The 55,179-nt window shown below is 28.2% G+C and overlaps 1 protein-coding gene across 4 annotated transcripts; it reads left to right on the top strand.

Annotated features, from left to right (window-relative positions):
* Positions 1-1,431: 1,431 nt before the first annotated feature.
* LOC147816156 (uncharacterized) lies at positions 1,432-53,736 on the top strand. 4 transcript variants are annotated; one of them, XR_015431805.1, is made up of 19 exons: positions 1,435-1,644; positions 2,625-2,742; positions 6,029-6,215; positions 6,336-6,424; positions 6,895-7,033; positions 11,357-11,434; positions 14,155-14,235; positions 16,262-16,331; positions 19,766-19,978; positions 22,013-22,074; positions 34,448-34,767; positions 35,625-35,746; positions 36,370-36,441; positions 38,219-38,288; positions 39,812-39,939; positions 43,635-43,742; positions 45,093-45,214; positions 48,543-48,671; positions 50,937-53,736. XR_015431805.1 is itself a non-coding variant. In XM_087158267.1 (17 exons), exons 11-17 carry the CDS (start codon positions 34,746-34,748, stop codon positions 51,021-51,023), a joined length of 630 nt encoding a protein of 209 aa, XP_087014393.1. In that variant the 5' UTR covers positions 1,432-1,644; positions 2,625-2,742; positions 6,029-6,215; positions 6,336-6,424; positions 6,895-7,033; positions 11,357-11,434; positions 14,155-14,235; positions 16,262-16,331; positions 19,766-19,978; positions 22,013-22,074; positions 34,448-34,745; the 3' UTR covers positions 51,024-53,736. The 4 variants fall into 4 exon arrangements, 1 of the variants encoding a protein (XP_087014393.1); XR_015431806.1 differs by lacking the exon at positions 45,093-45,214; XM_087158267.1 differs by lacking the exons at positions 43,635-43,742; positions 45,093-45,214 and having other exon boundaries at positions 1,432-1,644.
* Positions 53,737-55,179: the final 1,443 nt, after the last annotated feature.

Here is a 55,179-nt window from a genome sequence, read left to right on the forward strand (position 1 = left end):
TTAATTTTACTTACGGCTAAAAGACAGAAACACCATGTGATATTGCTTGATACAGCATTGAAGTCAAGTGATCATTAGCTAAACAAATGTTTTAATATATATGTAAAAAAAATGTTCAAGTCTCCTGTCTGACCAAATTTTCATGTTTTCCCTAAATATGAAATATGTTTAATTTGTAAAATATTATATTTCGTACATAAATGTTTATCAATCATACTTTTCTTCAGTCCCGCAGTGGACTGATCGTTAAGACACGGTTCCCAGCAGATCACCGAAGTCAAGCATCACTGGCTGCGGTCAGTGTGCGGGTGGGTGACCACTTGGATCAGTCTGCGTAGGGACCGAGGGTGTGCGGTATTGGTCCTCGTTAAACTGTGCTACCGTAAAGTGCTCGACTTCGCGCGCAGGTCGTCGGGCTACAGAAGCGGGGGTGCCATCCCCTCCGCAGAGGATCAAAATTGTGATGGCATGTCTTCGGATCATCCTCCGGGATGTTTCCCAGACCGTCACCAATAGCCCATTGTGCAGCTCTAGTGCGACGTAAATTAACAACAACAACAACAAATCCAATACTAGGCGTAGGTGTTCCCTTGTCTTCTGGATTTGGCTAAAAATTACAAGACTACTGAGTTGGACATGCGTAGTCGTGAACACAAAAAATCGGATCGGTTGTTAAATAAAATAAAATAAAATATAAAGAGTGTCCTCAGTGGTAGACGGATCATGGGTTCCTTTGCAGTCAGGCTAACCGTCGGAGTTTTTTGCTGTTTTATTCTCCATGCAACTATAATGCGGGTTAGTTTCATCAAAAAAGTTCGTCATGGAGGCAAAATTTCTCCGAATATTTGATCCCGGGGTTCCCTTGTCATCTGTACTGGGTTCAAAATTACTAGGCTACGGAGTTGAACATCCACATTCATAAACACCACGAAAAAATTGGGTCGGCTGTTCAACGACCGCTATAATACTGAGAAGGGTGGCTGAGAGAATAGAGAACTTGCCTCTAAATGAGGTGACTTGAGTTCGATCCCAATGATAGCTGGTCGATTCGAACTCGGCACCCAGCTCACACCGACCACAGTACAAATGAAAAATATCCTCAGTGGTAGACGGGTCACGGGTTAGACTAATCATATGCCGTCAGACTAACCGTGGAAGGTTTTCCTTTCCATGTAACACAAATGCAGGTTATTTACTGCAAAAAATCCTCCACGAACGTATAATTGTCCCCAATACTTGATCAAGGAGTCCCCTTATCTAACATGCTAACTCTATGCTTAGAATTAGATTATTTATTCTAATTTCTGCTCTTTTTTTTAAGATGTTTACCAAACAGTCTGCCGCGCACTGCTATCTTACCTTTTCTAAAATTTGAATTCCAAAAAAACTAATAACGGATAGAAAATTAGTAAGCTAAAAGCGTAAAAATATTTTCACACAGTCCTTCGAAACTGATTTAATGTCAACAATTTTTTTATTTATTAGCATTTGAATTGCTTTTAGCATTAATTAATTGAAATAATAACAAAAAGATAATTTTTAAATTAAAAAAATTCGACTAAAATAAAAAAAATTCTTTGAAACTACAAATTTCGGGGTGCACAACCTTTTTTAATACTTACTCTGCATGTTGACTAGTGATAGGTTGCTTGAGTATTTTATGTTATAGTAATTTTTATATAAATATTATATTCAGAAACAAAATTATCTGCAGGGATGGGGCATATATATATATCATAAGATCAAAATAGTACTAGTATTTCAATTTTTGGTTTATTTAAGTCGATATTCCACTTGTTATTTTTGAGCTAGTTTTAGTTTCAAATTTATTATAAGTGCTCTCTTTTATTTTGAAGTTTTATTTGGAGAAAAATTATTGAATTGTGTAGGATATTATAAATGGTGTAAACCTATTTGGTGTGGTATATATATATTATATAGTTCTGTAACAAAGTGAACAAGAAATTTACTCATTAGTAAGAGATAACAAAACTGAAATAATTCATTTGCTAGTTTAAAACAGTGCTTAACATTCGAGGAACCAGTTTATTTGTTTATTTATTTTCTTGATAAATTTGTGTGTATTGTGTAATACTTAGCTTTGTTAATCTGAAATGTTCTAATGTTTTTAAACATTACTTCTCAGTATTCCAATTGCAATTTTTAATTGAAATATTATCTTTATTTCATTGTTTTGTAACTGTTATATTAAGATACAAAGTCTACGGTGTTCATTTTAGACCTTAAAAAGGGCATTAGAAACTGGAAAGAGCCCCTAAAAAAGGGCACCTATCATAAAAAAAAGCATTATGTACAAATATTTGCTTGACTTTTAAGACACTCAAAATATACAAAGTTTATCACTAAAAAACTTTTTTTTAGCGATAATTAGTTTAAATTAAAAAAAATAGTTCCTTAGTTAAATTGGTACTTTCTAGAAATTGGTTTTAAAGTGAGCTAATTATCAAATCTCGAAGCTCATAAAAAAAATATTGATATGGTTTGATAATTGGTTGGTGTGAAATTTACAGTTTTGCAAAATCCTCAGATTGTTTTTTTTTTTCATGTTGATAGCTTTGCTTATTTATGTACTTAATTTAAAATATTTTTTCTTTCTTATCTAGATGATAAAATTGTTGGACATCCTTGAAATTCTTTTGGAAGCTGAAGATTGCAAACAAGAAAGAATTGATGGTGGTATCATTGGTAGTCAAAAACTAGAGGCTATCAGCTGATCTAATGGTTAGTTAGTAATTAACAATAAACTTAATTTTTACATACAATTTATGAACTTTGATTATATTAGAGAGATGATTGTGCTCCGGAAAAAGTACAGATTTTTCCCTTGTATTTTAAAGTTTCCTTCTTGAGGTAAATGCTTAGAAAAAACGACTCACAAGAATTTGCAGTAGGTAGTTAAAGGCATTTACATAATAAAATGTTTACATAATTAAAAAATAACTTAAGCCAATAATTCTCTTTCTTGTGTGTTTTAAAATTTATAATAACTACTGCAACCAAACTTTAAATTTATTAATTGATAATGAACGAGTTCTTATATGACGAGCCTACAATATGAATTTTTAATATGTGGATCATTTATTAATTTATTTTTGTAACATAATAGACCTGCTAAATGTAACTAAGGTGCTGGTTTTCAGTTTTGCTACCTAAATGTTTCATTTACTACTTACCTTTAGCTACCTTGCATTACCTTTTATATTTGTAACATTCTATTATGTAAACACTTTTTAAATGGTATAGTTATATATTGATCAATAATCGTTTGTTAAAAGTTTAAAATCATCCTATCATTAATTTTACTTATTGTTAAATTCTTCTAGTCTATTTCTTTATAACAGGAATAAGAAAAGTACTATGAGCATTCTTGTAAGTAGGGTGTCAGCACTGTAAAATGCATATTTATCAACTGCCTTAATTTAATAGAATATTAAGTCATATCTGTAAAATACGCTACAGCAGATAAGATACTGTAAAATTTGTATTTCACTATTTAGATGTTATATTATATAATACCCTGGGTATTTACCCGGGTAAATACTTAAAATTCATAAATACCTGGGTATTTATGAGTTTTATTGAAACTTTTATGATCATGTTCTTTTGGGTGTTAAAAAATTATATGTATTTAAGGTACAATTAAGATTTACTTACATGGTCAGAAGTTAATTAGTTCTTAACTAAGAAGAAAAATTCCTTCATAAATGATTAAAATCATTGTATTTTAGTTTTTATTTGAGAATGGCTATGGTTTAATCATCCTGAAGTTCACAGTTTGATTCATAATTCCTAATATTTATTAGCTTCTCATCTTAGAAATTATTGGCTTCTCATCTTAGAAATATATTTTTAAAATGTAAAATATTTTTCAGATTTTAGGTAATTTATTTTAGAAAATTCATCATACAAAAATTTCTCTTTATATGAATACTATGCAATCTAACTCTGATCTATATTTAGTTGTAAAAAAAAAGTAAAACAAAAAAAACTGTTTTTTAATAAACAGCTTGAAAGCTTTTTTGTATAACTCAAACAGAAAATTATTAGAAAATAAGCATTTAATGGTGTATTTTTTGAAATAAAGTATTTATTTAAAAAATAACTTTAAAATTGGTTAAAAAAAGTCATTAATATTCCCTTTTCGGAGAAAGAGATACTTATGCAAATTTTACCATATAAAAATAATTCTAACAAAGTAAATATTTGTAATAGTATTGAAAATTAAATCTATGAACACAGATAATTTTACCATTGTGTAATTATCATTTATTTTTCTTAAAAATGGAATATGAATAAATAGGCAGTGTTTCTAAGAGATGGTGGCTATTTTTACAGAAGGGGCAAAGAGGGTACATTTATAGGGATCAAAGGGTAGACAGGGCTTCTAAAGTTGTTTAAGGAAAACTCTGCATAAATCCTACGTAGTGATATAAATACATATTAACATAATACATAAATATATACACATCACATGACACCGTCTATAAAGTGCCACCTGGCTTCCATAATTCTATAAACAAACATTAAAGAAAAAGTTATCTTTAAAAACTCATTTAATTTTTGATATTCTCCCTTATGTATCCACAATGCGTATTTTTATTCACCAAAGAGTTTAATTTAAAGAAATATTTAATTATAACTTAATGTTATAAATTTCATTGAAAATTCTTAGCAATATTAATAATCAATATTTCACATAAAACTGAAAATTAAATGAAAATGAAACTTATGAAACATTACCTCACTAGCCCAGACAGCAGTGTCAGATGCTTAAATATTTGTTAGTCTAAATTTGTAATTTTTTTTGTTTTTTTTTTTTGTTTCATTCAATCACATTAAGTTTTAAACTCTTAGTTCTATTTACATGTACAAATTCATCAGCGACAACACCTCCCTGTTTAGATATCAAAGTTTAAGTTTTGCACCACTCTGACCTCTTCTGTAAATTTAAGATAGCTGCAAAAACTCACTTTGAACTTAAAATATCGACATTTTGCTTTAAACTGTAACTTCTAACCTTTTTAAACTATAACTTAAACAATTAACAGCTTTCCTCTAAATATTTTACTGTTCACTTATTTTGATAGAATGTTTCTATAATTTTTTTTAAAAATTCTAAGTAATAAAGGCTCATAGTTTTACTAGTTCCTTAGTTTTGTGATTAAAAGAGTAAATATGATGTAAGTACTAATTTTTCCAAACATAAAAGTTATTTTAAATTTGTTATTATACATATATATATAAATGAATGTCTTTGGGCTAAGTCTGTGTGCCAAATGCAATGAAATTTGGCATATATATAATTCAAAGCACTAAGAAGATCATTGTCAGTGTTATAGCATTCTATGACGAATTGTTCAAGCGGGATAGGCAAACAAGGAAATTCTGACTAGTTAAGCAGTACCCATTGTTTTGAATTTAACTTCTGACAGTTCAGTTTTTCAACTATTTTAAATATGACATCAGTTGTGATATTTGTTAGCTTACAGATCTATTTGTAAAATAGAGTAAGGAGTTTATTGCTAGTACATTGAATTATTTTTTAATTGCTATAGAATAATCATTCAGAATAAATTTATTCTGGCTAAATTTAATCATGACTAAAATTTCTGTGAATGATGCCCATCACTCAAACCTTTATATGCTATTAGTTTAAGTAAAAGTGAATATTAAATTTAGTTTATGTTTTTTATTCTTCATAACATGAACTATTCATTCCATCAGGGTATGTAAATGTTAAAATACTTGTCAGGATTTTAGTGATTAGATTGAAAACTATAAGTATAAAATCTGTCTTCATACTGAACAGTTTATAATAAATTCTGTTATGTACTTGCAACCAACATCTGCCCTATTTAGGAAATACAAAGTTTATTAAACATGAACTATTACTAGTTATGTTAATGCAAAAATTGAACAATCAAAAGTTTTTTTCATATTTCTTAGTTTACATGAATTAAGTACATTCCATTTACCTCTATTTCATTTGGTGATTCTCCTATTGCAGGTTTTATTAAAAAAAAAACATGGGGTTTTCTTTTTATAAAAATGCTAAATTAGATGACTTCTGGTACTTGTATCAGAAACATTACCAACCATATCATCTATTTAGTTGCACTTGAAATTCATGTTTAAGACAGTATTTTTAAAAACACTTGGCGCATCTCTATTGGAATCACCCTACACTATTTGAAGTAAGTTTTGAAATAAATGTTTTTGTTTTATTCACAAAATTAACATTGTAGTTAATTTTTGAAATATTTATCCCTATTCTTCAGTTAACAGAATAAAAATTTTACTATTGTATGTTTCAGTTATTGTTTCCACGTGAAGAGGATGAAATAATAGCCCATGCAAAACTTTTAGACAACTTAAAAACTGCACTAAGGATGCAACCAAATAGGTAAAAGTTAAAATCCTTTTTGCACGAGTATTGTACTGATATTTAATGGTATAATATATAATATAATACCACTAATTAAAATATAATAAGTATTTTAGTGATTAACTAGGGCATCTACAATAAATCCCAAGAGGGTGTTTGACCTCTTTAGTAATTCTGTTCTAAATTTGAAATTTTATGGGTTGTAGCACATTCTTAATTTGCTCCCACATAGATTTAAATTAATTTCATTAAATTTTTTCTGCTTACAATTTATAATTTGTTCTCAAATTAAAATGTCTTTTGTGAATACAATAAATACATAGTAAAAGCTTGATTAGCCAGAATGTGTGTGAATTCTGAAAATTATGATTACTTGAGATAAATTAAGGTAAGTAAGGCAAAGATCATGTATATAATATTAAACATATACATGGACTTTGCCTTACTATTGAACCCCTTTATTTAATTCATAATTTTTTTTAATGTAGCTTGAGATGGAAAAACAACAAAGGACTCAAGTTGAAAATTTGGCAAAAGCTGGATGTTTATCTGATGATGCTAAAGCTGGAATAACCCCAGCACCTGGAATAGTACCATGTCCTCCACCACCACCTCCATTTCGTATCGGTAAAACAGCTTTTATTTGACATAAATACAATATGTGTTAATGCATTCAATTTCAATATAATATTCTGTTATCACTGTTATCCAGTCAAGACACAAAATTCCGTCGCACTTTTTAGTAGTTATATGAAAATTTTAAAAGTATTTATTCTTTGAAATGGTTTTATATACAACCATCAGTACATTAGGGAAAATAGGATTGTTTGAAAATATTGAATTTTGTTAGAATGACATGTAAGAAAAAAGACAGTACAGTTTTGAGGTGAAACCTTTGCATATATTAACTAAAACTTTTTCAATTTTCAGGAACTTCCATTATAAAGCAGACAATTTTTAAAATTATGCTCTCTGTCAATCCTTCACTTAAATAATAATTCAAGCCAAAATTTCTCTTGGTGATGATACACATCAGTAACAATCTCTTAACCGCAAGTTGTTGACTATGATATAAAACCACAAATATATCAAGGCATATAAAATTGTTGATAAATATTGAATTTTCTGAAAATGTTAGGTAATAAAAAAAAGAAACAGTTTTAAGGGAAAAATTATTCATTTGTTAACTTAGTTTTCCATTTATACAAATAAAGAAAAACCCATTATAAATTCAACAAATTACATAAATTTTAAAACTGTAGTCTCTGGCAATTCTGCACATAAATGACAGTCTTTAGACTTAAAAATTGTCCTTTGGTTGGAAAAACATTCATGTAAAAAGAGATGATTTCAATGAAATCTCTAAGTCTCCTTCATGGCGTTTTATGTGCTTTTATGATTTCTTAGCTGCAAACTTTACTGCATCAAAAAATCAATCCCTGCCCCTTGTTATTCAATGTTAGTGTATTGGTAGGAAATTTTTGCACAATTTTACCCAGGAGCTCAATGCTTATAGGGTCAAGTGAATTCTGAACAAATGTTTTAGTATGGTAATTATTCAATTGTTTTTATTTGTAGAAATTTTATTGAATATTAGGTTTTTTTGTGTCTTCTTTGATTTATTATTGTGATTATTTTCTGTATGAATAATTTTTTAGGTTCATTAAATGACAAACCTTTAAATTTGTCAAGAGTGATGTCTAAAAATATTCCTCAGCCATCAAATCCTTTAATTGGTGTAAACTACCAGAAGCAAGCAAAACAAACTTGCTTATTAATATGCATGTCAAAAAAGTAATTTATAAGTGTATAACCAATGTTATTTGAACCGTTTGGGAAAACTGTACAAAGATATTGATTTACAAAAATTTGATAAGACATTTTTTGCTTATCAGAAACAGCAGGTAACATTTTCATAAAAATTAGTAAAATAATTTTTTTCTCTGATTGCATTGGATTTAATGTATAAAATTAAACTTAGATTAAAATTAAAAATATAATCTGTGTTTTTTTCTCAATTTCTTTGTGTTTGTTCATAGGTAATATTCCTTTTAAGTTATGAAGTATTTCAGATTTTGATAAGTTTCTACTGAAATTTATTCTCAGTGCATAACTCTTGAACGTTCGTAAATATTGAGATTTTCTGTTTATTTCTAATTTGAAAACTGTGGTGAAATATACATACACATATATCTATAGTGAAGAAATAGGAATTACTCTACATTATTGTTAATTTTAAAAGATTATTACGTTTGGTTTGTGAAAATTAGTCATATCAGTTTTTCTTCGAAACAGCTTTTCTATATTAGTTAGGTTTCAAAATTAAAAAAAAAATTTTTTTAAACACACCCTAATTATCAAGTTTCAACCTTTTCTTAAAAAAATATCAGTCTCTTTGATCTATCCTTGCATTACAGAAAATCAAAAGCTATTATAAACGTATACATTTATATTATATAAGTGTACATTAGGGCGTATCGAAAAAATCAAAATTTCTTAGATCTTTTTGCGGTAGTGCGGAAAAGATGTGAACACCCATCATTAAAAATTGTGTGGAATTTTAAATCTCTGGGTCAATATCTTCTGTCGCCTCAGGGGGCCGAAAGTTCCGAAAATTGGACTAAAAATCATTAAATTGTAAAAAATAATAAACAAACCCATATTCGTTTATCGGTTTGGGGTAGTGTTTACTAGTTGCTATTCTATAATAAATACAACCATAAAAAATTTTAGAATTATATTTTAATATCTTCTGCCGCCTCATCGCCACAAAATTTTGGAAAATGAAGGCAAAAAATTTAAGTAAATAAACTTCACACTTACCTCATTTTAATGGGAAGAGAGACTTTATTTTACCTCTTAAACACACAAATAACAAAAGCACTACTGTTTGTAATCATTTTTTGTCTCAAATTTTGACATATGTTTTCTGGATTCTAGTGTCGCTCTAATAAATCTATCCCTGCTCAACAGCCCAACTGTTTTTTCCCGAAGCTGCTGTAACTAGTTTCACAATCCGCTCCACTACTTGTGTGTGTGAAGGAAATTTAATAAAGTTCCAGCAGTCCATTGGCATACCGCGCCTTATGCCTTATCATCTTCAGAAGTTCTTGAGAACTGATCTCTCTGAGAACGGGAGAACACATAACAAGCTTGCCAGTCAATGATATCTACATAGTCTGCTGCTCCAAAGTTAAGAGCAGGAATAACGAATCTGCGAACACAATTTCCTTCTGGGCTAACTTTCCTTGCCTTAATAATCCACCGAGTTGCAAGGGTCCTAATATGGCACCCCTCATCCGTTAACATGACCAAAAGCATGTTTTCTGGAGCTGCAAAGTAAGCGTTGCGAGAAATAATTGGTTTGATTACGTCACGATACTTTTTAGGCAAGTAGCGAGATGAATTGATGAAATGCCACAGGTGTCTAGTACTGTCTTTTATGGAATGATGAATCTTTATTCGGAACCATGAGGGTGCGTAGACTCTTAGAATGAATACAACTAAAGTTAGCAACTCGTTTGATGGGTCTAATGTAGATATATATCAATAGATATGTAGATATACCTCATGTCATACCTGATGTAGATATGAAGATATACCTCAGTATTCGATTAGCAGTTGGTAGCCAGTGAGCCAAATTCAATGTTCCTGGTTCCCGGTTAGCTAGATCTGAACATCAAACGCCAGAACTAATGGCGGTGCAAATGCTTAATAAGTATCTCTGATCTGAACTGAGAGTGGTGGGATCAATATCTGGCATCTCGCATTCAATGCTTTTAGAAGCAACAATTGAAAGCTTTTCGCATCCTTTGAGGTTCCGTCCAATGTCTCGGGTGAAAGATGTGGGCTCAGATGACTTGCCGTCAATGGACTCATATAGGTGTCGTATTGGCAACTCATTGAAATGAAGTAAGCAGATAATCCATTGCACTGCTCTCTGAAGTTTCAATTCAAGCCTACAAATTACGCCATTAAACACTTCTGTGTTCACTACGGTGCCGTCACACCCGAGAACAAAAAGGTTACTAAAATCATCCAATAAATCACCTGTTACATATTCGTAAATGTTATTAGATATATGAAGACTAGATCCACTTACAGGCGTAACATGTCCCATGTACGTAGAATCAGGCTCCGATAGAATACAGTAATGAGCTTTTACAATTGTTCTTTGGAACTGCTTGCCCTCGTATGTTTCTGATGTTAAAGTTTTGTCATGTCGTCTATCAAAATAAAGGCCATATATAGTGGAACGATTTTAATTCGATTTTGAGACAATTTCTTTGTATATTCTCGATTTTTCCCTCCATATTTTATTTTTGTCTCTAATGAGGCTGGTATGTGAATCCGATATTAAACCCAAATCTTTCATAACACACCATGCAATAGCAGCCGTGGCTCTGTTGGATACACCATATCTTTGACTGACAAGAACTGTCAAAATAGGGTTCAAAATAAGGTTGTTTTACTTTTTTTGGCAGAGCGCCAAATCCAGTCTGTCTCGATTGTGCATTGTGCAAACAGTAAACAGTTATACAAAAAAGTACCAAAATGCGTCGAAATTTCCAAAATTAGATGCCGATGAGGCAGCAGAAGATATTAATCTGTAATTCTAAAATTTTTTATAATTGTTGTTTTTAAAATATTGTAACTTTCAAGTGCTACCTCAAACCGATCAACGAAATCTGTAGTTATGTATTAATTTTTGTATTTTAATCATTTTCAGTCGAATTTTTGGAACTTTAGGCCCATTGAGGCAACAGAAGATATCAACCCAGAGTTTTAAGATTCTGCTCATTTTTTAATAATAGGAATTCACATCTTTTCCACACTACCGCAGAAAGATCTAAGAAATCTCGATTTTTTCGATACGCCCTAGTGTACATTTTGCATATTTTAAATGAATGCCTATTATGCTTTTCTTAAGTACTTGTTATTAATTTGTAGTGCATTGGTTCAGTTATAGAAGATATACCAGCAGTGGTGACTAAAAAGCCAAATCAAGAGAACTCTCTGTCATTGATGGTAGGCATGTTCAAAATTGTACAATATTGTTTTCAAAATTAAGACTCTCAAATGAAGAAATTTGTAGAACAATTTTTAGTATGGATAATAAGGAACAGTTACCAAAAGATATGGTTGAGCAGATAATTGATCTTTATATATAAGTATGTATATGGAGAAGAACAGTTTCAATCAATTTTTCTCAAAAAAGGATACTTGGATCTCCATCTGTTGCATTTTGAGCATTGCTAAGTTTTAACAAAGTAATCATGTGAAAAATAGTCTCTTTCTGGGTGTTATTACACAGTGACGAAGGATGGTACTATGCAAAAACCCTACCTTTCCACACGCAAAATCATCTTTTTTTGTATCAGCTTTCTCATTTCGCTTAAACTGTTCTTCCCTTGTAGGTTTCATATGTCATAGGTCAATCGAAAAATTCAATTATTTGCTATAAATTCTCTGATATTTTCTAATCAGTCTGACTGTTTTTAAGTTTATAACAATAAGCTTTTTTTCTTAAATGTTCTTTTTTTTAATGTTTCTGCAAATTAAGTTTACTTATTTGCATATTGTAATAATTTTTTGAATTTGAATATTTGAATATTGTAATAATTTTTTGCATTATAACTAAATAAATAATCAATTTAAATTAATTTCTAATGATTGAGGCCCCTGGTTAACCCATCAGCTACTGGTTCTTTTGACCATTGATGCTGTCCTCTTTTTTTTAAACACAACATTACCAAAGTAGCAACTAATATTAGATAACATCAGAAAATCAATAAAATCTAACGTTATCTTGCATAACTTCTAATATTAAAAAGATACAAAAAGTCACTGTTTGCATTAGTTTTGATGCTATATGATGTTAGATTTTGTATTCTGATATTATCTTACGTTGCTTTTTATTTTTTGGAGTAAGCCAGAGGAAGATTTGGATGGTAGTAGAATAATTAGGTGATATAGTTTTAATTAATTTTCTGTATTGCTGTGAAGCAGTAAAACATAGAACAATAGTTTTTATAATGTCATTCCATGTATTATTTACTTAGCAATACAGAAATACTAAATAAAATTATATTAGCGAATCCCATTACCATCCATTTTCCTCCTTCCTACTCCAAAGTATATCTTATGTTATATTATGAATTTTTTTTTGAATATTTCAAATTTATTTAAGAAATAATACTATATCTCAACTTTTATTTTTCATACATTTCTTCATACAACTTTTTTTCTTCATACATAATCTTATTCTTCTTGCAATGTTTGTAAAACACGCTTTAAAAAAGTCGTAATTTAAGCCATTTGCAATTTGACAATTATCATTCATTATTTATATTCTGAAACTACATAATAAAAAACCACACTATATAATTACAAAGTTAAATTTACATTTGAATTAGTTGAAAATTTATCTTAATTTTTTTTTCTCTTGAAATGTAACTATGTCAGTCATTTCCAAAAATATTGAAATAAAATTATATCTAGAGTTTATAAATTGTTATTTTTGTAATAATTGAGACAATAGATTTTTTTTTTAAAAATTCAAATTATTTTATTTCATTGTTTTCTTGCTATAAACTGTTTTTTTAGTGATTGTTTCTTACACTGTGGTAAATTAAAAAGGTTTTTTCATTCTAACTTAAAAATTCGCCGTGCCATTTTGTATTATAACGCACCAGAAGAAAATTTTTTTTTACAGTACATTGCTTGATGCAAAGGATCTTTTTCAGAGTTTAATTCAGCTATCTCCCTCGAAAATTTCTCAAGCAATACTGATTTTTTTCACCACTTAAGTTTCCTCATTGTTAAACTTAAATTTTAAGTTGCAACTCATATTGCATATATTTTTTTTATTTATTTTTGCAAGGATTTTAAAACTATTTATGAAGTGCAGAAATTACGTAGCAACCTGTATGTTACTCTTTTTCTTGTAATTTTTTATTTAATATCATTATTCTTGTTTTAAAGCTTTTGAAGTTTATGCCTAGTCATGAGGAAAAAGTCATTTTGGAAGAACATAGCATAGAAATTGATAATATGACTAGAGCTGATAGATTTTTATTTGAAATAAGCAAGTATGCCTTATTTTTTTCTATTAAGTGAATTTGTTAAAAGCTAAATTTAAGGTATATCTTTTTCAACTGAAAATAAAAATGTAATTAAACTATTTCTGCAATATTTAAAATTGAATGTAATACAATAAAGCTTGAACTATCATAAAAATCCAATTGTTCGCCAAAATGAAATTTTTTTACTGAAAATTACCAGTCTCATATTGAATGAATTTATCCCGCCATTCCCCAATTTAATATTAAGTCCTAAGTGACTTAATATTAGAAAATAATTTCTTTTGGTAGACTCAGTTAATGATCAAAGTTCATTGTTAAGAAAAACTTTTTGAACTTTTTTGTTGCATTAGACCACCATTTTTTAAAAAGGGCAAAATGAAAAAAAATTATAGTACAATAAAGCATATTCTTTATGTCTGTCAGGGGACTGATATATTATCAGTGTATAAACCAACGGACGTATAACTTAAAAGGAAACAAAATGCAAATTCACCATTGAAATAAAAATTTTAATAATGACTTGATGGAAGCATTAGTTTTCAACCTAGTATTAATGATGTAAAAAACAATCAACATGGTTATTAATATAGTCAACAAAACAGCTGTTACAATTATCTGTCAGTGAAATTATTTTGTGCTTTTAAAACATTTTTTGATTTGTAGGAATGTTTCTAAAAACTGTGCTCAGAGATATGAAATTTCAATAATGAAGTTCTTTTTAAAAAAAGCTGTACAAAGTTTTTTGTGAGTACTGAACTTTTATGCTTATCCCATTCTTTTTCAGCAAATAATTTAATCCCTACTCCCTATTCTTGAAGTTAAGAATAAACTGGAAATACTGTGAAATGACAAATAAATGAAAGAGATAAACAATAAATAAAAGTTATAATAAAATAAATGATGATAATGGTAATAATAAATGTTAATAAGGGAAAAGGATAAGTAAGGAACATAAAAATAATGCTTTACTGTATATAAAAATAAAATTTGTAAGAAATACATATTAATCGCTTAAGACAAATGAAAATAATAGCTAAATTTAACTTTTACACCTAAGCAGCTTTTAAAAATAGATCAGAGCAGTTTGGATTTTATCAAAATTTTTTAATAATGAATTTAAAAATTAATTTAAAGGAAAAATTTATAGTATCTTGTTTGTATTTTTCAACATGCAGGAAATTTTTTTATTAAAAATATGTTATATAAATATTTTAAATGTACAGTTTATTTGAGGGTGATAAAGTATATAAATTGTTTTATTGTGGCTCCTTACCAAATAAAGTTTTCATTTTGCCATCACAATAAAATTGTATATATTTTTAAAAAAGTGTGACCTTAGATTTTTAAATAGAAAATGCTATTTTTTTAGTTTATTACAATTCACAGGTCCTGTGTATATTTCAATCCGAAATCTTCTTTTTTAACTTTTTTAATGTTATTATTGAAGCTATTGTTTATTTAAATTAAATGTACTTGAAATATTTGTAATTATTTAAATCAGTGTTTCCCAAACTTATGACTTTTGTGTACCTTTTTTAAATTTCTCGTAACGCTGTCTACCACTAATAAAAAAATGAATGTATTTTTTTACTATAAAAAAGTGGCACTAAAGTTAAAAATCACATCTGGCTGTTGATACCACTCCTTATTAACTGTTATCTCTGCAAAAAATAGTCAATAGAAAAATAGTTAATCATTAAGTTTCATGGCTAGTTTTATTTTTAAATAAAATTTTTTGAAATTTTCGTTTGTTGCAAGATATTTCGCATAAGAACGTGTACCCCAGGGGTGAAAGCGAGACGGAAAAGAGGAAAGGCTGGTAGAAAAACCATTTCAGTTATTGCTAGTTTTCGACAGGAGTTTACTTTAAAACTATTCAACAATTTCTTCTTTATCTTGGAAAAGAAGCAGTTTTACTTATATCTTAAAACTATAGAAGAAATATTGATAGTTACAGATATTTTATTTTTCTCGAAAAAATGCTAAAATAAAATGTCTTTCGTAGCAGTGTTTGCTCTTTTCCATCTTACTATATAAGGGCTTTCAGCCTTTGTATACCCCCGCTGAAATGTTCCCGTACCCCTGGGGGTACGCATACCACACTTTGGGAAACACTGATTTAAATTGTCAATTAGTTGTCTTTATTTTAAAATATTTCTGTAGCCTTATGAAACAAAATTGAAAAAGTAAAATCATGTTGAATTAATTAAAATAAAATACTTTTGATTGTTAACTTTGTCATCTGGCTGCAAAAAATTCATATCCTTGCTGACATTAGGGCGGAATTCAGCTAAATTTTCGCCATTACAATGGCTCACTCAAGCCAATTAGAAACCTGTAATTTTGTAAACCTGTAATTTTGTATATCGCATTTTGCTATACGCAAAAATACAGGCTTTTGATTGACCAAATTTTTCCATCGTATTTGTGAAAATTTAACTGAATTCCGCACTAGATTGCCATGAATTTACAAAATATAGATTTTTTTTTTTTGTGTTCATATGATAGATTTATGAAGGAGTTAACATGAAACTGACTGATTCTACACTGTACACAAACTTTGTTAAAAAAAAGTTCATTAATGAAGGAAGCCTAAAATAAAGTTGTAATTCGGTTTAGGGAGCCCCTCTAATGTGGGGACAGGGGCAACTGGCCCTCATGCCCCTGCCTTTGTCAGTCGTTGAGTGTTTGACTGAGTAATGCTGTTATTTTTCTAACAAATAAATAGCAATAACTAATTTCATTCACTTTAAATATTTTTCTTTTTCAGAATTCAAACTTTATTCTACAAAAAAATAAATTGCAAGAAAGAGTGAGTGACTCAAAAGCAAAAAATAGAGGTATTTTCTTATCATAAATTATTGTCCAAAACTGAAAAATTTGTATTTAAAATTATTCCCATCATTTTTACAATGGTTTTATTTTTTTTTTAAAGAACGTTTTTTTAATTTTAGTGTTCAAAGTTATTTTTTTAATGATAAGGATATTTTTTTTCCATTTGAAGTTATAAAAAAAATTCTTCAACATTAAATATTTTATATTAGTTCATTAACAATACATCCTTTTTATAAAAATATACATAACTTTAATTTTTATACTTGTTGGTGGAATAAGTGAGCATCAGATATAATTCTAATTTTATTCTCAATACTCATTTTTTATGATGTTTAAATTTTCTCATTTAAACCGTGCTTTGGAATAGATATTTTTTAGAATGGAACTAAAAGAAAAATTAGATTCAGATTTTCATAGACATAATATGTCTATATATAAAGTTTTAGCATAAGGTTCATAAGGGGGAAACTAAGTACTATGAAATTTTTTCAACATTATATCTTATAAAGTTTCATCATAAGGTTTTGATCAATAACAAATAGTCTATTATAAATTTTCAATTTATGTTTACCAAACTCAAAAATTTCTTAAAAGTTAAGTGGAATATGGTATTATATCTCACTTTGAGCTACCTTCCTAACTTTTATATGTCACTTTGAACATTAGAAAGCCGGAAAATCTATCTTTTTCACGACTTTCAAAAAGGTCACTGTTTTCTCTGAATCATGTAATGTTAGGTTCTATACAAAATAATATTATTTAGAGTTTGCTGTAATATTTTGCATAAGTTTTGATGCTAATTTTATATTTTCTGTTATTCTCTTGCATAAATTAATATTTTTGGAATAAACAAGAGGATGATTTGGATGGTAGTATAATATTTAAGCAATATAAATTTACTTAATTTTCTGTATTGTTGGGAAACAGTAAAGCATGGATCAGTAGCTTTGTCATTCACTAATTGTTTACTTAGCAGTACATACTAAATAATAATTAATTCTGCTATCATTCAGTTCATGGTCTTTTGTGTGATAAAGCTGTAACTAAATGATTTAAAATGGCTGGGGACTTTTGCCCTTCAGTCTGTCATTGACAAAAATTCTCATCATTTTTAATAATGTATTTCTTCGTTCCTATAAGGCCTTTTATTTTGTCTTCCTTGCCATGGAAGTAAATTTTGAAATGCTCTCTAAACAAAACAATAATTGATTTATATATGCAATAATTTAATTTATCGTTTTCTGTAATGATTTTGTCGATAAAGAAAACTATTTAAAAGTTTTTTAACTTACTTTCTTCCAAAAATTTTCTTTCACTTTTTTCAATGGTCATATTCTTTCAGTTTTTGAAATTCTACCTAACAAAAAATCTGAATCAAAATCCAAAGGCACCGAAATACATTTTTTAAGGATTAAAACCAGGAAAACATGAAATATTTTAAAAATTGTCAATATTTTTTTTTTACTGTAAAAATAATTTTATGTGTGCAAATCACAAATTTTTAACTGTTCTATAATTATTTAGTACTGCACCAACAATGTTTGCAAAAATATTAACGTAACATTTAAATTTCGAAACATATAAAAAGGGTAATAAATATTTTTTTATCTAGAAATAAATTTACACAAACATGTAATTGCACATGAAGCAGATGAAAAACATACTTTTTAGCATCAACTTAAAAAGCTGCATTTAGTATTAATGATCAAAATTAGACTACTATCAGTTACTATTTTCAGAACATAATCACATTATTATTTTTTTTTTAAAGCAAACCTATACCGTTGCCTGTATTTTGCTCATTCGAAATTGTGTATTACAAGAATCGTAAAAAGGTTTACAAAAAAGAGGCGTAATATGTAAACCTTTTAATGGGGCATTTTAAAAGAAGAAAATACAAAAATTGAAGAGATACTAAAGTTAAATTTCGGATATTGATGAATAAGCGATAGAAAAAGATATATTAAGCATTTGCAAATTTTGTAGTGGTGGACTTGTTTTTACAAAGACTATACAGGACCTTTCAGATGAAAATTTACACAAGATTCTTTTCTACTGTGATTTAAATTTTTTTTCTTCCTTTTACTATAATGTAGATGTTTTTCAGCTAAATTTTAAACATTAAATCAATCAAAGAATTTTTTTGCTATTATCATTATTTTACCGTTATATTATTTTAAACATAATGAAAATAAAAAATTTATATACTTGTCTCAAATTTCAGTCAAATAATTCAAAATTAAAGTAATAGGCACAATTCTGATAATATAAATGCTCGCAAACTTAAAATATTGTTTATTGTCAGTGCTAAAAGAAAATTGCTTCTAATATCATATCTTTACATTTTAATGCAATTAAACGAATACAAAACATTTTGTAACAAATCTATTAATGCAATGAATGGTGACCTTCATATAAAAGAAGAAAACAAATGCCAAGAACAAATTAATAAATAAATCTTAGAGCACATTATTATTTACACAAAAGACTTATCATTTATTAAAGATAAAAGAAAATTCATGAAAAATGAAAAGAAACCAAATTTTTAAATACATTCAACAGTTTCATAAGGAGGAAAGTAAGTACTATTAAGTTTTTTCAACATTATATCTTATAGAGTTTCATCAATGCTCATATATCTGCCAACCCACTTTTTCTATTATTCTAAAAATTTATTGCAAAGTTGCAGAATAAATACCTGACCTTATTTTTTTCTGAATTTTTAAATTCTTATTTGAGTTAACAATGAATAAGAATAAAAAAAATCATGTTAAACATTACAACTATTTCAATAAGTAACTATTTAATTTCAAAACTAAACATACTAAGAAATAAACTTCATCCAATTATAAAAGCAATAAATTTTTACCATTATCCTTTTACATAAACATCTCTACAATCTTTTGGTGAAACACAATTTTAAAAAAATATTTGTTATTAAATACGTTTTTATTCTTTGTTCAAAACAGCAATAATGCTTATAATTTTTTTATTACTTTTATTTTTAAGAAATCTTTCTTTTAATTTAAAAAAAAATCTTGTCTGCTTAATATATCTTTCCATGAATTTACCACCATTTAGAGTTTATTCTTTCATTTGGAAGTCTTTATTTTTGTTTTTAGTTTTCTATATATTAAATTATAAAATCTTAAACAATTAGGTAGATTAAATTTAATGAAACCTTAGATATTCTTATGTTTAAATCTAAAATTACTTGTGGGGTAGGTGTTTCTCTTTGTTTGAAAAGTGCATGAATGTCTTTGAAACATTAATTTTAAACTCATGTAGTGTTCTCATTATAATTTGTTTTTGTAATTTTTTTGTACCATTTCATTAGTTTTTAAAAGAGCTTTAATTGTTTTAAAATTAATGGCTTTCTTACTGCTTTAAATTATTTTTTTTATGTAATATCGTCTTTTTAAAATCTTTTCCATTAAAGGGAAATCAAATTTTTTTCAACTATTTCTGAGGCATCCAAAGAGCTTCAAAGGAGACTTTTTGAACTAATTCTGGAAATTCCATGAATCGTGGTGCTCGAGGAAATGCTTCTGGTTTCCACTTATCTAACTTAAACAGGATTGCTGATACAAAATCAAACATAAACCAGAATATGACTTTACTGCATTATATTATTGATACTTTAGAGAAAAAAGTAGGTATTTGTATTTACTTTAACATATAATCATGGTTGCTTTTGTTATAATTTTTTGCCTTTTGCAAAGCCACGTCTCCACTAATTAAACTAAGAAAAATCCAAATCAAGCTCTATTTCACCTAAAAATTTATGTGCAACTTCTTACTGCATTGCAAGCAAAGGAAAGAACACTAAAGTTGCAAAAAGGATCAAAGTTTTGCCTGAAAATATCGATTTACTATGATTTGAGGCATTGAATAATTTTTTTAAAAATAATTATTTTTTTAAAAATAATTATTCAATTTAAAAAAAATATTAATGTTTAGTATTTAGTATTTAAAAAATATAGTATATAATTTAGTACTGGTATTTAAAAAAAATATTAAAATTGAATTTTTTCAAGTTAGATAAATGATATTTGTTTACATTTTAGTCAATTTTAAAATAATAATTGTGTAATCACTTCTGTAAATTTTAAGATAAATACACTAGTGTTCAAAAATGAGAGAGTTTTCATATTTGGTAGTCTATCTCCATTATGACAGACCAGATTTTAATACACTATAAAGTTGATATCTGCCTGGAAAATCGATTCAACAAATATCCTCTCTTTTTAAAGTTTAAACTAGGTGAGCTTGATGGCTGCCTAATTTCCATTAAAATGAAATCGCCACACGATTCCATTCTTTAAAGGTTAACATTGAATTTTAAGACTTCATCCATATACCTCACACCAGTCAAAGAACCTCTTTCAAAGACATGGATGGGTCAATGACCATTCAATATTTTGCCTATCAAGACAATCGAACCTCTTTTGCCTTAATGTCCAATTTTTCAGATATCTGGAGACATCAAATTCCTGGTTCTTTCCATACGTAATTATGAATTATTCAAACCAGGCACTTACTATCTACCTACCAACTAAATCAATCGACTGCTTTAGCAGAGGAAGTTTGATAATCTTGGCAGGCATCATACTAAATAATTAAAAATCTTTCTATGTTCTTTAGAGAGGTAAATTAGCTAGTGTGCAGCATATGGATAAATTCTAAAAGCTCTATGATTGCCTTAACCAACAACAGACACTCAGTTAAAGCTGTTTGCTCTCGCAATTTTCTAGAAGATATTCGCCAGATGATTGGCCACTCAGATCTTCAGCTTTATAGAACGTAATATAACTTTATAGTTGTACATATTTGGAATGGAGAACAATTAAAATAGAGCTCACAATCTTTACTATTGTCCAGGGTTTGGAAACAGCTTTAATGAGATAGTGGTACCAGTTTCGACAGAAACTCTTAAACTGCTTTATTTCCATTATGAAATCAGAATATCAGCCTGTGTCTCTGTAAAAGTGAATCTTGAACTTTATTAACCTATTTTTCATTTCATACCATAATCACTGCTTCATACATATAGTGCTACACATAGTTACGGTGTATATTATAACCATCGAATGTTTTTTTTTTTTTAAATATTATATCAACATATCCAAAACGAATTTCATTAAAATTTACCAATAAGTTCCAGAGGATAATAACCAAATCTGTAAAGTTCTCTAAATTTTTAACAGTGTAGATTCTGACTTTGTCATGATTGCAGCTGAATCTGGCATTTCTTTCAAGTAAGCAATTTTTTTTTTGTATGTCAGGTTTCTAATGATTGCACAGAGCTAAAAAGAAGAAAGAGAATACATTAATAACTTTTGATCTAATGATCGAATTTTCAGGCAGTAGGCAGAGATAAAAGTAGCAATTTTTTCAGTGTCTGCTTAATAAGAATGTAAGGTACATTTTTTTGATAATAACAAATAGAACTCTATCGAAACTTTTGTTTCCAACTGATTGATTTAAAATCATAGTCAAATTAAAGTAAACTTTTTATTTTTATTTAATTAATTTATTTATTAACCTTTTAAGTTTTAATCTGTAGTCTTCTTTGTGTTAGGAAGTTTTTTTCATGTAATTAGCAAAAGAAATAGTATTAAGGAAGAAATATTCCCTCAAAATTTGTGAAACCTTTTAACAATTAAAATAATTTTTTTTTTTACAGTTTAAAGACGTTTTAAAACTTGAAGAAGATATTCATCATGTTCGACTGGCAGCAAAAGTCAAGTGCGTACTACTCATATATTTTGTTTTAGTCTGTGCAAAATTTCTTAATTTTATTAATTAAAGATGCTTTCTTTTAATTTTAAATTCTTTAAAACCTTTGTGTTTTCTTTAAGAGTTAAGTTAATACGAGTTTGCAAATTATATGTAACTTAATTTGTATGTTAAAATGTATTTTACCAATATTTATTGCTTAGGGTACACGTACCACACTTTGGGAAGCACTACTCTAGTGATTTAAAACACAGAAGATATACTAATTAAAATTAAATTAAGCTATAAATCTACCTCAGTAATAAATTTCACCATCTTGGTTGTAATGAGATTAGGATAAACATAATAAATGTATGAAATTGAAATTAGTTAGTTTCAAAACTAATTAATTTAGTTATTAATTCATTTCATGAGCCAAAACTAGTACGTTGGTTTAAAATGAAAATAATACCTATTTTATCTAATTGTCACAAATTTTATTTTATAATTTTTTTTTAACTACACGCTTTTTACTTTTTGTGAAATAAAAATAAAAAATAAATAACTATCCTTTTTTCAAAAATTATTTTATTCTACATTTTCCATTATTATTGAAAAATAATTTCATTTTGATTTTATCATATAAAAAAACTGTATAACAGGCATATTTGAATTTTTAAAATTTTCATTAATAATAACACTTTTTCTTTGATAAAGTTGCTTTTAATTTATAAAAATTGTAGGAAACATTTAAAGAAATTTATTATTTCTTAGTTTCAGACACTTGAGGAAAATAATCTCTGTTGAATAGTGAATAAAATAGAATAAAAAAGTAAATCATTCCTTAGTAATCCAGTTAAAAAAAAACTGAGTTGTCAGTCTTATCATATAAACTATCTCAATCTTTATCACACATATTAATTTCTTTAAAATTATATTCCTCTAAATTCTTTTTGTATTAAAAATAACTAACTTTTACTTCAATAAATATAAATAACTTTTACTTCATATTGTAAAAAGTTTTTGGCATGCAGCAATTTTTTAGAAATCTCAAAAATATTAAATATTGTAAAGTGACAAGAAATAAGAAAATGACAAAAAGAGGAAAACCATTGGCAAATCCTGATCCCAGTAATGACTGGTTCAAAGCTGTTCACAGTACTGGTTTAAAATATTTTCAGTGACAAATTATGATTTAGAGTTGCCCTCAAGCCAAGCTTTAGAATTTTTTGTGGATTCCTTTCCATATATTACACAAATTTAATTTAAAATGTCTTCTCTGAAGGCATATTTGTACCTATGTTTGATCCAGCAGTTAACTTGTCACTTGTCTTCTGACAATTGTTCAAATTTTCAAGGTATAGTTAATTTATGATATATAAGGAAACCTTGGTTAAGTGAACACTCTTGGGGCAAAATTGTCCAAAGGGAAAAAATTGTCTGCTTACAAGGGTTGTCCATTTATAGGAAGGGTACATTAATAACTCCATAAATTTTTTTTAGAATGACAATTGTTGAGAATGTTTTTAGAATAACTCCATAAATTGTTTTTAGAACAATCACATGGAAATAATTATGTAAACTTATTTACACATTTATTTGAACTTTGAAAATTAAAATATTTACAATGCAAAAAGAATAGATGAAGAAATTTTATACTAATTTCTTTTTAAACCTTCATCTGACATATATCCCAGGCTCCAAGCAATCATATTTATCTCAGGTTTTGGTTTGCTTGAGCTCGTTCCAATCTTCAAAAGTGAGCTTGAATAAGTCCTTCAAGAGAAACCTTGTTCCATGTCCTCTTCTTCCCATGCTTTTCTCTGTTTATTTTGATCTTCTTTTATAACTTTTGTTTTAGTTGTCTTGGAGTTTCAGTTGATTCAGTTTTCCTCTTTGTGTTTTATTTTATTGATTAGTGGTGAAAAAGGTTTTAATTGCTAATTTCTTTATTTAGGCATCAAAGGCCGAATGGTAAGACCTGATATAATCTCTGGCTGTAAATAATCCTATGTATCTCAAGCTCTAGTGGTTTTGGAATATAATTCAGGTCAGGACCTCCACAAGTGAGCTCGAACTCATCTGTAATGGGAGACCTTGTTCCATTTTCCCTCCTTCAAACACTGCTCTTTATAGCACTGTTTTTTTTCTGCTGTGATATTTAAAACTAAATTTTTCCACCATTCAGCATAATGTTGTGGATCACCTCTGTGGGGGATGATTTGAAAACTCTCTTGAAATAGTCATTTTTCTATAATTACGACAAAAATTATCTATTCAGTTATACGAAATATATTTATTGAAAAGTTGTAATCTTTAATGAGCTTGCATCTCATCTACGAAATGAGAGGGGGCTAAGGAACTCTCTACCCCACCCCTTCTGTGGTCCCTGTAGTTTTTAAAATACCTTATTCTTATAAGGAAATTCTTCTTAAAACTTTCTACATACAGTTTTATTCAAATTCAAGTGATGCAGGGTTTTCATTGAATATTAGTCATAGAAAAAGTCATTTGAGAAATCATTATTAAAAAAACATTTATATATAGCACACCACAAAATATATTTTGTCCTCTCAAACTTCAAGTTTGGAATACTTATGTATTGAATATGTCTTTCTTAAAACATACCTAAAAGAATCTTTGATTCTCATGCTTTCTTAAAAATATTTTCAAAAAATGAACAATTTGGTTTTTACATTTATTTTCACAAATATTTATAATTAAGTTTTGAATAGTATTTGTTTCTGTAAGTGTAAATAATTATTTGGTGTTCATAGTTCCTTTTTAATATATCTAGCCTCAATGAGTTCACAAAAGAAATATGGAGCCTGAAATTTGGAAGTACAAAAGGTACACATTTTCTTGAAATATATTTTGTTTCTGTTGTTATTTCTAGTCAAATATTTACACCCATATTTTTGTCTTAAACTAATCCATTTATTTAATTACTTGAAATGTTGTTGTCAGCGAAAATAGATATTGTCTAGTATAAATAGTTTATAATTTGTTGTTTCTTATTGTAACTGGTTAGTCATTGCACTGAGAAAGAACATAAGCAGATAAAAGAATCTAACATTCTCACTGCATGCGATTCGCATTTGTGGTCTTAAATCAGTGCAATTTGCATCTAGGCAAACATTTGCATATAGCATCTTACACATAGTTCTTAAACTCTCACATGACATGTGTCGTGTGGGCAATCGCTTGCAGTGGGAATGCTTCCTAAGCAGGAAGATAATTTAGATATAAATTCTGCATTACAAGTTCCACCCAAGGAATAAGATTTTGTAGAAGAATTGGAAGTTGTTTAATTTATAAAATAAAAAATATTTTTAATAATATTTTATAAATTATGTGATAAGAGTCAGAGAGTTAAAAAATTCTGGCTTTATTACCTAGAAATTAACTAAAGCAGAAAAAACAAACTCTTTTAATTTTTTTTGTTTTAATTTTGCTTTTTCAATTACAGCAATAAAGGTTTATTTAAGTTACTTCATATCAATATTGAACTTGCCAGTGGTTATAAAAGCATATTAAAATTTATTGTCTATATTTATGGGAAGGTATAAGATATTTCTGTAAATAGCGAATGAAAGTAATATATTTTTTATTTGACAAAAAATTCATTTATGTTAGTTTTTTTTTAGAATTCATTGATTACACAAAGATTATGATAATGTTAAAAGTCCTACTAATATTGTTTTAACTTATTGAGCATGTTGTATTGTTCTTTTATTTAAAGAACTTTTATACAGCCTCTCAAACCAGTCTTTAGGAGATTTTGACTCTAGAAATAAAACAATGGTTTACCAATCCAAGAACTTCTTGGGATAAGTGCTAAAAAAAGGTATAGTCTTAAAAGGTTTGCCGGGGATTCTAAATTTAGAGAGAGATACTTATCTATAACAGTTATTGATTATCATAATAATAGTCTTTAAAAGATTTTAAATTTTCATGTCTCTGGAAAAGGGTTTCAGTGCAGCTGCCAACATTTTTCATAAAACAGCACATTAAATACTAGTTGAGAAAATTTATGGTAAAGCCTGATTCACTTTAAGTCGAATATTAAAGCTTTAATAAATATAAAGCATCAGATTCATCCATCATCTTTCACATTAAACAATGTGTTTTATACTAAACTTATGTAAGAATGCTACAAGATTTGCTTTCAATGCAGCTTCAATGAATAAAAATGCATTAATGAAAATTTCAGTTTAAAAATTTAGCAGGCTGCAAAGGAAGTTTGCTGCTCCCCAAGAGGTGAGAACTATCAAGCCCTCCAAAAAAGCAGTGATTCTTTGAGAGAAAGTCTAACATGCTAATGAGAAGAGGCAGTCAGGGACTCGGGAACCCAACATCATACCAAATTTGGTAAGGGAGAAAAAATTTCAGGACTGAAGGGGGTGTCAGAATGTTATGGGGAATGACAACAAACTGGATTGAGCCAATTGAATGTGTCACCCAAGATATGAAGGTGATTCAAAGTCATGGTAAAAAAAAAAAAAATGAGACGAGGAGAAAGCTAACCTTGAAAAAGTAAAAGTGACCTTGACTCACAAAAAGAGGAACGATGACAAAAATATTCCAATGCAAGAAAAGTTTTATTAAATTTATTTTTAAAGGTGGATGGAGTATTTAAAAATTAAATACACTAAAAAAGAAAGAAAAAACAAATTGTGCAAGAAAAGAGAGATTGAATTAATAAAATAAAAATCGTCACACAACACTGTGACATTATAGTTCATGAATAAACTTCCACGGGCTTGATTTAGAGAATTCAGATTCGTATATAAATAGACTGTACTTTTGTGTCAACTGTAAATTTACCTAAGCTCTTTGAAGTTATTTATAACTAGAATAGTCTACTGGGGTTAAATTCTGTGGAACGTGTAAAAATGAGATTTGTACTTCCAAAATTTAAAAAAAAAAAATACATTTGCTCTAAAAAGAAAAAATTACCTCCCAAAAACTAATAATATGCCCCATAAATTTAAAAACTTATTCTAATATTGCATAAGTATCCAAAAATGCAAATGCCATCAAAATCTTTATTTTAACTACAATATGTTGTGGGCCAAAAGTAGACCATATGCTATTGAAATTTACTATGCCTTTACAATTGTGGATAATCTTTTTAAGTTTATCAAATAAATGCTGTTCCTGCCTTTAATGACTGTGCCTAATGTTTGTCATTTAGTCTATTAAAGAATTAAAAAAGCTTCATTAATTATCAATTATAAATTGAAAATATTTAATTTCTGAAAAGGTTTAGTTTAAATAATATAATTAACTAAGTTTTTAAACATATTTTAGAAATATGAATTCATTTATGATTTGTTAAAATTATTTTCTCTACCAACTGTGTAACTGTTTTCTCTACCAAATTACTGTTTTGTTCATAATATTTTGATGAACTTAAAGCCTGCTACAATAGTTAAAGAATTAGATTTTTTTTTATTTTTATAAAAAAAAATTTTTTTATCGTGAAGTTTCTCAAATTTTCTGTTAATAATTCCTTTTTTATTTGAAAATTTCTTTGTTAAAAAGCATACATTTTATTTGCTATTTATTATTATTACTTTCTTTCTTATAGACTAAATTTAGATTACTGAAAAATGAATTTTATAAATTAATTAGTAGAATATTGAGTGCCTTAAATATTGACCATGTTTTTTATTTATTTTATTTTACGTATTTAAAAAATAGATCATTAAAAAAAATGAAAATAAAGACTTGTAACATTCATTTTAAAAAGAAGAAAAGTTTGGTTTTCTGTAATAACAATATAAATTCTGTAATAGCATAAAGTTATTAATTTAAATTAAATCTTTTAGGAACAGAAAAAAAGGAATATTTATAACTCATTGTGCATGAAAAGAATGCTTATTAAAGCTTTGTATGGATTTGATTTGGCATAAGTGCAGCAATTTATTAATAATTTTTATGAATAATATTGAATTTTATCTGTTTATATAAATTTGTTACAAATAACATTTAAACTGATTGTTTTTACAATTACGAAACAAAGTCTTTCTTATTTTAGGGTGACAGAAATATACATTACTACAAAATAGTTTGTGAACCACCCTGGTGTTATTATTTGAATCAATTTTTGACTGACTTTCCTCTGCAGGGCCTCGGAATCATGCCCACAAGAGGTCTGGATGTTTTGCGATGTGAAGAATTTTGCTTCTACAAACTGCATAATGTCAAACCACTCTGAAACTATTTCTATGATTGTGCCGAGAAAAGTAAGTTGTTAATAAGTCATATTAATTAAATTATTTATTTCCATTTATGATACAATATCCTTATAAAATTCATATAAAAGTGTATCAGTTTTAAAATTATAAGAAGCTTGAAAATTTAATAACTTTTGACCAAATATGGATAGTATGCTTTATAATGATTTAGTTATTATTGAGAGCATAACTATCTGGAAATTAAACTTTCTTGAAAAAAATTAAAAAGTGTTATCTATTAGAATTACTGTATATTTTTTTTACCTCTTTAACTAGTACCTAATATGATTTGGACTAAAAATATGTAAATGAAGATAAATAGAAAAATGTATTAACAGATTTTAACGAAAGGGTATTTTATTACTCCTTTTGGAAAAGAAAATTCATTAATCTAAAAATAGATTTGCTTTAAAAAATATGCATATGATGTCTAATTTACTGCATATTATAAAATCATTGAAATTTCGCATGTTTCTTGGGCTTAATTTCACTATAAATTGTTTTTGGGGTTACTGAGGCGTTATCATACAGTCACTTAGACAGAGTAACCCAGGTCAGAGGAAAGATACTGTACAAACATAACTTTGATTGGGGGTTTAGCACAAGGTTGATCACTTTGCCAAAACAAATTTCCCTAACTACTTGGTTGAGAAAACAGTGAAAAGAAGCAAAGGTTAGTCACAAGATAGCCAGATCTAAAACAGATAGAGATTCATAGTGTTCGATTAATGTCACATGAAGAAAATGAAAGGCTTGATGTACAACAGGCTGTAGTGCTTAGAAGGTAGAAGTGTTGAAATACCTTTTCCTTACGTAATGTATACCTTACTATCTATACCTTTAGTGAAATATCACATTAACTACTAAGGATGCTTTTGTTTCTTAAGAGAAAACATTTAATAATTTTAAAAACTGGTACCAAATTTTTTTTTTTAATACAGCCGAACCTCTTGAACTCGAAATTGGCAACAAAAATTTAATATAATAATTATTTATGTTAGCCAGATTTCATCTTATCCGATACATTATGAAAACAATTTATTTCATACTATTAATACATATCGTGTACTACACTTATGTCCCAAACAAATTAAAATAAGCTTAACACTTTTAATAATTTTATTTAACTATTTTATTTATTTGCCCATCTGCTACTCCTAACAAAGGTGGATAATAGAAATAGCATTCCTCAAAATGAATAATTGACACATTATGCACATGCTTCTGATCTGTGTTGTGACCTTTCATGTCAGCTTGAAATTTTCATGTTAAATATGCTAAATGCGGTAATAATTGATTGCTGACTAATGGGACCAAACATATATTTCATATAAAGCGATATTTCACCCTAAGTGATTTCGCATTAGTGAGGTTTGACTGTATTTCTTTTTTTTTCATATGGAAAAACTTTGATATTTTTACCTTTTTCGTTCATGGGGAAAATGATAACACAAAGGAATAAAAGATATTGTAATTAACATATTTACAACTAACTTCGTAACTACCCTTGGAAATTCTCTTAAGTTCTTCTTTAAAACAGAGAATTCCTTTTTTGATTCTAGTTACTGTTTTACCCTCTGCCTGACAATGTATTCGTCATGATGTCTTATTGTAATTGTCGCTTAACTTGATGGTATTTCTTGATTTTATACACTAAGTAGCAAAAATATATCATAACTGGCTTTATATATTTACTTATGTATTATATTAAAAACTTATTTTTATTAGTCTGAACTTATTAGTCAGAACAATTTCAAGAAGAATTGTTCCTGACACTGCTGCACCTACCCCATCACTTAGTACTAGAGAATGGCTGAATAGAAAAAAACAGAAATCTATTCTGATATCTATGAAATTAAAGTAATAGTCATTGTATGTTTCGTTGTAACTCTAGATAAAAAAAATTTTTTTAAATGCGTAGCTGTCAGCTTTCATGAAAAGATAGGAGAAAATATTACTACAAATACTATGTTACATTTTAATTCAGTTGAATTTTAGTAAATGTTTTAACTGTGATTTTTTTTTAATCCAGCATTCAGATAAATTTTTGAAGCAACAGATTTAAAATTCCACTTAGTGCTGTTGGAATTTTAATATTGTCAGAATTGTGGTTTACTTTGAAACATTTTTGAACTCATTTTTGGTTTACTTAGAAGTAACAAGGAAAAGCCCCTATCTACTCCAAAATGTTTCTTTTTATGTCATATATTGTTTTTTTTTTTTTTAAGTTTTGTGAAGAAAAAAAAGTATCATAAAACTTGCAAAGGTAAACTCCTTGAATTATACTTATATATAGGTATTTTGTGTGAAAAAATATACGAGGGTTGTAAATTAAATAGTGGCAACTTAACCTTGAAACTCACAGAAGGGCGGGCATGCACAAATAGGCTATGAGAGCGGTGAGGTGGCGCTGTTGTCGATGTGTAGAGTGCAAAATACAGTCGATCTGCTTAGAAGGGTAGTTGTTGTGTGTCGTTAAAGTGAGGAGTTTCGTTTCCATCGCTCTAAAGCATGTTTTCAAAAGGCTTAATGACAAAAAAGACGAGATGCTTGAACCCACCGTGCTACTGTCCAATACGGTAAAGAATTTGCGACACAAGCTTCCACTTATCCTCGATAGCATTCTGTTGCATTTTTGCCACGGGCAACCTCGATTTTAAGCAACGACAGCTGATCTCCTTTTTAAATCTGATCTAATTTTATCACTTAATTTAAAATAATATTGTTTAGAATATATTGTTTTGTTATATACAGTACAGAACCCGTTATCCGGAAATCAGAAAACCAAAAAACTGGAACGAAATTTGATAAATTTTCCAGCTATTTTTTTTTCCTCATAAGATTTTAGGACTTTTCTTTCTTTTTTGAAAGATGTTTACCCTAGCATCATTTTGGAAATGATCATTAGTGTATTACTTCGTTTTTTCAAGATTATTTCCAAATATTTTTTTTTTTTAGTTGGGTTTAACAATAAAAAAAAACGATTTTTTGTAGCGATTCAGAAAACCGGAAAAATCAGTTATCCGGAATAGTGATGGCCCCGATCGTTCCGGATAATCGGTTTCCTACTGTATATATATATATATATATTTATATATATATTTATATATCTATCTATCTATATATATATATATATATATATATATATATATATATATATATATATATATATATATATATACAGTAGAGTCCGCATTATCCGAGTTAATGTGGACCACGACTAACTCGGATAACTGAAAAACTCGGTTAAAGCGAAGAGTATAAAAAAAGAAAGAAAAAGAGTTGGTATAAATGTAATATATTTACGAAATATAAAATTTATACGAGTATACCACATACAATTCCTATTATTATTAAAAAACTTACTTGAAAAAACTTAAAAAGTATACTTTGCGAGAATTAAAGAGTTTTTACTTCAAAAAGTCCTTAATCGTTTTTTGTTTTACATAACTTTGGTGCTTTTCTGCAGCAATGTTTCGCCATTTTTTAGGGATAACAGGAAGGCTGGTGTTGCCTCTTTTTGTTGTTCTATGTATTCAGTAGCATTTTCGACAGTTTTAAGTTCATCTGTGTGAGAGATTTTTGTATGTTGATTTTCATCGTCACTGTCTTCATCATCTTCACTAGGTTCATTTTCATTATTGACGATATTAACGATCATTTCATGGGATAGAGTTGTTAGATTTTGTTTTCCCGAGTGTTTGGAAGATAAAATTCAGATTTATTTTTCGGCGGTATTTTTAAAAATGAAAAATAAACTGGAGCAAAAAAATCCTTAAAATATTTGCAGAAACTCGGATAACCGGGGCTCGGATTATCGGGACTCTACTGTATATATATATATATATATATATATATATATATATATATATATATATATATATATATATATATATATATATATATATATATATATATTTATATACATATATATATTTATATATATCTATATATTTATATACATATATATATTTATATATATATATATATTTATATATATATATATATATATTTATATATATATTTATATATATATATATGTATATATATATATATATATATATATATATATATATATATATATATATATATATATATATATATATATATATATATATATATATATATAATATAAACACTTGTTTGTTGGTATTCTTGTTTAAGAAAATGTTTATAAGACTCTTTGCTTTTTATTTCCTACACGGTGAGGGCTTTATTATGTAATAATAAAATATTAATGATTAAATTAAATAAAGTGAGATTATTTCCTATAATTATATATTTTTTTAGCAATCATAAGTCTTCAGTATATTTATATTTTTAAAGTATAAAGATTTGTATCTAATTTTTTCTACCCTTTTAAAATATGGATACCTACATTCTGTTTTAAAATTTTCAATTTTTACCACATTTACCCCTGTTGAAAGTAAAGACAATTTTAGAAGTCAGAAATTAAAAGTGCTAAGCACATTTTTGTTGCTTAGATAACTTTTTACTTCTGAAATCTTAAATTCTTAGTTCTTGTCTTATGATAGCTAATTATTTTTAACATATAATATAGCTGTTGGAATGCCTTTGCTTTTCCCTTTATCTTTTTAAACACACAAGTTTAAAGGTATTGAAAAAAATTTAAAATAATTTTTTAAATTTATTCTTTGTGTTTTTTTTAAACAGTGTTTCCATAAAACTATGCAAGTTCTGTAACTGTTGGAGATGAAATTAAATTATGCTTAATGAAAAGATAGAAAGGATCACTGATTTCTTTACCAGTTTCTATTGAAAATGCTCATACAGCTATATTTACTGTCAATGACGATATGTATTTTTGTTTATAAATTATTTTTTACAATAATTTGTTACAATTTAATGTATTTGTTACAATATAATATATTTGTTACAATAATGTTTTACATTTGGTGTTGGGTAATTTCAAATTCTTGCCCTTTTTGATTAGTTATCAACAATCAATTGTATATTTTTTGTAAAAAAACTGAACAACTTGTGCAGGAGGGAAGGAGACTTGCGGCAGAAATTAGCCTGCTGCGACTTATGTCATTACATAAGTAATTATAAATATAAAATCAGTATGAAAACGCTCATTGAACTAGTAAAATCCGAAACCAGAATGGGAGAGGAATGACTTATGTCATTACATAAGTAATTATAAATATAAAATCAGTATGAAAACGCTCATTGAACTAGTATTTATAAATATCTTCATGAACAGAAAAATAAAAACTTTGTTAATGAATTTAGAAAGACTGAGAAACTTCCGAGTCAACCCCCGCCCCCATCATAAATTCAGTTAGATATTAGAAAAAGAGAAATGCATTAAAAAGTTGTTGTTGCTAATTCCCATCTGGTCTGACGGGGTCAGACCAGATCAATGAATCCGTTGATATTAAGAAAATCCGAAACCAGAATGGGAGAGGAATGAATGTCGTTCCAATCCAGCCCTAAACAGTTCAAGATGTGCTCAGGTGATGCCTGGTTTTGTTGGCATTTAGGGCAAAGAGGAAAGATCTTTTGATTTGCAGAAAATGTGAGACTTTTCAGGTGTCCACTGGCCAGTCGGGATAAGCAGGTGTTGGTTTGCCTGTCACCAGGAAGAGATAGAGTCCTGGTCTTTTTGCTTTATACCAGTAGTGAATAGGTGGAAGCAGCCACTTTTGTTTGTTCTGGGCCTTTTGCCTTGCAAAAAGTTCAAGGTATGTAAGCTCTGAGGTGGAGGGGACTGGATGGTCTAGTCCCTTCTTTGCAACAGTGTCAGCCAACTCGTTGCCGTGGATATCGACGTGGGACGAGATCCATTGAAAGTGGACCTCATGCTGTTGGGAAATGAGCTTTACTTTTTGTAAGATCGAAAAACTGGTTTTATCTCCAATGAGGGCCCAATTTTTGAGGTGCTGAATTGAACTACGGCTGTCAGATAGTATCCAAGTATTTCCAAGGTGCCCTTCACTCAAGATTTTCTCTAGTCCCCTGTCGATTGCAATTAGTTCGCTTCGAAAGACGGAGCAAAAATCGGGGTTTCGTTGATGAAGAGTGTAGTTCTCTCGAGGTGTTTCAATAAATACTCCACTGCCAGTCTGTCTGTCCATTTTACTGCCATCAGAGAATATTTTGATGTCGTTTGGAGGGATTTTATTGATGATTTCCAGGGACAATTGTCTGAGGAAGTCAGGCACACAGTCTTTTTTGTCAAGCATGGTAGGGAGGCTTTCATGGAAACTAACATTGGAAAGACCAGGTGTTCCTGCCTTGACGGGGCGGTGAGGCTTGAGCGCACCAATGACCCGGAGGGCTATGCCGGAGGTAGCTTGCTACTGGTAGGGTCTCCCAAGCCGGACAGGCCGAAGGGTAGGTGCCAGACTAAAAAAAACACCACCAGGAGCCAAGACAGTCTTCTACCTCACCGTGCTCCGGTCTTTGGACAACAGAAGCTGCATACCCCCTCCCATGAATCAGTTGGCATTAAAAAGTAAAAATGATCATTGAATAAAAGTAAAATATTTATAAGTAGTAAATTGCATATTTTTAAAAAAAAATGAACATTGTATTTTTTTATTTTTTAACAACTTGACTTATATTTCTTAACAATTAATTTTATTTCTTAATATTATATCTTTGCAAAATAATGGTTAAAAATGATGAACGGCTGCATTGAATGTAAAAAGAAAACCAGGATTTGCGCAATTAAACGAAGACATGTTTACATAAGTGAGAGAGATTCTCCATCACTTCAGGATTCATCATGTCAGCGACAGGATGAGTCATGATAAAAGAAACACAGGGGAAAATAATAATCATTGCCACAACTATCACCGTTCACTTGCAATCAAAAATTGCTCTTTATGCAAACTTGCAGTTGTAGATGCCATGATTGGGAGAAGTGATCTTCGCCAAACTTCTAACCATCTATGTACTATTGTAAGCAGTCAATAAAATTTTTTCCTCTACTGGTTTCTTGCGTACAACAATGACCCCCCTTCAAGAGCGTTGTACTCATTGATTAGAGGAAATCATGCTGTCTACACAAATGTATTGCGACCACCTTTAGTGGAAATGACTAAATAGCTCTTCTAAGCTTTGTTTTGTAATTTAAGCTGCAGATTTTCTGTCCAGTCCAGGGGCTCAACGCTTGATGGGTGTTAAATTTTATTAATTTCCCTAGTCTCCAAATCTTATTATATTTTAAAAATCTCCCTAAAGTTAGAAAAGTGTCTGAAAAAACCCTTAGCTTAAGAGATTTTTTTTCTTATCTCATTATTTGCTTAAGAATATATGTGTGTAATGTGAACTATTAAATAGTAATATTTAATTAAAGGAATGTTCTAGGTGATTCCAGAAATTACTTATGGCTGGTCAGAAGGAAGTCTTTTCTGTCATTGAAAGAGAGAGAGAGAGCTGCTTATGAAATGGACACTCCAGTGGCTTGCTTTATGGAATCTGCCTTTACTGTAAGGTCAAAGTTATGCCAATAATTTAATGATTTTCAACTTATCTGATTCGTTGTTTTTAGTTTAAGTTTAATTTTTAAAATTTATACCTGTGATATTAATATTTCTTGTATTTTTTATGAACTGTAACAGTTAAAAATAATTAATGTTTGAAAAGTTAATGTATTAATGAAAATATTTGAACTGAATATTGTCTCTTGATAAAATCTCATTGAATAATATAATATTTTACAGAGTGTTCACTATCCTTATATTACTTATACATAAAGTAAATTTGAAAGAATTGTCATAAAAACATGGATCATATTTCACTTCATGCTTAATATCTTTTTTAAGTGAATTTTGCTCTGATGTTCGTTACATGCAATGTTTTCAGAGTTTAATGCTAACACTGCCCAGAAAAAGTGAAATTTCATTAAACTTTTGTTTGTGTATAGAGAAGACCACTGTGAATTTTTTGATTAATTGATTTATTGAAAAATTTTACTGTTATTTATTTCACAAGTGTTCATTAAAAGAAGATAACTGTATCCCCACAACCTGTTGATAACATTCGTCAACTTTTATCACTTAAAAGATTTAATTTGGTATTTAACATTCTAAAGTTTTTTTCTTCTTTGCAGCTACTTCATGAAAGGGATATTGCTTTAAACCAGAATGTAGATCAACTTAAGGAGCTCATTTATAGAAGCAATGTATGTGATTTTTTTTAAAAAAATTTATTGGAACAAAGTGTTTGTCTTTTAAAAACAAAATTAGCAAACAAAATTTTTAATTTTGTTTCTTCTTTGAATTATTTGAATATTATATTCTTGCAAACAATGTCTTTTTATGACTTCTATAGCTATATATTGTAGTGTGGCAGGCCTCCTCGTGGTGCACCCTGGGTAATGCTGAATCTGCTACAGCCTTCGCCAATATCTTGCTGTCTTGTACTGATCGACCAGCAGCGCTCTCACCTTTCCCTCCTTCCCAGAGCTGAGGGAGTTGCTTGCCTTAGATTAATTACCGGACATGACTACTTACAGGCCCATTTATTTAAAATTAACTTGGTCAATTCACCTCTTTGTGTGCTCTGTAGCACTTCGCCAATGACTGGGGAGCATTTATTAGATTGCCCCTCTCTTCTTGACATTCGTTCCTCTGATGACTTTTGTGCCCTCTCACCTTCTGGAGCTACTTCAGTATTGTATTGGACTGCAAGACGCCTTATGTCTGAGAAGACGATGGCGGGCGTAATTTAAAAAAAAAAAAAAAAAAAAAAAAAAAAAAAAAATAGCTATATATTACCTCGGAAACAAATTTCTTGTCTAAACCTTTCTATTATTTTCCCTTTTTTGGTGGGCATAAGTATAAGAGCATAATTTCATAAATGCCAACTCTATTGTTTTTAACAGGAGTTGTATTTTGCTACTGCCTTCCAATTTTTATTATCTCGAAAATTTTCCCCTCTTTTATTATTTATTTATATTTTGTGAAAAAAGTTTAAAAAAATCCTCTTAATTTCATCATTAATCTGTTTGTGCTCAAAAGAGAGCGCCAGTAAAACTGTTTCATATCAGACAGTATCTTTGCCTCTCATTGGATGAACTACATTCATGCTTAGTTACATTTCTGCTGACACTGACTTAGTGAGAATATGCTCTTAGATATAATTTCAAATTGAATGAAGGGAAGCTTTGGTCTATATTTGTTTATATGTTTTTTATTATTATTAAGTAATAAAGATTGATTCATATAGAATAATTATTTTATTAATTTTGCAGGTTTTTAAAAAATACAAAAAGACCTTTTAAAATAAAAATTCTAGATTCTTTTCAAAATTTTTACTATCTTATTTATCTATAAATTAATAATTAAATTATAGCCTAATTTTATTGATTTGAGTTTACAAAGCTTGACATTCATTTCTATGATGTAAATTTTTCGGACAATTAAGCTTAAATTTTTCAGTCACTTTTTTCCCCCTTATTGCTGCTTGCTTTAAATAAAGCTATTTCAAGTTTTTATCTTTTTTATGGTTTTCAAATAATATAAGAATGTAATTTATGTGGAAAAATTGTTTATTGAAATTTAATACATTATATACATATACTAAATATTTTACTTCATATTGCTATCTTAAAATGCGATTAATATGTCTAAGGTTTTAAGAATGAAAGGTTGGTGACATGTACATATTTTAATTTTAGTGTCTCTAATTTTAGGGTTAAGATAATTTTTCTAAGGTTAAGATAATTTGTCTAAGGTTAAGATAATTTGTTTACATTTTGTTTAAGAATATTTTTTGCAGTTAGTTCATTTAGAAAAAGTTCATTTAGTTCCTTTAGTTCCAAAGTTCATTTAGTTCCTCAAAAACATATACTACTTAAAAAAATTAGAATTAGTTTAGTTAACTTGTTAAAATTATCTCTTGTAAAATAAAAATATTTACATTAAATTTTGTATAAGTTTTATATAATTGCATTTTAGGGTAATGTACCAGAGAGAAAACATCTTATTTCAACAAGTTCAACTGAGTCTTATGAAGAATTACATGAAAGTATGTTGTTTTTACCTATCATATAGTGTTATCATATATTTGTTAATAAAAATATGTTAATGCATAAAAAGAATTAAAATTTTAATGTTTCTTTCCATTTTTTCTTAGTTTCTTTTAAGATGCAAATTTATTAATTACATGTATAAATATTAATTTCCGACTGAAAAATAAGAAAAAGTACAAGTTCTTATATGTTTCATTGTAGACATAATTAATTGATGATTGACATCTAAAGATGGTTATTTGAAGAATTTCTGGAGAAATTGTTTCAGTTGCAGCTGCAATTCAATTTTTTTAGAATCCTTTAATTCAATATCGTTTTTACATGCACACATTTTTTTTGATGTATCACCAGAAAGTCTAGTGGTGACAGGTTTTTGTGGAGTCCAAAAATCCAGCCATTTCATCTATTTCATGAATTGGGTAACCTCTCATTTAAAGTTTCATTTCAGATAGGAAAAATTACGAGAATATTTTGGCCTGTATTAAAATCATGCTATTCCCAGTTACAGCTTTAAAATTGTGATCTTGTGTACTTAAATTTTCAGTAGATTAAAGAAAAGTTTTCCAAACTTGCTAAATGTTTTCAGTTGACCAGGTACTATATGTCAAAAATTAAAACATGTATATGTTAATTATGAAAATTTCTATGTGTTAAAAATTAGTATAAAACAGGTTTTTTTAAAATTTTTCCGGGAAGTATTTGCTGTAAAAAAAAAGTGTTAGCATTGAATGTGTCGTGTTTTTATTTGTTAGTAGTCTAAATGAATTAGCAAATAAGAAGCAACACCGGACATAAACCTATTGTAATCCCATTGAGAAAAATCTTAACAGTCTCGTCATTGTCTGAGTTTGAAATGAATGTTATTGTGCCTAAGTTTAAAAAATGAATAAATAAAAAACTGAGGTTTTTAAATATTTGTCCTAAAATAAAAATTTTTATGGTGAAATTTATTGTTCAGAGCAACCTTAAATAATGAAATGACCTTATGTCTGTTATTGTACTTTGTTGTCCAATTAAATAAATATAGCACTTAGCTGTGAAATGAAATTTAATGATCCACAATGAATCTCTAATTCATAGGTGAGGTTTTAACTTGTAAGTTACTGAATTGCAGTCACTCTAATTCTATTTTAGGAAGAAAAAAATATTTAAATTACTGAAAATTCCTTTAGGGATTCAAAATGTCTGAATAGCATGGCATATGTGATTCAAGTATGAATTCTATTTCAGACTGTGAAAGAAAAGGGGTGACATTTTTCTAACGATATTTATTTATCTATGTTTTACTGCATTATTATACTATAAAGTTGAAATAATTTCTCTTTTATCTTCAAAGTGTGAAGAATCTTAATAAGTTTTTAAAATATATTTTCCCTTTTTTTTTTCTTGTCATTCTTATTTATTTTGTTAGGCAAACCAAAGTCATTTATTGTTATGTTTATTCTACATATAGATAGTTTGAATTTAAAGTAATCTAAAGTATTGTAACTGTTTCATTCTTTGTTTCATTTAACTTTAGCTGAAGATGGGCAACACATTTGTATTCACAACATAAATGTAAAGATGTTGTTAAAAGAATATTGCTCCTTGGAATTTGCTCCAGAGACAACTAAACTTGTTGAAATTGAAAGAGTCACCATGACTGAAGTAAGTAATCCGCTTGTTTTAAACTTCCTTGTTCTAAGGCTTTTTCGCTGAAAAAATTTTTACAACCATATTTCATGCATTCATAAGGGTTCTTCGGAAGAGGTTGAGATATCTTTAACATTTGCTGTTAACCTGCAAATTCGATATTGCAGAATTCAATTTTTCATCTGCCGTCTCAAAAGAGACTATGTCTCAGTTTAAAGGTAAACTCTATGTTGTTTTCATATTTGAGAATAACAGTCGTGAAATACTTTTTGTTAATTTTATTTGCTGCAAAAGGGATACTTTAAGAATTATTTTTAATTATATTATATAATATTAAATTATTATTAGTTAGATAGCTGAAAAAATGTGTGTCATGTTTTGTTTTGTTTGCCATGATTTTAAACTTTTATGAAAGAAATATGTGTGGCACTTGAATAAATATTGTGGAGTACTTAAGAAAGTATTGTTAATTCTTTCATAAATATTGTGTAGCAATTTGAAATTTCAATTATTATTTTTATTGCAAAGAATTATTTGAAAAACAATTTTATTGCTCCAAATCCGATATTGATTTGCTAGAAAGTAGACAGGATAATTTAATTTCTTTCATATCAGAATTTATTTAACTGATGAAAAAACTTATGCTAAGTTTTACTTCCTCTCCTAGACAACAATTAAGTAGTTTGCTTTGCATAAAAGCTACCTCCTTGTTGGTACAAGTTCTTCAGTTTAATTTGTATCTTTTGTTATGTTTTTTATTATTATTAATTAAGTATAAAATCTATGGCTTTAAAAATATTTATTTTTTTCGCTTTCTTTATAAAGTAATAAAAAATCAGTAGAATAAAACTAAAATTTAGCTTTTATCAATCAAAAAAGCAAGAAGAAAAATATTTATTAATGTATTTTGTTTTTGTAGGTGTAGTGCCTTTGTTTGCTAACTTAGCTCTTTTGTTTGTATTAATACAGGATTCCCACGGTCCTTAAAATCTTTAAAAATTGCTCAATTTTTATTTTGGAAAATAAGGGCCCTTAAACGAACTTAATTTTGATACATTGTTTTTTAAAGTCCTTAAATTTTCAGCATCAGTATAGTTCATAGGAACAATTTTTTAAAACAAAAAGTCGTTTTTTTATCGCTTAGAATTAAACCAACAATCAAATGGTAAAACATTTTAGAGAGACAAAAAGGAATATGTGTGTGTGGGGGGCTACAGGCAAGGGGAAGAAAGCATGTCCTTTCTATAATATACTGGTTTATTCATTAATATATTCTGCCATTTGCCTAGAATGCTACTCTGTAAGGAGAGTGAAGAATTCTGAATGAAAAGAATAGTGTGGACAAGGGGGATACTGCTCGTGGAAGAGATAGTGCTTTTTTGGGGTGGGGAGGGCAATTTTAAGATATCTAAGTTGAAGACCCACACTAACCTTCAAAATTAGCTTTTATTTTTTCGTTACGTGTTATTAATTATAAAAATTAATGTTATTTCCTTTTTTTTGTTATGAAAATGGACCAAATTATTTATCTTTACCCCTTTACTATATGTGTGTTCAAATACTTTTCTAAACAAGACCATGATGTTTGTGTTTTGTAATAATTTTTTTTTAACTATCTACTCTTATTTGCATTATTTTCATCAAATTGGCATGTCATTCCTCTTTAAAATATTTATGTTTACTTGGTTTGACCCTAAATATCATGTTTTTAAATATAAAAAGTAACTATGCTTTTTGTTTAATTAAATTTTTATCTTTTTGCTAATTTGCATTTAAAAATTATTTAATTTTTTTAATCATTTCATTATTAAAATACTGTGCTTGGTAACCAATTTTAATAAAAATTTATTAGGAGCCATTCAATACCCTTACAGCAAATTTCGTCTTAAAGACATCCCAAAACATTCCGAATGCTCCTGGAATATACATTTGTAATATAAATTTATTAAAGTTTCTTACTTTGCTTAATTCTTTACATATTTCTATAATTTCAGTATGATCAATATTAATCCTGTTAATGTTTTGTTGAATATACTATTACAAATAACATTTATTTAAATTTTAAGAAGAATACAATCGATAACCTTAAATAATAGTTAAATTAATAAGAGTTTTGAATTACCTTTTACAGAATTAAATAAAGTAATTGTTAATTTAAAAAATAGTATGAGCCAGTCAATGTTAAATTTATTTAAATTGCTTTTGCTTGCGATGACGTCCTTATCTTCTTCAGATAGAAAGTCTATGTATTTAAGTTCCAAGTATGCGCAAAACAGTTATTAAAAGCATTGCCGCTTGAAAATAGGTTACTGTACCATCTGAAAGTGTTGCATTCTGTAATGAGAATGGAAGACACTTCTAATAAGCCAATAAGATATCTGGCAACAGTAACCCCATCCATTATAAAACCTGAAGAGGCATCTTTGTTACGTGGGGAACCAGAAAGTTGTTCTTCTGACTCAAATGAATATGCACCAATTGATGTGTTTTGGAAAAACTATTTTGTGAAGAAAGATAATATAGATTGGGAAATATCAAATATCCTCTTTTAACAAAGCTTTTTAATGCTCTTTTGTGCATACCACATGTTGATGTTGAAAGAGGTTTTAGTGTGAACAGAAAGCTACTTGATAATGGGGCAAGTTTAAATTCGCATAGTGTTAATGGTTTGAGACAAGTTGTGTCACATATTAACAAAATAGGGGGTTTAAATAACTTTGAAGTTGATAACAATATGATTAAAGTGGCGCTTGCAGCATTTAAAAATTATTCTGCTCGATTAGAGGTTGAGAAAAAAGAATATGAAAACACTGAAACTGAGAAAAGCAGATTGAAAGCTGCTGAAATTGATTTGCAAAAAAAATTGAAGGCTTCTCATGATCTTTTAGCCACAGCTGAAGAAAGTATGAAAGATGGGTTAAATAATAAAGGCATGTTGATTATAGAAAGCGAACCGATCCTATTATCTGAGGTTAAGTCGAGAATAGTAGAATATTTAACAGCATTGGAAGATAGCAAAAAGAAACTTAATTTGTTAATGCAGGGACCTTCAAAAAAGTGTAAAAAATAAGATATGTCATTAATGAGCAAAATTAAAAATTCTTGTTATTAAATTCTTATTTTAATTCTTTGTATTAAATATGCCCCAAATCTTCGTTTCACTGCTCCAAAATTGCTTTTTTGTTGCTCCAAAGGTGCTCCAAAACCATGTTTTGCCACTTGCACTACTGATTTCGGCTTACCGTTGTTCCATAGCGTATGGAAGCGCCAATCATTTTACATGTTTGATTAAATATATGCAGGCACGCATGTGTTTATACTGAACTGGGTTCAGTGGGAATTATTCTTGCACTCTCATTTTCAACTCTGCTGCATTTTGCAAGAGATTCTCAATGTCAGGCTTCATTTTCCACCCTCTGAAATCGAACCGAAAAATCTCCATCTCTTTATGGTGGCTAAAGTAATAAAAAAAGGAGGTTTTTTTTGTCAGGAACTGGTTATTTAAACATAATCATGCAAAGTCTTTGAAAATTATTTAGCATTATGTTAATGTATATAGTGCTTAAAAATATTTTTTGAGAGCTTAAAAGGTGCTTATTTTTTGTTGTTTGCACTCACACATAAGACATCTTGTATGGATTAGCAGTTCCATTTTGTTGATGTTTATTAATTTTCTTTTCCTATTTTAAAATTATCAATATTTTTTTTAGACTTTAAAAGCTCTTAACTGTGCAAGAGAGTGTTTCTTCCTCTGAAGATGGGAGTAAAAGGGATTTCCTCTCTGTTTCATGCATTGGGAAAAATTCTTTACTCCAAGCGTAAGTTTAGTTCATTTCATGTGGGGTTCACTATTTATTGTGCTAAATAACTTGTTTATTTTGCTTAGGTGACCCCTCAAAGAAGTCAAATCACAATGTACTTCCTACTCATCTGAAAATGTTTAAAAAAGATCCTCTAATCCTGATGTAAACAGTTTAGAAATAAATACTGCATTTATTCAAATCTAAACTGCTGTCAAGCCACACTCCAAGTTCTCAACACGTTTTGTTCCACATAAAAAATTGTGTAATTCAACCAACCGAAGACTCTCCATGTAGTAAATGGTGACTGGTTCACATTTAATCTGCCGGGTCACAACATCCTCCATGTCCCCATAACATTTTATGCCCCTGGGAGTACTGGACAGGAGATTGATTGTTCTCTGGTTTAGGTCAAAATTACAATCTGTGAATGAATGAAAGATTATATGAATGGATCCGCTTTAAATAGATGTGACGTATGGGTGTGGCAGAAGTCGAATTCTTGGGCATAGATGGCGCCAATGGAAACATAAACAAGAAAAATCTCACCCTGGTGCTTTAATAGACAACTGCAACAACAAAATATAATTTTTTTTTTTAAAAAATTAAATGAGGACTAATAAGAAGTGAATAATACATTTGTTTTGCCAGCATTAAAAACTTTCAATGCATATATGAATCTTTAATTGCTCAAACTGTCAGAATTGTATTCTGAAACAAAATGCAGCTCCCACTGTGACATCTGATTTCAAACTTATGCTATTATTTTCTTACACAATGTCATCTTTTGTGATATACAATGCATTTGTTATGTGAGGTTTTTGTAAAAGCAATGTATTATAGTCTAATTGGATACTTTTTCCACCCAACAGATATCCATTCTGAATTTTTGACTAGTAAATTCGAAGCTTCTGTCGAATATATAGGTACTTAACTATGAAGTAGAAAGTTGATATGGTGACTGTGTGGTCTAAATGAAATTGCACTTCTGAACATGAAGTCGCTGCATCGTAAATACACAGAATTACAGCAACTCTTAAATGCAGAACTTATTTTGACAAAAATATCATTCTTCTATCTACTTTATTCTGCATTTTTAATTTCTCTTCTAAGCATGCTGTTTACTAAAATACAATTCCACAAAATATCATATGCTCAGAAGGCTTTTAAATCTAAACAATCATAAAATAAAAAGGAATACAAATACCACATCTTTAATCGTCAAAATAAACTATTTATTACTTAACAGAAAGATTGAGTTCAATTTATTTCTCCAATGTTGGCAGGTATGCAATGCAGACTCTCTTTAATAATTATCGCTTTAATTCATTTACTGATGTTTTCTAATCTTGTATTGTATTATTTTAGGAATTGTTTGATAAGACATCTGAAGATTTCACTTAGAAGATTTTACTTTGCAAGATATTCCCTTTGTTAATAAAATTGAAGTTAGCTTAGAATGTGCACTTTGGTTAAGCAAAGCTGATTACGTGAGTGCTCTATCACCTTTTTTTTTAAACTGCTAATAATTTAATTAAAACTTTGAGAAATAGTTTTCTATTGTTTATGTATCTTTTAGTCCACAAATTTGAAGAACCCCCAAAATTATTGTCTTCTTAAAACCAAACACTCTGTTTTTATATTTACATTTGCTCAAATTTGTGCCCATAACTTTTCCAAACTTTCCTCTATCAAGCATTACTCAATTACCCTGTGGCAGAATCGCGGTGACATTGTCGCAGAACATTACAGAGCTCTTGCAAAAAGATTTTTCTTTTAAAAAAAAAATTCCTTTTCTTTTCTACTACAATTTACATGTAATATTTGAATCCTGCATTTTTATAATCACTTTTTGACTTGCTTAATTTATGCTGGTAGTATCATAATTCGATGTGTCGGTGTGTAAATAATGTTTTGTTTGTATTTTCATCAGATGTTGATATTGATTTTCACTTGGATTTTAAATATTCCTATATATTTCAATATCGAAAATTCGAATTGTGCATTATAGTATTTACTTAAGGCAATAATTCTATCAAATGTTTGGCAGTTATTACTATTAATTTCACCATGATTTTTAAATCTGATATTTTTCATACAATATTTATTACAACAGCCTGATCTTGAAACGAAGCATACATTTGAGGAGTCCGATTTGTGTGATTTCTGACTGATCTTTTTTTTTTGCAATTATACTTCTACGGATTTTATGATTTCTAATTGTTTTTTTTTTTTATTTGTTATGATGATTATTTACAAAATACGAAGAAGGAAATAATTCAACCCCCAACAAAATGCGAGAATATAACCCATAATATTAGAATGAATAATTATTGCATGTTCAATTAAAAATTTATATAGTTTTTTTTAAAATATAGTTATATAGTTTTTTTTTTAAGCGCAGCTCTTTCATTTTTAATTAGTAACGTATATGTTTGTTATTATTAAAAGTATCTTGCAGAAAAGATATTAGTGCTTGAGAGTTCTGTCGCAGATTGCTCGAAAAAGTTCTGCCACGCGGGCTCAATTAGAAAGTAATGCAAAGTTTTCAATACCCAAAGACTCTATGATTGCGGAGTTTTTTTAATATTGTATGTTCATTAAAAAGTAGAAATTTACTTTTTAAATTCTTGTTTCTTAAAAAATTTGTTTCATGTAAAAGGCTTTATTGGGACATTAAAAAAAATTTATGGGACTGAAAGTCATGAGACACTTGATTTATTTGCAATACTCCACTCTCTTGTTTTGGAATCACTTGTTTCAGTTGAATTTTTTTTTCTGTCCTGTGCAATTTAGTTAAGCAAAATCTCTTGGCAGTATAGTTAGGAGTTTTTGAAGTCACATATTCATAAGTCTGAAGATATGCATTATATTTTTCTTTCTTTCTAAAAATTTCCAATTAGTTTTAGAGCTATTAAATTAAATCTTTTATTTCTAAAGAAAACTAATCACGTAAAATTTATTATTTCTTGCAGCCTTGTACTCTTTTGTCTGAAGATAAAATGATCTTTGCCTTTTTTAAAAAAATTCAGAATATTTTAAGAACAACTTATCTTAATATTTCATTTTTTGGGGGGTCTCGATTAAACATTTTTTTAATCATAATTTTGTAGTGTGCCTCGTTTAGCAACTAATAAAAAGAGTACTGATTCAAATATCTTAAAAAGTCTCCAGCAATTTTCTAAGTAATTTTTGTATTTTTTAAATTCGCAAATTTCACTTTGTAGTCTTGGCTATTTTTGCCAGTGTTATTTTTAATAAATCTTGTTGTATCTTACAAAATGAAACTTGTGGAAAAATCCTTATCATTTTTAGCTTTCTTTTAAAAAGTACAAAAATTGATTGATAATTTTTAAGATATTGAAATCAGATGTTTTTCATTAGTTGCCAAATACAATTCATTAGAAAAATATGAAGAAAATTTTTTTTTTTAATTTTCTGTACGTGCGCAATATAAACAAACTGCTTTAAATACTCATATCTTGAGCTTATTGGATTATTTTAAAGCAGTATTTTTGTAAATAGTTTTAAATTTCTCTAAAAATTTGTTTAATTGTACTGAATATTTTTACAGTTATAGCAAAAAAACATAAGTCAAAGAAATTTGTTTTGACTAATCTCCATAAATATTTTAGCTAGGCTTATAAAATTTTATGCTGTTATTGCAAACCACTACCAAAATAAGCTATAAAAGCTTCTTAATTGATTTTCTTGCATAGGTGTATAAAAATACTTTTTTTTAAAAATTTATTATCAGTTTCTTAAAATTCTGAAAGCTTTAAACTTTGTTGCGAAGTATAAAAAATCTGATGAACTAAAAACTGCTTAAATTACTAAATAATACTCTAAGTATTTCTTGAGAAATTTTAAAAAATATTGTAAGGTAGTGTATATATATATTTCAAAGTCATGACACAATGAATGATTGTGTTGTGTCTTTGGCATCTGGATGTCTGATGTTTAAGTTGTCCTCTGTGAATAATAGGAGATGGAGAGCATTGCACAAACCTCAGTTTAATGAAAATTTATCAAAGGTATAAATGATGATTCTTTGAAAGATTTATATCATGTAACTTTATATTTGCCTTCATTTTTTAAATTTTCTTTCCTTTTTTTATTTTTATCTTACACCAGTGGCGGTAGCAAAAATCTCTAAAATATGCTTTTAGTGGTGAGACTTTATTTTAATAGTTACTTTGTACTTTTTTTTAAAAAAAGAAGGCAAAATTTTAAACCCAAATTGCTTTCAAAGGTATTACCACGTAATAAAAAATATGTTAACTTCTCTGTACTTATGTGAGTGGTTGAAGGTTAATTGTAGTTTTGAAAAATGAATTTTGTTATCTTTCTTTTGGTAATAATACAGTCAATGCTTCCTTGCTGTCTAAATTATTATGTTGTGAGTTTTGAAAAATAATGCAACTGAAAACATTCATTTCTCTCGAAATAGTTTTTTTCTTGGAAAAAAAATTATAGTTTTATTTTTTCTATTAATAAAGCAGACAATATGTTACAGTGCCTCAATTCGAAAACGAACCAAAGCAAATTCCAAAAGCTACTAATTCTTCCATGCTTTATAATTGGTATAAAATTTGTATGGGCATAAATAACATTATTTTTTATAAAGTTTCATTCTGCTCTTTTAAAATAACCTAACAGTTACTATATATCATAATTCTGCGAGGAAATATTTCTAGGTTTTCATTATTAAGAATTATGATCTATATACCTTGTGAAGGATTGTTTTTTTTTTTTTTTTTTTTTTTTTTTTGAGAAATTTTGTGTTTTGATTATTTTTTATTTATTATTTTTTTCCAGTTTGAAGAACTAGATACATCTATCTTTACACTCTCAAGAAAATGTTTTATGAGTATTGAAAATGATATCTTCTCAAGCAGCATGCCTCTATTTTGTGTTAAGAAGGAAATTGTGTGCATCATTACAAAGGTTGGTCCAGGAGTTTTCTTCTCTTCTGGGTTTGGTTCAAAATGTACAAGACAACGTAGTAAAGCATTGATGGTTGTAAACCTGAAATTGGCTTGACTGTTCAATACTGGTTATAAAATAAAATATAAAATTGTGCTTAAGATAAATATGTTGAGATAATGCTATCTTTAATGAGAGAAGAGGATTATACCATTCTTTTACTCAGTACTGTACAGGTCTCAGAATCGTAACTCTTAACACTAAATTTTTCAGCAACTGATTATTTAAAGATATAAAAGTGATAAAAATTATAGTTTTTGAAAATTTTTGTTTTTGAAACAAATCTAAAATGACTTTTTTTTTACTCCTTGGAACCATTTTAAAAACAATACAAATACAGAAAAGTATAGACCGTGTAGGAGAACAAAAGAACTTAAACTGAAATGCTATGAGAAAATATTTTTAATGATTTAAATGCAGTTGTCAAAAAAGGCAATATGTTTTAGTTCTAATTTAGACAAAAATTAGAACGTTGATTTCAAATATTCGATAAAATTTTATATTTTTTGCAATGAAATTTAAAATTTAAGTGTCATATATTTTTTAATTTTGAATATTTGCCAAGGTATTGATTTTTTTTTCTAAATATATACCTAAAAAAAATTTTCTATACATATATAGAATTAAGTAATATGTGCATTGTAGAATTCCGCTATTTGTGAACGCTAACTTGCATTTAAATCTTTGTTGTTGTACAGTTATACTGTATTGTTCTTATGCAAATAAATGCAAAGCATTTTGCTCTTTCATAAATTACACATCTTTCTTTCTAAGAAAACAAATATTATTATCTTCATTTCAACGTGCATTCTCACTCAAGAAAAGACTTTCTGATCTTTTTCTCTAGAGTTACATTATTCATACCTGACAAGTCTCCTGTTTTTTTAACCAAAACTCCTGTATTTTACGACTATCTCCTGTTTACCTGCCTATTCTCAAATTTTTCTGTATTTGTTGAAGAAATTTTAAAAAAAATTTGGCAATAAAATATTTTTTAATGGCAAAAATACTTCTTATTCCTCAACAGATAATACTAATGCCGGTACTACAGTATAATGATTGTGAATAGTTTAAGTAAAAATATCTTCAGTGGTTGACAGATCATAGGGTAGAGTCCCCTTGCCGTCTAACCGTGGCAGTGTTTTGTGGTTTTCCTCTCCATGTAACGCAAATGCGGGTTAGTTCAAAAAGTCCTCCACAAAGACAAATTTCTCCCAATACTTGATCCAGGAGTTCCTTTGTCTTCTGGATATGGTTCAAAATTATAATTCTGCGGAGTTGAACGTTAGTAGTCGTAAACCCAAAAAATTGGGTCGACTGTTAGACGACAATTATAAATTAAAATAGTTTGAAGTAAATATTAATAATGCTTTAAAAAAGTCTTTTTCAGATTAAGATTTATATACATATTTTTTACCTCGCTAAATGTAACTGCTTTCATTATATCCAATTTGAAATTTCTCTTTTTGACTTTGGTTATGCGTGATGTAAAACTTTACTACTAGCCTAAAAAATTTCGCTTGTAAAATCTCAATGATTTCATTTCTCCAATGCTGGCAGGTATGATTATTTCTAATGTAACTTGGTGATTGTTTCATTCACCAAATGTTAGCTAGTTTAGAAAGCTGCATTTTGTTCTTGATACTTAAGAACTATTATAATAAATAAATAAAAAATTCTTAATTTTTTAAAATTCTATTTAATTTGATATCTTTAAAAAAATTAACGAAAAGTAATTAAAATTTTCAACATAGTTTTCTGTCTGCTGATTTTAATATTAAAAAAAATAATCTGTGTTTGCTTTAAGAAAATCTTCAGATATGCTTAGAAAATAACTCCTACTCTTACCGCAAATAATTTCGTCACTCCCTCCAAAAATATTACTCTTTTTTAATTTTGTAACATAAATTTGAAGCAGCATTAAAGTGCAAGGTATATTGAATTATCAGAAATTTTTTTTTGACTTTGGTTTATACTAATGACTTTTTTATACTTTGTAGTATTCTGTCAATTCAGTTTTTTAAATTTAATGAGATACAAACATATGTTTAAGGATGTTTTTTTTTTAAATTGAAAATTATTCTATATCTTTTTAAAAGGTAAGGAAAACTCATTTCCGTATCTTTCGATCTTTATTTTCACCATTATTGATACTCATTTTCATCATTATTGATTTCTTACTTTTATTCTTGTAAAATTTAAAATTTTTAACTATTTGTTTTGAAGCGGAAGAGAGTGAGTATCCCAATGATGAAGGAAACAATGCAAACAAGTCGGATGTCAAGATATTGCCTGATGAAGAGATTGTTATAGAAGAATACGACTTTTGAACACAGATTGTTTATTGTGAAAAAATTCTATATTGAAGATATTTATTAAATTTTTGATTTCTTTTTAACTTGAATTAAAGTCACTTTATATTAATGACTAAGTGTCAATTAAATTGCAAACGAGAGATATTTTTTTTTTACATTTAATCTAATTGCAGTTTGTTTATATGAGTGTTATGCAGTGCTCATTTTAATTAATCCTTTTAAGTAAAGAAATACAGTATTTTTATTGTAAAAAAAGGGATACAAAAGTGATGATTTGTGTCTGGATTTTGAAAAAAGAGGATTTCATACCGTGGAGGTTGAAATTTTTGGATGTCGTAAACTGGTTTTTGACAGTAACACTTGAGATTTTCTTCCAAGGCTGTCTTAAGGCCCATAATACTGTAAATAATCAAAATATTTTCTGAATGGATTTCCTGTTAATAAAAAAATAAATATTGTTTCATCTTAGTTTTAAATATTCGTTTAAAAACAGCGTTGGATTTTTTAAGAATACATTTATAAATGTACGTTGATACAGATAAATATTTCTATAAACACTGATAATCTAAACTTGACTATTACTGAACTTGAGAACTTATAATAGTTTTGAATAATTTAAAAATAGCAGTTACTTTTTACTGTGCCTCAAAGGAAAAAAATCTCTACTGCGCACCTGGAAAGTCATGAGAAATCATGGAAAGTCATAGATTTCGGTAATGAACAAAATTTGTCATAAAATCTTATGATTTTAACTATTTTTTTTAAAAAAACATGACGTCATGGATTTAGGTCGCCGAAAAATCTAATTTTTAAAATAGAATTTTCCCAATTTCACAGTGTTCCAATAAAACGAATATCTAAATTTGTAACAAAATCCCCACTCACAGTCATATTTTATTAAAATATAAAATGTTGTTAACCTGTTCTTTCAAAAAATGAAGGAAAGAACGTCATTTCTAGAGTGAATTAATTAACTTTTAAACTTATGTGATTTCAGAATTTTTTATTTATTTATTTTTTTTATTTTATCAATTTAAAATTCTAGTTTAAGCTTTTTAGATAACACTTTTAAGAAGAAATAAAACAACTTTAAATAACAACATATATCTGACTGTATTTAGTTATTTGCTTTTGTATTTTTATTTCAGCTATTTTATTTGCTGCAACTCTTTCTTTACTCTGTTTTTTAAGTTTGAAATCTATTAATATGAAAATGTAGAGTATAACAGTTTTAGTTATACCTATCGTTTCAGTTAATGTTATTACAATGCTTTTTCAAATTTATAGTTGTGTTTTTGTCGGCAAAAATTGTAACTTCAATTGTAAGTAAGGAAACATTCTTGGAAAGTCATGGATTTGAAAATCTAAAATGTAGCAGATACCCTGTATTTAAAAAAAAAATTTCTGTCTGTTATACCTTTTGCCTTTGTTTTAACTGTAGAGAGTCCCGGTGGCTCAGTGGTAAAGTTGCACTCTCATTCTTAGGTCCAGAGTTCTTGCTTCGGACCAGGCAAGTTTGACACAGCCTTTCATCCATTCAGTGGGTCAATAAAATGGCAGGGAAAACACAAAAAACCTAAAATTTTCAGGGAATTTTATTTTGACTCTAATTGTCAGGGAAAGTTGTAATTTTTTACAAAATACCTGGAAAAATTCTCCAACATACCTGGTAATAGATCAGTCTTAGAATTGTCAGTAACAGTAATCAGTTATCGAGATTCGAGTTAATTTTAGCATCTAGTAGAGTCATTTTATAAAGTATGTCTATATTAAAAGGACTATATTAAAGTATGTCTAAACTGGAATTCCTTTTTTAGAGAAACTTTTCTATATTTCCATTCTCATTCTATTATATGTTTTTGCTCACATAATCTAATATTTAACATTACAAATAAATAAAAAAAATTTAAAATTTTCGGATGAAAAATTGCATAGTATGATAAAATATGGTTTGGTTTTCCATTGAAATTTACTTAGTATACTTGGGAAAGTCAGGAAATTTTTTTTCTTCAGAAATTGCGTGGGAGGCCTGCTGCAAAATAGGTTTAATTATGTTCAAAAAATAGAAAAAAATCACAAAATAGTATCATTTATGTTAAAAAATAATAAGTTTTTACTCGCAATAATTAGTCTTTTTCCCCCCTCTCTTAAAAAGTTTTTTACTGGTAGACCACAGTTTTTATGTAGACTTTTGAGTTAAATAATTCTGATATCTATTACAGTTATTTGTTTCAAAAATTTAACATTTTAGCCAAACTTGCATGTTTTATTCCTCTTCCAATGATATTGTTTTGGTCACAAAATCTAGTATTTGTCACTGCAAATAAAAAGTAAAATCATTTTCTGATGAAAAATTTTCACTGATTTTTTATTTTTCATTGAATTTTTCCTGAAATACCTGAAAAAGTCAGGGAATTTTTTTTTCCTTCTGAAATTGAGTGAGAACCTTGAATGAGTACCAAACATTGGGGATTTCCTCACTTGGTTGACCACCCAATATTTGCACTGCAGAGTCTAGAGTCACAAAAACTTGTATGGGCTCAGTAGGCTTTAACCCTTCATAGGCTGCTGCATGTGTAGAATTTAAAATAAAAAACTTTTTATCACAAGTGTTCAAATGAACTCAAATGTTTTGTACTAAATATGATTTGAAGGCATGTATCAACATTTGCTAATAGTTTAAATAAAGAATTTTTAGTTTGGCTTTACAAGTTATCTTGTTTCATTTTTTTAATATTACTTTAAAATTGTGAAAATAACTTTTTCCTCGCTACATTCATCAAGAAAATAAGCAGAATGAATAATGAAAGAATAAAATTTAATGAACCATGCCAAGAGATTTATTTGAAAAGTAGCACCAAGCATTGTTCTTCACTGCATTATTGTTCAAGTATAAAAGCAAAGCATTCTTACAACAGGCCATTGTATGCCAAGAGGGTATTGAAGGTTAGGGCTGCACAATCTCATGACTGTCAACTTCTCTGGCTTTTACTCAGAGATTTTTCTTAAATATTTATAGGGGTAACAGAATTTCTGTTTCAACACTTGGATTAAAAAGATTTTGACCAACACTTTATGTGAATAGTTACAAGGTATATATATATATATATATATAGCATAATAAATAAATGCAAAAAGAAGAAAAACAATAAGTTTTATTTGATGCGCTTAAGCTGCAAGTAAATAGAACTCATAAAATAAGTTCAAAATCTGGAGAAAACATGAAAAAAAATTACAGAACAATGAAAAAAGGGGGAAAAAATAATAATAAAAATCTGAAGGAAAAAAATTAAGAAAAATCCGGAAAATGAAAGATATAATCTTTTCATCAGCTTACACGATTATGTCTGCAAAAAGGAGTGCTTTCTAATATTGTATAAATGTAGCCAAAGCAAAATATATCAATACAATAGTGTGAATCATATTTTTTTTTCTCCATTTCCCTATTTTCATTGACCTGTAATTTTTCACAGTGTATTAAAGGTAAGTAAACAACATGTTTTTTTAAATTTATTTTTTTCTTTGTATGCAGTCAAATTTCGAGATCGTTAAAAGTGTGCCGCGACAAAATTACTGGTTTAGAGTCTGATGATCAGCTTGCTTGATTCTTGCGTTGCTCTCTGATTGCAGTTAGTTTTTATCAATATTTCCATATCAGGAAACCTGTATATAGTATAAGTTTTTGTCAGAGAGATCTCACTTAAACAGATCTCCGTTAACTGGATACCAAAGTTAATTTTTTTTAAATTTACTGACGTTTTTATTCAGGAATTGAAAACTGGAAAATTTTAAAATTGATCTAGAAGACTATTTAAAATGTAAGTTAATTTTATCTTTTTTTTTTTTTTTTTTGAAAATTTTACTTGATTGTTTGCTTAATCTTCATAAATAAAATGAATGATTGATACAGTATTTTACTCAATTAAAAAAAGAGAAAACTACAAATTACAAACGGTGATTATGATGCAAATATTGAACACTCTAGTGTTTTTTTTTTAATATTATTATTATTATAAAAGATTCACAGTTAAAAGGTTTCTTGGAATGCAGAATATTTTGAAGCAAAATCATAGAGTCTGAAAAAGAAAAATGAAAACCCCAATTACATTTGAAAATTTGTTGTTTTCGAAAAGAGTGTTGTTTGCCAATGTAAT

This window comes from Parasteatoda tepidariorum, chromosome 2 (genome assembly GCF_982258835.1).
Source record: "Parasteatoda tepidariorum strain Cologne lab strain chromosome 2, Ptep-v5.0, whole genome shotgun sequence".
In the NCBI taxonomy this organism is placed as follows: domain Eukaryota; kingdom Metazoa; phylum Arthropoda; class Arachnida; order Araneae; family Theridiidae; genus Parasteatoda; species Parasteatoda tepidariorum.

Bases quoted from the DNA above. Each gene is read 5' to 3' on its own strand.
- LOC147816156 (XM_087158267.1), top strand. From the start codon at position 34,746: ATGAATCAGTTGGCATTAAAAA. The intron at 35,747-36,369 runs GTAAGGTCAAAG...TCTTCTTTGCAG, and splicing joins TTATGGAATCTGCCTTTACT to CTACTTCATGAAAGGGATAT. The intron at 38,289-39,811 runs GTATGTTGTTTT...ATTTAACTTTAG, and splicing joins TTATGAAGAATTACATGAAA to CTGAAGATGGGCAACACATT.